Below are 72,089 nucleotides of genomic sequence, written 5' to 3'. Positions count from 1 at the left end.
GGAGTGTGACTGTGGGATAGCAGGTATAGTAGGGAGAGATGGTGCCTATAGTAACAGTGGGATAATAGTCTCTGGGAAGGGAGTGTGACTGTGGGATAGCAGGTATAGTAGGGAGAGATGGTGCCTATAGTAACAGTGGATAATAGTCTCTGGGAAGGGAGTGTGACTGTGGGATAGCAGGTATAGTAGGGAGAGATAAGTGTGTTAAAATATATAAGGGCCCAGTCTGAAGGTCAGTTAGGGGGAGATTTGGGGTGAGTGCTTATTTGTGCCCTGGGTACCCCTGGAACTTTAGCAGGGTGACACCCCAATGTTTCTATATATCTGTAACCTTGTTATGAGCTAAGGGGGCCCAGTCTGAAGGTCAGTTAGGGGGAGATTTGGGGTGAGTGTTTATTTGTACCCTGGGTACCCCTGGAACTATAGCAGGGTGACTGTTACCCCAATGTTTCTATATATCTGTAACCTTGTTATGAGCTAAGGGGGCCCAGTCTGATTATCTGATTATTTGTGCCCTGGGTACCCCTGGAATAATGGCCCCATGAATCTATAATAAATAAACCAGACAGGAGCTGGATACAAAGGCTGGACACAGAAGCTCAGTTGCTCCCTCAAGTGGACACTATTATAACTGCAGCAACAGAAAATCTAGAAATAAGGACATTTTGGACAACTCCACAGCTCTGTTAAATATTTAGTAAAAAGTGATTATTGTTTTTGCTGAAGTTGAACCTCTACTGGTTTCTTTCTCTCAGAGAAACATTATTGAGAATAAATGTGTTTGTTTAGTAAAGGGGCAGAGGAATTCGGGTGGGACAGGTTGTGGTTCTGTCAGACACATGTGAAGGGAAGTCATTTATGTTCTGAACTGTGCTGGGAATTCCATGTTGTTAGTGGAGAATTAGACCAGGGCTACGTGGCTTGGAGGGGGCTAATGCCACCTTGTTTGTTGTGGCCCCAAATCCTGCCAGGTCACTGCACAGCTGCTCTGGGAGAAACTGATATATCCAAATATTTATCTTTTTGTATAAATCCTATGTCCTGTATTAGGCAGCTAAATGCACCCACTTGTTATAAGGATCGGCGCAGCCATGTATAGACTGGAGACACCTCAAAACAGTCCATTCTCCAGGCTACTAATAATCCACCTGATTACAGATATGGAATATGTTATCCAGAAACCCTTTATCCAGAAAGCTTTGAATTTCAGAAAGGCTGTCTCCCATAGATTCCATTTTAGCCAAATTATTCATGTTTAAAAAATGATTTCCTTTTTCTGTGTAATAATAAAACAGTCGCTTGTACTTGATCCCAACTAAGATATAATTAATCCTTATTGGAGGCAAAACCAGTCTATTGGGTTTTATTAATTTTATATGATTTTCTAGTAGACCAAATACTTTTTTCAGTTCAGTTGTTTTCAGTCTGTTCCCCAGAAATAAAGAATGTTTGTGTCTCTGGTATTTGAATCTGACAGCTCAGTAATTCAGGGGCAGATTCTGTTACAATTTTACAACATTGAGTTGATCCATTTCTCAGCAGCATCTCTGGAGTATCAGTAACTATTGTATCAAGTCTAACAGCTGCCTGTAATGAAACCCAGAGATTCTGCTCAGCAGGGACAAAGATAACAAATGTATCAACTAAATGTATCAATTTAGAACAGTTTACAGGGTCGGTGACCCCCCTCCCAGAGCTGCTTTAGAAGGTAAAAAATGAAACTTTACACTTCAATATTAGAAAAATGATGACACATAGAAAATAGAAAGTAATTGAAAAAAGTGGTTATTTCTGGTGATCTATCTGAAAACAACTAGTTGTTTGAAGGTGAACAACCACTTTAAGAAACGAAAGTCCAAATTACAGAAAGATTACAGAAAAACCCCAGATCCTGAGCATTCTGGATAATAGGTCCCGTACCTTTATTGGCTTCCTTGGCTTCACCTGAATTAAAAACTGACCATTGGAGCCAAAGAGCTTTGTACCAACCCAGTAAGTTTAATGACAAGCCTCCCAAACTGCTTGTATCCCCCAAGTCCCAGGGCTTTATCATTTGGGGGGTGTAACTACAGAGGAAGCAGAACCTACGGCTGCAGGGGGGCCCAGGAGGTATAGGGGCCCCATGGAGCCATAATTCATATACAGTTTTTAGTAAATATTGGCAAAACAAGTCAACCTCTAAACATTTTGGGAGGCTGAAAAATCATTTGCTGTTGGGCCCAATAATAACTCGTTTTTATCACTTTAATATTGTAAGTGTGCACCCCCCTTCTCTCTGATTTGTTTTTTAGAAGGAGTATCGGCCCTGAACCCCAGTGTTAGAAGGACCCTTCGTTGGAGAAGACACAAGATTTTGAGTTTGTTGCAGTCTTCACTTTAGCCAGTAGGTGTCACCCTTGTACTTTTGTGATCATTAACTGTCACCCTATAATATTCTACCGTGGGATTATAATAATAATAATAATAGGAAACACTGGTGGGTAGGGGTAGAGAACCCTGCTCAAAAGGGCTTAGTGTGGTGAGTGTGCATGTGAGTGTGCATGTGAGTGTACATGTGAGTGTGAGTGTACATGTGAGTGTACATGTGATTGTACAGGTGAGTGTGCAGATATTTCACACTGTCTGATAGTTGTGCCAAGTACATGTGAAAGGAAGTCATTTATGTTGTGAGTTGTACTGGGAATTTCTATGAGAAAACAGGGACAGGCACATTCCTGTGGGGCGCACTTAGTTACTCCCAAATTAACATCTCTTCAGCCATAATGCCTTTACTCTGTCCAGCTGCACTCCCTGCACTCCCTGCACCCTCTACACTCCCTGCACTCCCTGCACCCTCTACACTCTCTGCACTCCCTGCACCCCCTGCACTCTCTGCACTCCCTGCACTCCCTGCACTCCCTGCACTCCCTGCACTCCCTGCACCCCCTGCACTCCCTGCACTCTCTGCACTCCCTGCACTCTGGCTACTGTCTGCAGGGAGCTGCTATATGTGCGGTTACTCCAGGGACACGGGGTCTCATTTATAAACTTCACTCCGCGCAGACTGCTTCACACACTGAATGTGGTTATATGTATAAAGCTGGATAAGAATGGTGCATTTTTATTTAAGTTTTTATTTTTATTTTAAATTTGAATATTTAGAAAACCATTACAAAACAGAGAAGAAAGAAAAAGAGAGGGAGGTAGAGGTACAAGTTATTATACACATTACATGAGTTTGAATACTTAGCCAAGTAGCCCAAATGGCTTCAAATGTTTCTGGGCAACCTCTAGCCAGACAGGTCAGTTTCTGATTTGAGAGAGAGAATCATTTATCAGTTTTTTCCAATATTGTATTGAAGGGGGGGGGGTTGAGGGATTTCCGATGCATTAATATTGTTTTTTGTGTATCGTATAGGAGCTGTAAGTAACACACTCCAGAGCAGGAATGAAGCTGGGAGTCCCCTGTTAACCCCAACAGGCAGAGTTCTGGTGAACAAATACTTGGGAATGGGAGTTTTTCATTTATTGTAGTACTGCACCCCCAGAATCTCTGGGTTACCGGACAGGACAAGAATATATGGAACACGGTGCCAGTTTCACTCTGCACTCTGGCCATTCATCTGATAGGGAGTTAAATATATTAGCCACAATAGTACAAGCTATAACACTATATTTATTCTGCAGAATGCTTTACCATACCTGAGTAAACAGCTCTAGAAGCTCTCTCTGTTTGTTTCAGATAGCAGCTGCCATATTAGCTTGGTGTGACATCACTTTCTGCCTGAGTCTCTCCCTGCTCACTCATACCTCTGGGCTCAGATTACAGCAGGGGGGAGAACATCAAACTGAGCATGCTCAAGCCCTAGCCCTGGAGGTTAAAGCTGAAAACAGTTAGTCTGATACAGAAGCCCATGAGTACACAATAGAAGGAAAGAAATGTGATGTTTCTATTGACAGAAGACTCGGAGCAGCATTACTTTGAGGGTTTACTGGTGTATTTATATAGACCTTTCTGATAAGGCTTACTTAATATTAGACTTTACTTCTCCTTTAATGGTTCATAATAAAATGCTTCCAGCATATCAGGTGATGGATCACACGCTTTACGCTTTCCGTGGCATCTCTTCAGAAGTGATCGCTTCTTCAGAAACGTGTAAAGCTTATGATCCATTAGCTGATACACTGGAAGCATTTTAATATGAACCATTAAAACTGATACTTTCCAACGCTCCTCCTGATGCTCCGTGAATTCTTCTTTATTGTGCGGATTCTCTTCGGTGGGGACGGATGTCACGCGCAGCACTGAGAATAGCGTCGGCGGAAAGGTCCTTTGCTCCCCTTATTTGGATTGGTAGGAACATTATCAATCAGTGCCCATAGGGGTCCCCTATACCTCTCTGCTGCCCCCTGCAGTCACAGGATCCACTTCCTCAATAGATACAAACTGGTGGATAACAGGTTTCCCTGCTGCCAAATATGTCAAGATGACAGTTAGATGATGAATTGCACTTTCACCTCTGACCACCAGGTGGCGATGAAACATCAACAATTTCCATCCTTACATTACATAAGTAATACCAAGCTCTTAACCTCTAATTAATATAGTTATTAGCATAAGTGTGCAAACAGATTTATATCTATTAAATTATATTTAAATAATGCTAATTAATTCAGATTTGAACTCCCAAAGAAAGCAAGACATTTTTAATATTATTAACCCCTTCCTCTGCCAAACTGACTAGTGGCTTATAGGGAAAGCATGCAAACAAGGGCTTCATGGGGCCTTACTTAAATCACTAATGTTTGCTCTACAGGTTTGTAAGAAAAGGGAATACTAGGATAATAATCTTATTTTCTTATCTCAGGCACTTGTATTGCCTATAGGAATCATTAGGCAGCAGGACTGTAAGATGAGAATAAAGTAGCCCGTGATGGTGGTCTTTTATGAACCCCTGAATCTGTCCAAACCGAAGATTTAATCGGCAAACACAAGATGAGGAAATAAAGAGATGCTGTCGTTCCTCTACCACTTCATGAGTGATACAGCAGGGAGAAAGATGGAGATGGTACAACAGAGAGGATGATGGAGATGGTACAGCAAATAGATGGATAGAGATGGTACAATAAAGAGAAAGATGGAGATGTACAACAGAGAGGATGATGGAGATGGTACAATAAAGAGAAAGATAGAGATGGTACAATAAAGAGGATGATGGAGATGGTACAATAAAGAGAAAGATAGAGATGGTACAATAAAGAGGATGATGGAGATGGTACAGCAAATAGATGCATAAAGATGGTACAATAAAGAGTAAGATGGAGATGGTCACACAGAGAGGAGGCTGGAGTAGGTAAAATAGAGAGGAGGACAGAGATCAGACCTGGATTGATATTCAAAATAGACCCTGACACCAAGTACATTGAAGCCATATGAGTCCCCACTAAATAGAGACTGTGTATGTAGCATCTCACAGCTGCATTATGTAGACATTGTCCAGTCCAGGCCTGATAGAGTGTCAGGAAGTGCCCAGAATGTAACGGCAGAACTGTGTTTTGAGCAATGTCTCTATGTATCTATTGAGCTACTGGAGGCGTTTAGAGCTGGTGCTGGTCAGTTTTCTTAAGGTTCATCCTCCATCTGACCCTGCTGCTCTATTGCCTTCAATGTTAACTACTTGCCACTTATACATCAATAAGGACCTTTATATACCTGCTCTTTGCAAGTCACAGTTGCTTGATCTCCAAAACCTGGCGATCTAACCTGTGATTATGAGATTCCTGGGTCCTTTGCCCCTGGCTGATTCCTGTCTGGTTCTTTGTTCTGTGCCTTGTTCCTGTTCTCCAGTCCCCGTCAGTTGCCCGATTCCAATTTGTTGTCGATTCCCTGGTTGTGACGTCTGGCCTGTTTCTTGACTCTGCTGTCCTCCTGCCTGTCCAGACCTCAACCTGCCTCTCAGACCTCGTCTTTCTTCCTCCAGCCCTGACCTTCCAGTCTGTTACTTCTAGCCTTACCACAGACCTGTATTTGGACTTATTGTTTCTCCATTGCACTTTGTATCATTTGTTATTTTCCTTCTTACTCATTAAATATTGCTGACACCATACTATGGCTTCCAGTCATTATTCAGCCATTGATGGGTGGTTCTCAGGTTACTTAGCACACCGGCTCCTTGTTGCCAGTCAATCACCAGTGGCCAGACCTGAAAGAGAGATGGTACAGCAGAGACAAGGATACAGTATGGACAACAGAGAAGAAGATAAAGATTGTAAAAGAGAGAGGAGGAGAGAGATGGTACACTAGAGAGGAAGATAGAGGTGGTACAACAGAGAGAAAGATGCAGTGTCAAACTGGCCCACCGGGATACCAGGAAAACTCCAGATGGGCCCAGGTGTCATTGGACCTCTTGCTTCTAACCATTTGGCCTATTTCGTGGTCATTCCATATTTCTTTATGGAAACAAAGAGGCTTAAAAAAGGAATAATAGCCTATAGTATGTAGAGAAAAGAGACTGTGAGAATAAAGAGGTTGAGTGAGGTATAAAAGTTTGGAAAGTGGGCCCTCAGCCTAAGGTTTTCTGGTGGGACCCTGGTATCCCAGTCTGACATTGGAAGGATTGGAGATGGTACAAGAGATAGGAGGATGGAGATGGTACAACTGATGGGATTGTATAGAAAAGAGAAGGATGGAGATGGTACAAGAGATAGGAGGATGGAGATGGCACAACTGATGGGATTGTATAACAAAGAGAAGGATGGAGATGGTACAAGAGATAAGAGGATGGAGATGATAGAACCGATGGGATTGTATAGCAAAGAGAAGGATGGAGATGGTACAAGAGAGAAGAGGATGGAGATGATAGAACCGATTGGATTGTATAGCAAAGAGAAGGATGGAGATGGTACAAGAGATAGGAGGATGGAGATGATAGAACCGATGGGATTGTATAGCAAAGAGAAGGATGGAGATGATACAAGAGAGAAGAGGATGGAGATGATAGAACCGATTGGATTGTATAGCAAAGAGAAGGATGGAGAGGGTACAAGAGATAGGAGGATGGAGATGATAGAACTGATGGGATTGTATAGCAAAGAGAAGGATGGAGATGGTACAAGAGATAGGAGGATGGAGATGGTACAACTGATGAGATTGTATAGCAAAGAGAAGGATGGAGATGGTACAAGAGATAGGAGGATGGAGATGGTACAACTGATGGGATTGTATAGAAAAGGTAAGGGGGGAGATGGTACAAGTGATAGGAGGATGGAGATGGTACAACTGATGGGATTGTATAACAAAGAGAAGGATGGAGATGGTACAAGAGATAAGAGGATGGAGATGATAGAACCGATTGGATTGTATAGCAAAGAGAAGGATGGAGATGGTACAAGAGATAGGAGGATGGAAATGATAGAACTGATGGGATTGTATAGCAAAGAGAAGGATGGAGATGGTACAAGAGATAGGAGGATGGAGATGATATGAACCGATGGGATTGTATAGCAAAGAGAAGGATGGAGATGGTACAAGAGATAGGAGGATGGAGATGATAGAACTGATGGGATTGTATAGCAAAGAGAAGGATGGAGATGGTACAAGAGATAGGAGGATGGAGATGGTACAACCGATGGGATTGTATAGCAAAGAGAAGGATGGAGATGGTACAATAAAGAGAAATGTGGAAATGATACAGTAGAAAGATGGCTGAGATGGTACAGCAGAGAACTCTAGTTCAACCCTCACCATTAAACTAGGGGTATCACAAGAGTCAGAGCTTGGGGCATGTTATTGAAAGGGTGCAGACTGGTCTATCCTCTATTTGTTATTGAGCCATGCCCCCTGTATGGAAGAGATGCACTTAGTTTGCTTGGTGCACGACTGATCACTTTCTATATGGGGTGCGCAGGTCGGGTGCTTAGATTAAGGCAAAGAATGTTGGGGGGATCTTGGAGTTGTTGCCCAAGAACAACTGGGTGTATAGATAAGATGGGCATCCTTGTGTTAGTTTAGTTAGTTACTTTTCTACATTCCTCAGACCCCTTCTCCCCATAAACTCTCAATGCCTGTCCCCTAAATATCCCTGGCTGCCAAACAGTTACATTAATCCCAGACCCCAAACTGTCAGAGAATGTGCAGCAAAGCCATTAGGACAGGGGGGCCCCAGCCGAGTCTCCTTGAGGAGTCAACAGCACAGTGTGAATGGCAAATACCAAGCCACTTCCCGCATTAAAGCCGAGGATTTAAGCCCTTGATTTCCCATCATGTGCCGCTGCGGGGGCTGCTTAATCTTTGATACAATTACATGTTGCCTGGTGCCCCCCGTGCCTCGTGCAAACAAAGCTCTCGCTGCTTCGGGGCCTGCATGCTAAACGTGTCATTTCATGCGGCCAGCGGGATTCTGGGTAATCTCCCGAGTCAACGGCTGCATCACTAAGGTTGGATTTGAGCAATTTCCAAGCAATTGCCCTGGAATAACCTGTAATCCGGAGAGACGGGCAGCGAGCGGCATTATTCCTGCCCGTGATGATCTATTGATTGACTTGCACTGAGACTAATAGAATGGAAATACTGGGGGGGGGAGCACCTTGATTTGTAAAACGGAAGAGCTGACGGAGGTAGAAGGGATGGGAAGGTCAGAAATCCAAATGTACTGGGGCAGCGCCATTAACTGCCAGGGGGTCCCACAGCATTATTGTCCTTAAGGGGCTGCCATAGTGATAAAGTGCCCCCAAACGGTACAGGATGTGTAATTATCAGAACTATCATAAATAAAGAATATTTAGCTTTACTATTTACTATTTACTATATGTCTAACCCCTCTCTGTGCTGCTTCTCACCTTCCCTCATGGCTCAAGTGCCCCACGCATTTTGCACAAACATAAGATACACACACACATGCACCCCCCCACACACACATGCACCCACTCACCCACACACAGACATGCACCCACTCACACACTCACACGTGCACCCACTCACACACATGCACCCACTCACACACTCACACGTGCACCCACTCACACACATGCATCCACTCACACACTCACACGTGCACCCACTCACACACATGCACCCACTCACACATGCACCCACACCCACACGCACACATGCACACATTCACCCACCCACTCACAAATACACCCACACACACACATGCACCCACTCACACACACACACATGCACCCACTCACACACACATGCACCCACTCACACACACACATGCACACATTCACCCACTCACACATACACACACACACACACACACACACACATGCACCCACTCACCCACACTCTGACATGCACCTACCCACCCACACACACACATGCACCCACTCACCCACAGACACGCACCCACTCACTCACCCACACAACATGCTCACCCGCACCCACCTCTTTCCAGCCACCTCAAAACTGCACCCGGTTTCCTTCTGTAATACGTGTATTCAGCCATCATCTGGGTGGGATGCTGGGAGTTGTAGTAATGTCACAATGTACAAGAATGCTCATATAATGTTACAGTTGTATTTCTATCAATATATATATATATGTATAAATACTGTATATACAGTACCAAGGGGAGAGTATCTGAATCAAACATACACATAAATATAGTCACGATGGTGCCTGCGAGTATATTTTGTATGTATGTTTCATATACTCCCCCATTAACCCCTCTGATGCTGGAAAGATTTGTGCCGACTTAATGACATTTTCCAATTTCCCTCTCCTCTGATCCCCGATAAGCCTCCCGTTCTCCCTAGAAGAGACAGATAAAGGTTTTAATTTTACCTGAATGCCCAGAAAGAGCAATTTCTACGCAAAATAGGCCGAATAATCAAATCTACTTTCGGCTGAATAGCGTTCCCGGCGTGTGATAGAAAAGTGTTCGGCACGTTGGGCCCCCGGGGCGCAGAACTGAGGACAATAAAACAAAATAATATTTTAGTCAAAATAGAGCGAAGATGCTCCCAGCAAAGTTAAATTAGCATACTGAGGGCAAATATGCAGACAATGCGAGATAATGAGGACTGATTATTCAATTCAATGAATGTTAAATAGGGAGTTGTGGCCCCAGGGCCCTTATCTGCACCTCGCTCAATTTATTTGGTGGCCTATTTTAAAGTTTCCCTTGTTTTGTTTTGATTCCACTTGTCTATGTGCAAGGAGCGAGGGTGACCTTATGGGATGGTAATTGGAAAGGAGTCAGACGTTAAGTGCAGGTATTTGCCATAAAGGCAACAAGGCCAGCCTGAGGCTCCCAGATAAAGCCCTGCTTCTACTCCTGGCCAATCTGCCTGTACCCCCTCATCCTAATCTCACCCTTATCTCACCCTAATCTCACCCAGCCTCTTGCGCCTTCCAGATGTCACCTGTTCCTCATACAAGATCTCTGTCCCTCCATGGTCCAAGTTCACTTTAGCAGTCCTTTAATTGTGGAGTAAAATGGCCATACAGAGACATTGAAGACCATCTAATACATGTTTTCCATAATGTTCCACCAACCTAAAGATAAAAAATTCCTATGTCAGTCCTTCACGTTCTCATGATGCCCTCAAAGTGTCTTTGCCTTTGGGTCTGTGCGTGGAAGTCTTCATCCAGTGACTCAGGGCACTATGTTATTCTAATGTGGGCTTATGGTTTAGAACTTCGGCGTCATCAGGAACTAGTGATGAGCAATAATTTCTCTTGTGCTTCTTCTGTTTGTCCTGTCCTTGCTGATGGCTCCAAAGAAGATGAACTTCTGGACTGGTTGAGGAGCTGCTAAAACAAGGTTCAGTATTACGTACCGCTTAAAATGTTATGCTCTGAAGAAATGTGCACAAGGATCTTCCATTCTGTATATCTCAAGAAGACCTAAAGTCCTCCTTAAGATTGGATACCAGAAGGATGTCCACCTTGGTGGCAACAGCTTCTCAGCTATTGTGGTTGGGGAAAGATAGAGCAACAACACAGAGCTGGCTACATTTCTAGTAAAATGATGAACAAAATGTACTGTTTTTGGGTCTGTGCATGGAAGTATCCATCCAATGACTCAGGGCACTATGTGGAGGACCTTCTGCCCCTCTTACCCTTCCTTTAAACAAATGTTATTTTAAGTTGGGGTAATGGTTTATTATAAGAGCTTTGGCATCATCAGGAACTGGTGGTGAGCAATAGTTTCTCTTGTGCTTCTTATGTTTGTCCTGTCCTTGCTGATGACTCCAAAGAAGATGAACTTCTGGACTGGTTGAGGAGATGCTAATCAATCCAAGTAGATGGGTAAAGAAACCAATCAGCGCAGGTGTACTGCTGCAAGGTGCTTTTATTGAATACACAACATGTTTCGAGCTTAAAAGCTCTTTATCAAGTGTGTCCGATGTGAGATGCTAAAACAAGGTTCAGTATTACGTACCCCCTAAAATGTTATGCTCTGAAGAAATGTGCCCAAGGATCTTCAATTCTGTATATCCCAAGAAGCCCTACAATCCTCCTTAAGGTTGGATACCAGAAGGATGTCCACTTTCTCAGCTATTGTAGTTGGGAAAAGATGGAGCTACTACACAGAGCTGGCTACATTTCTAGTAGAATAATGAACAAAATGTATTGTTTTGGGTCTGTGCATGGAAGTCTCCATCCAGTGACTCAGGGCACTATGTGGTGGACCTTCTGCCCCTCTTAAGCTTCCTTTAAACAAACGCTATTTGAAGTTGGGCTAATGGTTTACTATATGAAGTTTAGCATCATCAGGAACTGGTGGTGAGCAATAGTTTCCCTTGTGCTTCTTATGTTTGTCCTGTCCTTTCTGATGGTTCCAAAGAAGATGAACTTCTGGACTGGTTGAGGAGATGCTAAAACAAGGGTCAGTATTGCATACCCCCTAAAATGTTATGCTCTGAAGAAATTTGCCAAAGGATCTTCCATTCTGTATATCCCAAGAAGCCATAAAGTCCTCCTTAAGGTTGGATACCTGAAGGATGTCCACCTTGGCGGCAACAGCTTCTCAGCTATTGTAGTTGGGGAAAGATGGAGCCACAACACAGAGCTGGCTACATTTCTAGTAGCCCAACAAAATGCATCAAAGTCCTTGATAATGGGCGAGTGCAGAGGACCTTTTTCTTTGTGGAAATAACCACCACAGCCCTAATAGCGTTGCTGGTTGCAATATCCTGGTACTGATACAGACAGTAAAGAGGGGATACCTGGGGTATGAGACCAGGTTGGGCAAGACCAAAAGGCCACAAACAAATAAAGATGAGGCAGTAAGGTAGGTGCTTGGAGAAGTTTGCAGCTACAGGGTAGGGCAAGGCTGCTGCTTTTAACATTGGGGGTCAGTAGTTAATTGTTATCCTAAAAGATAGTGGAAGCCAGTGAAGTGATTTCCATTAGTAGGGGGATTGCTTTGGCCACATTCATGGGCACCTTTAGCTAATGATTCTCACATGTGGGGGTTCAGCATGTGGCAGAGAATCGGAGAAATCTTGGCTCTGCCAGTATGTGATTGAGTTGTGCCCCTTGTGTAAAGGAACATTCAGCCGATTAAGTGGCTCATTGACTACTCAGCCAGGAAATTGACTTCACTGGACTTCATTTTCCTCTAAGTCGGCCGCTTGTCTTTGTTATCTTGCCGGCTGCCTGCCTGTGTTTGCTCTGAGCCTTCACTCATGAATAAGGAACGGTCTTGCTATAATCCCAGCCACATTCCCTCTCGCCCCCTAAAGATGACTCCATTGCAAATTCCTAGTAGAGCTGCAATGTCAGGCCTGTTTGCTCAAAGGATAACGTTGCTGCCTGCGCCGCTCCACACAACATTCTCCCATGCCATTAACCCCTCTGCTTTATGCCATTAACCCCCTCTGCCTGCTCCCCCCACTTACTCCCTCATTGCCTCTCGGAGACGAATGCACCCCCATTGCTGCAAGGCTATACTGCTGAATGGATTTATCGAGGCACGATCAGCTTTGTGAGGGATTATGGGAAATGTGACCTAAAACTCCCAGCATCCAAACAGCATGTGCCTTTAACAGGAATTGACTCTGCTTAAAGGGATACTAACACTCAAGGCATGAGTTGCTTGTCCTGCTGCTGAGCATTAAAGAAACAGTACTGCAGGGCACATACATGGAACTACAATAACTACCCTTCCAGGCTTAGCATCTCATACAGTGAATTCCAGGGGGGCCTGAGATCCCATCAGCTTCCCCTTCCCTGACCAGCATTACCCTACAGCAGTGATCCTTCCCTGGGAATGCAACAGATCAGCTCCCATCTAGTTCCCCATTAGCCCCTAATAGCTCGGACCTTGTACTCACTTAATGCCCCAGTAATGAAGGCACAACAGCAGGGTCTCTTTGTTCCTATTCAGCCCCAGTCAGCTATAGAATTGGGGAAGGTTCCTTTAGTAAAGCACCAAAATGAATGATCCCCAATGGTGATAACCCCTTACCAATATCTCTGCCCTCTCAGCTCTTAATTGATGGCCTCATGCTTACTGTGTGATTACCATCCCTACCCTTAATATCATCTCAGTACTATCCCTATACTTTATACAATCCTGCATGCTTTACCATCTGAATGCCATCCCTACCCCCTGAATGCCATCCCTACCCCCTGAATGACATCCCTACCCCCTGAATGCCATCCCTACCCCCTGAATGACATCCCTACCCCCTGAATGACATCCCTACCATCTGAATGCCATCCCTATCCCCTGAATGACATCCCTACGCCCTGAATGCCATCCCTACCATCTGAATGCCATCCCTATCTACTGAATGCCATCACTACAATCTGAATGCCAACCCTACCATCTGAATGCCATCCCTACCCCCTGAATGACATCCCTACCATCTGAATGCCATCCCTACCCCCTGAATGCCATCCCTACCATCTGAATGCCATCCCTACCCCCTAAATGTCATCCTTACCATCTGAATGCCATCCCTACCCCCTAAATGTCATCCTTACCATCTGAATGCCATCCCTACCCCCTGAATGTCACCCCTACCATCTGAATGCCATCCCTACCCCCTGAATGTCATCCCTACCATCTGAATGCCATCCCTACCCCCTGAATGCCATCCCTACCATCTGAATGCCATCCCTACCCCCTAAATGTCATCCTTACCATCTGAATGCCATCCCTACCCCCTAAATGTCATCCTTACCATCTGAATGCCATCCCTACCCCCTAAATGCCATCCCTACCCCTTGAATGCCATCCCTACCATCTGAATGCCATCCCTACCCACTGAATGTCATCCCTACCATCTGAATGCCATCCTACCCCCTGAATGCCATCCCTACCATCTGAATAACATCCCTACCCCCTGAATGCCATCCCTACCATCTGAATGCCATCCTACCCCCTGAATGCCATCCCTACCATCTGAATGCCATCCTACCCCCTGAATGCCATCCCTACCATCTGAATGCCATCCTACCCCCTGAATGCCATCCCTACCATCTGAATGCCATTTCTACCATCTGAATGCCATCCCTGCCATCTGAATGCCATTTCTACCATCTGAATGCCATCCGTAGCCTCTGAAATATCCCTGTATCTGCCAGCCATCAGCAAGGAAGGACTCCAGTTCCGTGTGCCATCATATGCCTTGTATCTAAATTTAATGTACAATACAACTTGTTCCCTTTCACTCAAAATGTAAAATACTGGGATGAGATGGTCAGTGGTTGGTGGCACATACAGTTTAGGTTTCACACTGACCAATCACAAGTACCAGCTCAATAACAATATAAGTTTATCAAGTAAGCACCAAAGCTCATGCACCAGCACTTTCAATGGAAGGACAAGGAGGCCAAATCATGACTTTCCCTTGTCCTACTCTTACTGTTACACTCTTGTTCCACCATCCTTATCTTGTTCCACTGTCTCCATCTTGTTTACTGACATCTTTTACTTCTGTTTCTATCCTGTCCTGCAATCACCATCTTTTCCTACTTTCTCCATCTTGTTTACTGACATCTTTTACTACTGTTTCTATCCTGTCCTACAATCCCTATCTTGTCCTACCGTCATCATCACTTGGTCCACTTGTCACAATAAACACAAACTAACAATCAGCTCCAGGTCAAAGCTCGCTCTTCTGCCTATAGCAGCCGCCTTTGACTTTGGGAGGAGTCCTCAACTATTGAGATGCCACCAGGACCAGAGTTCTGGGTGAGCAAAGGGGCAGAAAGGAAGGCTGGAGGAAACGCCAATCAATCAGAGCAATGGCTACACAGACGAGTAGTAGGAACGGGCAATGGACCGTCCAGGCAGGGAACAAACGTAGTCAGTTAACAGGCATGGGTCAGTACAGGAAGAGTTCAAGCAGGGTCAGATAACAGCAAAGTTGGTAACAGGAAAACAATTCAAAAGTTCACCCAGGAACTATGGAAGATAGACCTACAATGGGCACTGAATCACTGACGAGACAGGTTTAAATACACATATTTTTAAGCCAATGTGATGTCATCACGTGTGCTGTGTAACCATATCATGTGCACACATTGATGTACAGAAGAAACGAACATTATGCACATCTGTCACACACAAACAGACTGTGGGCATCCCACCTCTGTCCCAATAGACCACCGGGTAATCTTACACCACTGTCTCCCTCTTTCCTACTGTCTCCATCTTTCCTACTGTCTCCATCTTGCCCTTATGTCTCCGTCTTTCCCACTGTCTCCATCTTTACTACTGTCTCCTTCTTGCCCTACTGTCTCCATCTTTCTTACTGTCTCCTTCTTACCCTACTGTCTCTATCTTGTCCTACAGTCTCCTTCTTGCCCTAGTTTCTCCATCTTTCCTACTTTCTCCATCTTGCCCTTCTGTCTCCATCTTTACTACTGTCTCCATCTTGCCCTACTGTCTCCATATGGCACTACTCTTTCCATCTTGCCCTACAATCTTTATCTTGTTCTACTTTACCTGCTGTTCCTCACCATCCCAAGCTAAAATTCAGCCTTGCAGTATACAACTATTTGCAGAGCCCAGGGCAGTTGGCCCCTTTGGATCCCTCTGTGTTTGATTCAGTCTTGAGCAGGGGAATGTTGCAGCCAGACATTACTACACCGCACATTGTACCACCATCTCTGAACTATCTTCTCCTTTGCAGAGTCCCACCATGTTGAATACCCCATAAGAAAGCTTAGAAGGAATGATATCAGTGAGAGCCCCTTAACCTTTGCCAATAATCTAAGTTAATAGACAACGATCTCTAGTTGTGCTATATGTTATTTAGTATGAATCTCTGGTTCTGCCGCATGTTGATACTCAGTATTAGTCTCTGGTTATGCCGCATGGTGATACTCAGTATTAGTCTCTGGTTCTGCTGCATGGTGATACTCAGTATTAGTCTCTGGTTCTGCTGCATGGTGATACTCAGTATAAGTTTGGTTGTGCTGCACATGATTCAGTACAAGTGTAATACCTCATTGGGCAGTGGTTAAACACCCAAAGCAATTGATTCCTATTTAGTTGTGCCTGTACTTTACCAGCTGGAGTCCATAGAGAATTAGCCCCATGTGATTAGCCGCCATGTTTCCATCAGTCCATTGTGCACATGAGAGTTACCCCCCGGGGGGAGGGACTCACTAAATGTCCCGGAGCAATGAGGGTCTTTCTTTGTAAAGATCGCAGGTTTAGCAGAGAGGTGAGGGCAGAACTAATGGATTTGAGTTGATTATTAGGGAACAGTAATTAAATCATGGTAAGTGGCTCTGAAGGATATTGCAGGAGTAATTCTCTTTGAAGGGCTCAGATGAAGTCAATCCAGCAGAACAGTGTTAGACATAGTGGCCCCCCATGAGCTGAGTCCTTAGGTCTCAGTGTGACAGGAATGACCAATCAGCAGGGGGAGATAAACATTAGGATTACCCATTGGTTACACACAAAGGGCCCCAGGATGGCAGAGCTCAGGTCCCAGGAGACAAAGTCCTCAGGCTGATATTACCTGTGGCTCCCACAGTCTCTTGCCTTTCTTCTCTGCCCCCGGCCGGACCCTAAATTCATCTGCCCAAATAAATGCACAAACACAAGCATTATGGCCATTATACAGGGACAAATACCTTTCCACTGAGTCTCTCCTTTATCTGACACCCAGCACCCCAAGCGCCTATTTCCTCTCTTCATTCACCCAGAAATGTACAGATTTCAGCCCAGTTGTACAGCTCCAGGCCCAGTGACAAGCTTTGGATTGTGTGTGGCCCCAGTGCAGAGCAAAAACCTCAGTGTGACTCTGTGTGACTCTGTGTGACTCTATATGTCTCTGTGTGACTCTGTGTGACTCTGTGTGACTCTATATGTCTCTGTGTGACTCTGTATGTCTCTGTATGACTCTGTGTGACTCGGTATGTCTCTGTGTGACTCTGTGTGACTCTTTATGTCTCTGTGTGACTCTGTGTGACTCTGTATGTCTCTGTGTGACTCTGTATGACTCTATTTGGCTCTATATGGCTTTGTATGACTCTGTGTGACTCTGTATGACTCTGTGTTACTCTATATGACTCTATTTGGCTCTATATGGCTCTGTATGACTCTGTGTGACTCTGTATGACTCTGTGTTACTCTATATGACTCTATTTGGCTCTATATGGCTCTGTATGACTCTGTGTGACTCTGTGTGACTCTATTTGGCTCTATATGGCTCTGTATGACTCTGTGTTACTCTGTATGGCTCTGTGTGACTCTGTGTGACTCTGTGTGACTCTGTGTGGCTCTATATGGCTTTATATGTCTCTGTGTGACTCCGTATGGCTCTGTATGACTCTGTGTGACTCTGTATGTCTCTGTGTGACTCTATTTGGCTCTATAAAGCTCTGTGTGACTCTGTGTGACTCTGTATGGCTCTGTATGACTTTGTATGACTCTGTGTGACTCTGTATGACTCTGTGTGACTCTGTGTAACTCTGTATGGCTCTGTATGACTCTGTATGGCTCTGTGTGACTCTGTGTGACTCTATTTGGCTCTATATGGCTCTTTATGACTCTGTGTGACTCTGTGTGACTTTGTATGGCTGTATATGTCTCTATATGACTCTGTATGACTCTGTGTGGCTCTGTATGACTCTGTGTGACTCTGTGTGACTCCGTATGACTCTGTGTGACCAGCGCCGGATTTCGATGAGGCGCGCCCCTAGGCCGCGCGGTCCGACCAGGCGGCCGCGCGGTCCTAGCGCCCACCTCACCTCCCCTTCCCAGCTGCTGTAAATGAATGGGGACGCACGCGTCCCCATAATGCGGCTGGGCGGCATGCCGCCCCTATATTTTTGCCGCCCTAGGCCCGGGCCTATGCGGCCTTGCCGCAAATCCGGGCCTGTGTGTGACTCTGTATTGCTCTACTTAGCCTTGTATGGCTCTGTATGGATCGTTATGACTTTGTATGTATGTATGTATGTATATTTTTTTTGTATAGCACTCCTTGAGGGCAAAGCACTGTATGGCAAAATAGTAGTAACAAACAAGGGGTCACTGCAATAATAAGAAACAATAAGTGCATTATTAGAAATACAATTCACATAAATATAAAATATAATTGCAATACAGATTAGGGCTTACAGTCTAAATGTTTGTATAACTGTGTGACTGTGTGTGACTGTGTATGACATTGTCACAGCTAATTTGAGTCAATAAGTGGGGGGGGGTGTCCGATGTCTCCTATAGATTAGACAAGTACAAGCTGATTTGCTCTGCACTCTGCATTAAGCACGGCCAAGGTCACCCAAAGCCTTACAGCAAATAATGAATAAAAGATTGGGGTGACCCAGATGAGACCTCTATTGCACATCCAGCTGAACTCATCGATCCCCCAGACACACAAGAGACTCCATTCTGGGCACATCAGCTGCGGAGTTTGGGGGTTAGTAAGGAAGGTCCCCCCTCAATTTTCTGTTCACTATAAAGAAAGAGAAGGTGATTACTGAAGCCAACTGGCATTGATCCTGAGATTGTGCATGGAATCTCTACCATAAAGCAAGGCAGTACTGCTGTTTATTTGTCACAAATTGGGTTCCAGGCTCCAGAAATAAAGGCACACAATTCACTACCTCCCATGGCCTCAAGGTGGCAGCAAAGCCTGTATAAAAGATTGATGTTCCTGCAGCGAGGGCCACTATAATGTTATTTCATTTGGATTCGGATTAACCATAAATGCCAACGTTCCTAAGTCATGGGCAGATGTTGTTGAACTACAACTCTCAGATTCCAGTAAAAGCTTTTTACAGGAGGGTCAGGAGGTCTAAGTAGAGATTTGATAGAGTGGCACCATACCTGGCATAGTGAATGGGCATCTATACTAATAATAATGTCAGTGTGAGGCTCTGGGAATAGTTACCTGGGCACTGCCATTTTAATCACGGTGCCGTGTACCACTATAGTCACGTCTTGTGCCAGTGTAGTGGGGATTGTCACTGCTTCCTTTCTGGCAGCAACACAACAGTGCTTGTTTGCTTTATGGCAGAGATTCTAGTTATAGACTCTGGATGAATATTTATGTGAACACATTTACAGCACTGCTGCCTGGAGATGATTATGTATGAGAGATGAGGAAGCATCACTGAGCAAGAGCAAAGGAATCATGGCTTCTTGTGGTCACCGACCCTCCAGCATTTCCAGGTCAATAAGAAACTCAGCATTAGTCCAGTCACTCTCTGTATCAATCATAAATAATCCCTTATCATTTAGGTAAATCCCCAGGCAGACTGTGGGTAGCAAGGCAATAACACCCATAATAATGGGATCTGGGGTAAGAACCATTTCCTAAGAGCTTACAATCTATCACCTGCTCCAAGTTCTTGACCTGAAACCTCTGCTGCCTCCCAGAGTCAATAAATCAGGTTGAGAGCAATCCCTGATGTTTAATAAAGGTGTCGAGTGAGGCTGGTGGTCTAAATATTTAAAGGGGAAAATAAACCCTGGGATTCCCATTCCTAATCTCCTGGATTCCCAGAGTTGCTGTAGGGATATAGTGAGAGTGAGTATGTGGGAATGGGCTGTTGGGCAGGGACACCTGTATCACATTAGATCACCTGTTACATTAGATTCCAGACACATTTACTAATAGGGGCCCGGCCCTTCCACACTCCTGTTTGATCCAAGGCCAATCAGATTTGTGCCCAAGCCCTTTGGGCTAAAGTAAGCGATGGCCATGAAATGAAGGAAATTGCACTGACTGGAGTGTGACTGCCTATAGGCTGCTTATACCCCTGTGACCCCTACTATGTGTATGTTGAGTAGGGGGGGGGTCAGAATATTTCACTGAGCCAAGGAAGCAGAAAGCAGAGAAAAGGCTCATGTCAGTGTTTCATTTTTATGATATTATCACTTTTAGACTGCTCGTATCCTGCTGCTGAGCACTGCAGGGGCTTAATGACTATGACAACGGCATCTCTTGCAGCTCTGCTGACACTCAGTAGTGTCAAACATTTTATTTAGTTTTTTGTGAGGTTATATCCCCTTTAATGCACAGAGAATCTTCCATCTGTCTACAAACTGACCAGGTAACATTTTATAAATGCACAAAGGAGAAATGCAGGGAGTTGTACAACAGCTGAAGTGCTGCAGGGAGTGCAACAGTGTTATAAAGTGTGACGTCTCCATCTTGCTCTAATGTCTTCATCTTGCCCTACTGTCTCCATCTTTCCCTACTGTCTCTGTCTTGCTCTACTGTCTCCATCTTGATCTACTGTTTCCATCTTGCCCTACTGTCTCCATCTTGCCCTACTGTCTCCATCTTGCCCAACTCTCTCCATCTTGCCCAACTGTCTCCATCTTGTCTTACTATCTCCATCTTGCCCAACTGTCTCCATCTTGTCTTACTGTCTCCATCTTGTCCTACTGTCTCCATCTTGCCCTACTGTCTCCATCTTGTCCTACTGTCTCCATCTTGCTCTACTGTCTCTTTCTTGTCCTACTGTCTCCATCTTGCCCTACTGTCTCCATCTTGTCCTACTGTCTCCATCTTGCCCTACTGTCTCCATCTTGCTCTACTGTCTCTTTCTTGTCCTACTGTCTCCATCTTGCCCTACTGTCTCCATCTTGCCCTACTGTCTCCATCTTATCCTACTGTCTCCATCTTGCTCTACTGTCTCTTTCTTGTCCTACTGTCTCCATCTTGTCTTACTGTCTCCATCTTGTCCTACTGTCTCCATCTTGTCCTACTGTCTCCATCTTGTCCTACTGTCTCCATCTTGCTCTACTGTCTCTTTCTTGTCCTACTGTCAGGCTTGGACTGACAATCTGTGGGTTCTGGAAAATGCCAGAGGGGCTGCTGTAAGATGCCATAGACACTCACTCTTTAGTGGGCTGATGGGGAGGGGGCTGTTTGGGCCTCTATGTGGCCTGTTGGGGCCTCTGGGTACCTGAAATGCCACAGCCTATTTTGATTCTCAGTCCAGACCTGCCTACTGTCTCCATCTTGCTCTGCTGTCTCTGACTTGCTCTACTGTCTCTTTCTTGGCCTACTGTCTCTGTCTTGCTCTACTGTCTCCATCTTGCTCTGCTGTCTCTGACTTGCTCTACTGTCTCTTTCTTGGCCTACTGTCTCTGTCTTGCTCTACTGTCTCCGTCTTGCTCAACTGTCTCCATCTGGTCTTACTGTCTCTTTCTTCTCCTACTGTCTTGCTCTACTGTTTCCTTTATGCCCAAACCAGTACAAAACGTTCTGGTGGGGTAACTGATTGCAAGCTCTTCGAGTGCAGAGACAGATGACTATGGGGGCTATATAAATAATGAATGATGGGGCTTATTGTCTCACAGGAGACCTCACTACGTTAGGCCTCCCAGCAGTGAAGGAGTCAACGCAGGTGCCTTATCCCTGTCCCGTGCTCCTCCCGCTAGCTGAGGCCAGTGAATCCCAGCCAATCACACACTCAGCTTTATCAGACTAATTGCCCCTTTATAATTACATTGCTGGCTCGGGGGGCAGCACAGCCAATTACCTGCAGCTACACAGCCTAATTACCTGCACCGTTCAGATAAACAGCCTCGTTATTTCATATTGCATATTCATGGGCAGTTAAAGAATAATTATATCAGCTTTTCATTTTATGGAGGAATTTACACCTAAATTAAGGGCCTTTTTTAAAAAACAAAAATTACTATTTCTGCACAATGCAGTATTATAGTTTTTCTGCATTGATTCTGGGGTTCAACGGATTGTCTCAGAGAATGTCTTTATCTTCTGTTTATTTTCGTTGATCTAGGAGGGGAGGGAGCTGCCATATAGTTTTGCTTAGCCAGCGCCAGGAAAGGGCTCCCAATACACATAAAGAATAGAAGGTAAGCTCTGTGGATCAGGGACTGGAGTTCAGGAAAATGCCTTTGCTCAGCAGTTAGTGTCATATAGGAGGAATTCTGTTAGCCACCTGTGCTTCATACCCCCAAGCAGTTAATTCTGGGCATTAATTAAACTTTACTCATTAAAGGATTTCCCATCAATGTTTAATCACTTACTAAATGCTCAGCCTCCCTTTGGCCTCTTTATCGGCCGGGGATCAGGGCTGGTTCCCAGGTAATGTCTGATGGCAACGAGATAGAGACTGATTTCCCTGTTCTGTGTCCAACCAATTCACATACGTGTGCCTTATCTACCCATCAGCCAGCAGGGCACTCGGCCATGGAGCTCACATTAGCAGCTTTATAATGTAAAATGTGTTTAATGGCTCCAGGAATGGGGGGCTGGGAATGGTCATCACCAGGGCCTCTAATAATTCCCCAAGCAGCACTCGTGCAATAACACGTGCAATAACACATGCAATAGTACATGTAATAACACGTGCAATAACACATGCAATAGAACATGCAATAGCACATGTAATAAAACATGCAATACCACATGCAATAACACATGCAATAGCACATGAAATAGCACATGCAATAACACATGCAATAGCACATGAAATAGCACATGCAATAACCAGCTAGACGGGCACAGGAGGGGGTGCTACAATGGGTACAAACAGGGCAATACTCCCAGCAACAATGAGGCTCCATTAGAAGAAATACACTGGGCCCCACACATGTATCTCTCCTCTGGGATGGGCAGCAGTTGTGTTATAGAGTCAGTCTGGTATATCAGATTCTGTGGGGGACTCTTGGGGGCCCAGTCCAGCACTGCCCCTTTAAATAACTGCTGTTGATAGCTGAGAGCAGATAATGAGAATGAATCCCTGGCAACAGGAAGCTGGAGGGTGATCTATGCAGTTGGTCAGCATTAAAGCCCTGGGAGAAGGAAATAAAACAGTGTAAGGGTTAAGATCCCCCCTTAAAGTAGCAGAGCTGTGAATTCCTTCATGCACCACTAGAGGGCAGCCAAGCAGCATCCCCCCACGGCCCACCATATAATTGAGCTGCTCCCTATTAAAATGAGCTGCAACAGGAGCCCCCAGGGCAGCTCTAGCTACAGATTTGGGGATTATATGTGAATTAGAGGAATATAAAGACGATTGGCACCTGGCACAATGGCCATGAATAAATGAGCTGGATCAAAGGGAGGCCAACTGGCAAGTTCAGGGTTAACCTCTTCGCTGCCGACACAGAATGGACAGGTCATGGGAGACTTCCCCCATTTTATAAAAAGCTTCTCAGCATTTTCAAACTTTAAATCTCTATCAAACCCCTCCATTAAGGGGAACCCAATGAGATTTTTTCACCCCAAGGAGAGAAATCTCCTGAAAATGTCTTTCCATTGTCTTCAGTCTGCCCCAAGTAGAACACATTACTGCCAGTGATCATAGGGAACTGCGAAAGAAGGCATAATATATATATATATATACTGTAAATGTTACCCATCTCTCTTGCCGTATTTATTCACAATGCAGCTCTGTGTCTGTCTCTCCCTTATGCTGGGAAATTCTCCCCCGTTCTCTCGCTCATGAATTAATATAATACATCCTCTTTATCAATTATCTGCATCTCTTATTTATTCAATATTCATTTTCATTGGCCCATATACAGATAAATACAGCGGCAGCTCTGGGGTCCTGGGTTTTGATGCCAACCAGGTTATTATCTTATTATCTTATTATCCTTGAGTCCTGGTGGGTTCACTCCAAGTACCCCACTTTCCTTCCACACCCCTAAAACATACAGGCAGGTTAACTGCCCCTAGTGTGTGTGACTGCGTCCTTAGATTGTAAGCTCCACTGGGGCAGAGACTGAAGTATAATATAAGTGTTATGGGATATCTATTGGCTCTATATAAAGGATAATATATAAAGGATTATATATATCTATATATATATATATATATATATGTATATATATATATATATATATATATATATATATATATATATATATATATATATATACACAAATGCAGACACAAGGAATGAGAAGAAGGAACTGCCTCCCAAAGCAAATCACTGCACAAATATATGTTTTTATTGCAGGTTCCATTGATTGGGCAAGGTAAGTGGAAATAAACCCAAATAAAAACCTGCTTTCCACGTTGTAATATATAATTTATATTAATTGTAACGCTGCTTGATGTGGGGGATGTTGTTGCTTAGACTCAGCTCTGTGTGTTGCGTCTCTCCGCCGTACGGCTTTTCATCTAAATGTTTTATTCTCTCGTGTATTAAAGTGCCGATTCCTGTCTATCTGTCCTGTTGGATTTTCAGTTTTTTTACACCATCCACCGTTTCCCTTTTATCCCCCCAACAAAATCTTCCCCAGTAACGTCTTTAGCAAGAGCATTCCTGCCTCTTTTCTATTTATACTAAAATCCCCATCAGTCACTAATTAACATTATTGTTATTATTATCATTATCATTATTATTATTTTTGTACAGACAGACATTTCTTTCGCTGGATCTCAGTTCCCAGTTCCAAATTCTTTTTTCATGGGATATTTGATTATTATTCCTATAGAGCTTTGTCTCCAGTAATATGGTGACAGGTATATATGGGGATATAATATATACATTTTTACCATTATTTTAGAAAATGCAGGCTTTTTACATTGGATACAATCTTTTTATATACTATTATCATACAAGCTGTGTATATTTAATATGAAGGTCCCTACTTGCCTCTCAGGATTACACAGTACAGCACAGGTCTGGACTGGGAGTCAAATTAGGCCCTGGAATAGCAAATACACAGAGGCCCAATAAATAGTGAGTGTCTATGGCATCTTACAGTAGCCCTTGTGGCATTTGCCAGAACCCACAGATTGTCAGTCCAGACTTGATTCAGCCCCGTCAGCTCTAGAGAGAGAGACACCCCTTGGTCGGTGCAGTGTGGGTGCAGATATAGTTGTTACAGGAGCGGCCCAGTATAGACTGGTTCCCAGTTGCTGGGATTATATTTGTTGCCATGCGAGTGACATGGAAGGAGCGAGGCACAGAGAGGGGGTGCAGGGGGACAAGGGATGAATAGCAGAGGGTGGAATGTTTGTTCAGAGCACAAGACAAAGATTCCCGGTGGCTGGGAGTTAATATTCCCAGAGCAGTGAGCGCTGCCTCTTTAATCCCACAGTATAATTCCCATTCACAATGGAATAACTTCAAGGCTTCTGTTAATAACGGGGGAGACTTGTCAGTCCCACTGAGAATCCCTGGGCCTCGGACTGTACCAATGAGAGAGATTGTGACTGGCCCAGGGATTGTATGAGAGATATACCCACCCCCTGCCTGGGGTCTACATGAGCTCAGTAAATACAAACAGGAGAATTCTTTTTTTTTATATGGATATTAGATGATATTTATCAAAACACAGTAAATTGTCAGGATTTAATCCAGGCACGTTGGGTCTGGTCCCTACAGGCTCTTATTGGCCAATATCCTCAATATTCCTCCGGCCTCACTACAAGCTGGATGTGTGTATATATATTTATTCATTTATTTACACAAACACACAGTGGGTAACAAGCAATACCCTGTGGCCAGCGGTGTAACTAGATATTACTGGGCACAACAGCAAGTTTTTTTCAGGCCCCCAATATGTTAAGCTGTTAAATTGTTTTACCAATATTCATTGAAACTGTATATGAATTAAGGTCTCATGGGCCCCTATACCTCCCGGGCCCCTCTGCAGCCGCAGGGTCTGCTTCATGTGTAGTTACACCCCTGTCTGAGGCCCAGTGTCGGACTGGGAAGCCAGGGGCCCACCAGAAAACCTTAGGTTTAGGGCTCACTTTCCAAACTACTACACCTCCTCTCCTTACTCAACCTCTTTATTCTCCTAGTATACTATACTATATTCTTCCATTATTAAGCCTCTTTGATATCATAAAGAAATAGGAAATTAACTTTTAATAGGCCAAATGGTTAGAAGCAAGAGGCCCACTGACACCTGGGCCCACCGGGAGTTTTCCTGGTACCCCATTGGGCCAGTCCGACACTGCTGAGGCCCCTCTGAGCAACAAGAAGTTGTGGGATTGGGGGATCTGCACTAATGTTTCTTTTTCTTTGCAATCTTGCTACATGCACTAATGGAGTGAAGCCCTAGAGGGCGCTCATAGCCACACAGAAGGAATTGCATCCAATGTATCAGGTTGTACAGCTGTACAGAGGGTGGAGATGCCATACTGATATCCCAGTGATACAACCAATAACTCGTGAGTAACATGTTGCTCTCCAACCCCTTGGATGTTGCTGCCAGTGGCCTTAAAGCAGCTTATATTTGAATTCCAGGCTTGGAGGCAAGTGTTGCTTGTATAAAAACCAGAGTCTCAACGTAGGTTGACAATCCACATAGGGGCTACCAAATGGCCAATCACAGCACTTATTTGGCACCCCAAGAACATTTTTATGCTTGTGTTGCTCCCCAACTCCTTTTACTTCTGAATGTTGCTCATGGGTTCAAAAGGTTGAGGATCAGAGAGGCACACGGGTTTATACAGAGGAGCCCATGGCACCCCTCTATTTGCTGATTTGCAGTGACCCCACCTGGGCACCCACACTCAGCACTAAAACTGGAGTCTTGAGATCAATTTCAATCTGCAAAGAGCTTCTATATGGATAATTATAGACAAACAACCCACTTATAACTGAGGCATGAACCCCTTTATAACCCCATCCTAAGGAAACAATGAATCTGCTGTCACTTTGTGATCTTTTATTAATATTATTATTATTATTATTATTATTATTATTATTACAGGGGAGCATTTGACTGGATTTTGTAATAATAAAATCCTTTTATTAATTAATATTGGACACATGATTAATGGGGTGGTTCACCTTTAAGTTAATGTTTAGTATGTCATAGAATGACTAATTCTAAGCAACTTTTCAATTGGTCTTCAATATTTATTTTTTTTATAGTTTTTTAATTATTTGGCTTCCTTTTCTGACCCTTTTCAGCTTTCAAATGGGGGTCACTGACCCCATCTAAAAAAACAAATGTTCTATAAGGCCACAAATGTATTGTTATTGCTACTTTTTATTACTCATCTTTCTATTCAGGTCTCTCCTATTCATATTCCAGTCTCTAATTCAAATCAATGCATGGTTGCTAGGGTCATTTGGCCCCTAGCAACCAGATTGCTGAAATCACAAAGTAGAGAATTGATAAAAAAAATCTAAATAACTTAAAAACCTTCAATAATAAAAAATGAAAACCAATTGTTAATTGTCTCAGAATATCACTCTCTACATATTACTAACAGTTAATTTAAAGGTGAACAACCCCTTTAAGATGCACCCGCTCCCATTGGATTTAGCTGTAGTTATGGGCACCGGGGGGTGGGCGCTCTTCCCTTCTACTAAATTCATTATTTCTGAACACTGAAAAGACAAAATAATAATAATAATAGGATTCAAGGGTGAGAGAAATAAACCGTTGGTTCCTAGAATAAATTCCAATGAGTTTTAAGCTGCACATTCAGTGGCTATTAGGACCAATCTTCTGAATAATTATCATCATTATTGGATTAGCTTTTGCTAAAATATTCATTATTCTGTAGCAGATCTGCCAGTCACTACCTGTATCTGCCCAGCACATTATGTTTTATACTTCCATTTCATACTGATACACGCGGTGTAATAGAGCCGTGTCACGTATCGGAATAGCTCATTGTTATCATTCTTTTTCCCCAGTCTGAGATGTTATGTCTCCCACAAAGGGACCACCCGACCTTTAATGTTCAGTACAACACTTTATATGGTCACAGAACAACCCCCCAGTGACTTCTAATATCCTTATCATTTACAGTAGGGGGTACATTATCCCTTATAATACATGAGTGATACTCAGAGTTCCCTGTATAACTCAGCCTGCAGCCTTGTGCCTTTATATGGTCACAGAACAACCCCTCAGTGACTTCTAATATCCTTATCATTTACAGTAGGGGTACATTATCCCTTATAATACATGAGTGATACTCAGTGTTCCCTGTATAACTCAGCCTGCAGCCTTGTGCCTTTATATGGTCACAGAACAACCCCTCAGTGACTTCTAATATCCTTATCATTTACAGTAGGGGGTACATTATCCCTTATAATACATGAGTGATACTCAGAGTTCCCTGTATAACTCAGCCTGCAGCCTTGTGCCTTCATATGGTCACAGAACAACCCCTCAGTGACTTCTAATATCCTTATCATTTACAGTAGGGGGTACATTATCCCTTATAATACATGAGTGATACTCAGAGTTCCCTGTATAACTCAGCCTGCAGCCTTGTGCCTTTATATGGCCACAGAACAACCCCTCAGTGACTTCTAATATCCTTATCATTTACAGTAGGGGGTACATTATCCCTTATAATACATGAGTGATACTCAGAGTTCCCTGTATAACTCAGCCTGCAGCCTTGTGCCTTTATATGGTCACAGAACAACCCCTCAGTGACTTCTAATATCCTTGTCATTTACAGTAGGGGGTACATTTTCCCCAAATATATTCTGATCCCCATCCTATATGACAGTTACCTGTCACCTAGCCACATATAAGGGTGAATGGTTGGAAGAGACTAAGTGCAGGGAAGAAGGGAGGGGTCTCTATACAAGGAGACGAAAGAGAAGAGATAATATTTGACATTTTCAGCATTTTGAGAGACCAATCCCGTTCCTAATGTGTTTTCAGTGTAATTATTGCTGATCTTGCTGCTGCCTCCTAATTAGATGCTAATTAAGCGGAACTATTATGAATTAAGTACACATATTACTGACATATTTTGAGAGGACCTCCTGGCTCCTGGGTGCTCAGTACGCGCGTATTTACGCAGAATTAATGGTGGGTTAATAGAGCTGCACACGCAATTGTGAGTTAATGGGTCTTATTCAGAGCAATTCGTGCCCAATGTTTCATAGGTTAAATAATAATTAAAGCACAGGAGGCTGAAATGCGGGGGGGGGGGTATGGTACAATTATATGTATTTATAAATGATCTTTTTCCCTAATGTAACTAATCCCAGTCTGATCAGCCTATCGTTATGCACCACATTCCCTTTATTAATTTAGTTGTCCTTCTCTGGAGCCTTCTAGTCAATGGCATAACCGGGATGGATGAATGTTCCTATGTAATGTTGCCTGGCTGCTCTCTGGTGCTCTCTGTCCCTCCCAGGGAATAGGTCTGTCTCTCCCAGGGAATAGGTCTGTCTCTCCCAGGGAATAGGTCTGTCTCTCAAAGGGAATAGGTCTGTCTCTCCCAGGGAATAGGTCTGTCCCTCCCAGGGAATTGGTCTGTCCTATCTGCTGTCTCAGCTAAATACATTCCAATAAGATTCTGCTCTACAGGGGCTGGAAGGTACCAACGCCCTGGCACTCCTTATTTGGATCATACCACCTTGCTGCCCTACAGGAATGCCAGTAAATTGTCAGAAATCCTTGGTCCATGACCCACACTCACCTGCAGAATAAAAGCTGCACAAGGAGTTAAAGGAATGTGGGGGGATGTTGTGCCAATAATATAGCCAATGCCTGAATGATCTGGGCACACCCCATAGGAACAAGTGTAATGTGCCCATTCCCATATCAACAGCAATACAGTCTTAAAGGGGTTGTTCACCTTTAAATTAACTTTTAGTGTGATGTAGAGAGGGATATTCTGAGACAATTTGCAATTGGTTTTCATTTATTATTTGTCTTTTTTGACTTATTTAGCTTTTTTATTCAGCAGCTCTCCAGTTTGCGATCTCAGCAATCTGGTTGCTAGGGCCCAAATTCCCCTAGCAACCATGCATTGATTTGAATAAGAGACTGGAATATGAATAGGAGAGGCCTGAATAGAAAGACGAGTAATAAAAAGTTAGCAAATACATTTGTAGCCTTACAGAGCATTTGTTGTTTTAGTGCGATCAATGACTCCCCTTTGAAAGCCGGAGAGAGTTAAAAGACTATAAATAATGAAGACCGATTGAAAAGTAGCTTAGAATTGGTTATTCTATAACATACTAAAGTTAACTTGAAGGTGGACCACCCCTTTAAAATAAACCTGCTTCCTGGTTGTTAGGTATCACTGGCCCCAGCAACCAGCAATTTAAACTTTATATTAAAGTCTAAATCAGCTCTCCTCCAGTCAAGACTACAACTCCCACAATGCCCTGCACCCATCTGTGAGTCTGATTCTCACAGAGCTGACTACTGACACAGAGTTTGGAGCAAGGTGCGAGCAGTCAGAACCAGCAGTGGAGGGAATACTAAGAGACAGATACAACGTTTATTAGAATTCCATTTTGTTTCATTACACAAGGAAACATATTTGGGAGGAGATGGCCTTTAATGCTGGCTTATGTAACAGGGCCATGTTACTGGCAGCCAATCAGGTGGCACCTAGAATCCGCCAGTCAGTGGTGTAATTGCTCCCATCAGAGAAGAAGCGAGAGTGGTTATTAATCATGGCTGTGTATACGGAGCCATCTGCTCGCAGCGCACTTTAGTAATATTAATGAAGAAACTTTTACTTAATTAAAGTGGATTATTGGCTAAATACACTCGCACTGTTTCTTTCTCCTCGGGAAAGCAACGCCGCAACGGAGGAAAACAGGAGGGAGGAGGTTTCCAGACAACTTTCTGCCGAGCGGCTGTCTCACTCACCTTAAATTCCCTCCGAGCAGCTGCAAATGTTTGGGGCTGGTGTATAGAAACAAGGGATGTGGGGAGTTGTATCCCAATGTAGGTGAAAGTATTTCCTAATAGCTGCTCAGGTCTACGGAACGCATATGCCTTTGGAATGGCACATCGGTTGCTTTTACCGTAACTCATTGTCCAAATCTGCAGTCACACCTACTGTCCTCTCCGTCCATTCGTACGACTGACGGCTGAGAAGGGAGGGTAGAGGACGGAGGTGTGACTGCAGATTTGAACGATGAGTGACGGTAAAAGCAACTGATGCACCATTCCAAAGGCATAGGGCATTGCATGAAGGACAGGTATTACGCTGCAGGATGTCCTAAAATGCGCTCCGTACAGGTCTCCCTAGTCTCTATAAGGTACATGCGCCTTCTAGACGTGGATGTTACTCGAGCCTGAGCTGGGGGATTTCTTACTAGGAGTAGTGAGGAGCTGTAGGATTGGGAGATAGCATCAGGGTAGTTAGTGAGCAGCCTCATACTCCAACAAGGAGAGTAGGAACCAATCTTTGAGACCCAAACACATCCCACATCTTTACGCACTTTAATCCACTACCCGACCCGGACCCGCAACAACCTGCGACCACACAAACACATATATATACACACACATGTACATATATATATATACACACACACACACATATCTATATATATATATCTCCCTGAAAAACCAAACCAAAACGTTGGATTAAGATGTAAAATCACTTGTATAAAAACTGTTTTCTTCATCTACAACATTGTGAGTGCTGATCCTCTCTATACTATCAATGCAACTTTGATCGTGCACCACCTGCAAAATAATGATCTGAGTGCTGGTACTGTGGATAGCATATATATATATATATATATATATATATATATATATATATATATATATATATATATATATATATATATACACACACACACACCACACAAATATATATATATATACACACACACATATATATATACACACACACACACACACACACACATATATATATATATACATACATACACACACACACACACACATATACACACACACACCCCATTTTAGCTGTAAAACCCAGGTACAGGGGATGCAAGTCCTTAGCAGGAATAATCTACTCTGTATATAGTAAGGGATCCATTAATATTGGGGTACTTAGGTCTGGAGCCCTTACAAAGGAGGTGGTGCTGCATTGGGGGACCCCATACTTGTAGGGTGCTGTATGCTAGCAAACAAGAGAGTCTGAGTGAAAAGGAGTCAATATTCCCCATTAAGGAGGTGGGGGAGTCAATGAAATCAATGAGGTTCAGTCTCTAAGCAGAAGGTGTCGGTAATATGGGGGTGGCTAAGTGCAGGGGGCACAGGACCTTATAAAATACACATGCTGCAGGGCAGACCTCAAATCAGAGACATAATACAAATAATGCACCTCAACATCACCTCTGAGAGAGTAGAGAGAAGAGAGAGTAGACCGATAAGTGAGCAGAGAAAGAAGAGAGAGCGAGAAGAGAGAGAGCAGAGAAAGAAGAGTGAGAGCAGAGAGAGAAAAGAGAGAGCAGAATGATAAGAGTGAGCAGAGAAAGAAGAGAAAGCGAGAAGAGAGAGCAGAGAGAAAAGATAGAGCAGAGAAAGAGAAGAGAGAGTAGAGAGAGAGCACAGAGAAAAGAGAGAGCAGAGAGAGAAAAGAGAGAGAAGAGTGAGAAGAGAGCAGAGAGAAAAGAGAGAGCAGAGAGAGAGAAAAGAGAGAGCAGAGAGAGAAGAGTGAGAAGAGAGCAGAGAGAAATGAGAGAGCAGAGCGAGAGAGAAGAGATAACAGAGAAGAGAGCAGAGGGAGATAAGAGAGCAGAGAGAGATAAGAGAGCAGAGAGAGAGAGAAAAGAAAGAGCAGAGGGAGAGCAGAGAGAGCAGAGCACAGAGAGAAGAGAGCAGAGAGAGAAGAGAGAGAGAAGAGAGCAGAGAGAGAGAGAACAGAGCAGAGATAGAAGAGAGAGAGAACAGAGACAGAAGAGAAAGAGAGCATAGATAGAAGAGAAAAAGCAGAGAGAGAGCAGAGACAGAAGAGAACAGAGATAGAAAGGAGAGAGAAGAGAGCAGAGATAGGAAAGAGAAGAGAGCAGAGATAGAAGAGAGCAGAGAAAGAGAAGAGAGCAGAGAGAGAAGAGAGCAGAGATAGAAGAGAGAAAAGAGAAAGCAGAGAGAGCAGAGAGAGAAGAGAGCAGAGATAGAAGAGAGAGCAGAGATAGAAGAGAGAAAGCAGAGAGAGCAGAGATAGAAGAGAGAGAGAAGAGAGCAGATATAGAATAGAGAGAGCAAAGAGAGAAGAAACCAGAGAGAGAAGAGAACAGAAATAGAAGAGAGAGAGAGAAGAGAGCAGAGATAGAAGAGAGAAAGCAAAGAGAGAGCAGAGAGAGAAGAGAGCAGAGATAGAAGAGAGCAGAGATAGAAGAGAGAGAATAGAGAGAAGAGAGAGAGAGGAGAGCACAGAGAGAGAAGAGGGCAGAGATAGAAGAGAGAGAATAGAGCAGGGATAGAAGAGAGCAGAGAAAGAGAGCAGAGAGAAAAGAGAGCAGGGATAGAAGAGAGGAGAGATAGAAGAGAGAGAGGAGAGCAGAGAGAAAAGAGAGCAGGGATAGAAGAGAGAGAAGAGAGAATAGAAGAGAGCAGAGATAGAAGAGAGCAGAGAGAGAGAAGACAGCAGAGAGAGACGAGAGAGAGAAGAGAGCAGATATAGAATAGAGAGAGCAGAGAGAGAAGAAACCAGAGACAGAAGAGAGCAGAAATAGAAGAGAGAGAAGAAGAGAGCAGAGATAGAAAGGAGAGAGAAGAGAGCAGAGATAGAAGAGAGAAAGCAGAGAGAGAGGAGAGCAGAGATAGAAGAGAGCAGAGAAAGAGGAGAGCAGAGATAGAAGAGAGCAGAGAAAGAAAAGAGAGCAGAGAAAGAAAAGAGAGCAGAGAGAGAGCAGAGATAGAAGAGAGGGAGAAGAGAAAGCAGAGAGAGAAGAGGGCAGAGATAGAAGAGAGAGCAGAGATAGAATAGAGAGAGAAGAGAGCAGAGATAGAAGAGAGAGAGCAGAGATAGAAGAGAGGGAGAAGAGAGCAGAGATAGAAGAGAGAAAGCAGAGATAGGAGAGAGCAGATATAGAATAAAGAGAACAGAGAGAGAAGAAACCAGAGACAGAAGAGAGCAGAAATAGAAGAGAGATAGAAGAGAGCAGAGATAGAAAAGAGAAGAGAGTAGAGAGAGAAGAGAGCAGGGATAGAAGAGAGGAGAGATGGAAGAGAGCAGAGAGAGAGGAGAGCAGAGAGAGAGAAGAGAGCAGAAAGAGAGCAGAGAGAGAAGAGAGTAGAGATAGAAGAGAGCAGAGAGAGAAGAGAGCAGAGTTAGAAGAGAGAGCAGAGATAAAAGACAGTAGAGAGAGCAGAGAAAGAGAGCAGAGATAGAAGAGACAGCAGAGAGAGAAGAGAGCAGAGATAGAAGAAAGAAAGCAAAGAAAGAGCAGAGATAGAAGAAAGCAGAGAGAGAGCAGAGATAGAAGAAAGCAGAGATAGAAGAAAGCAGAGAGAGAGAGGAGAGCACAGAGAGAGAAGAGAGCAGAGATAGAAGAGAGAGAAAATAGAGCAGAGATAGAAGAGAGCAGAGATCGAGAAGAGAGCAGAGAGAAAAGAGAGGAGAGAGAGAAGAGAGCAGAGAAAAAAGAGAGCAGGGATAGAAGAGAGAGAAGAGAGCAGAGAGAGAGGAGAGCAGAGAGAGAGAAGAGAGAATAGGAGAGAGCAGAGAAAGAGAGAGAAGAGAGCAGAGATAGAAGAGAGAGAGCAGAGATAGAAGAGAGCAGATATAGAATAGAGAGAACAGAGAGAGAAGAAACCAGAGACAGAAGAGAGCAGAAAGAGAAGAGAGATAGAAGAGAGCAGACATAGAAAAGAGAAAGCAGAGATAGAAGAGAGCAGAGAGAGAAGAAAGCAGAGATAGAAAAGAGGAGAGAGTAGAAAGAGAAGAGAGAGAAAAGAGAGAGAAGAGAGAGGAAGAAGAAGAGATAGAGAGAGAAGAGAGAGAAAGAGAGAGAGAGAGAGAGAGCAGAAGATAGAAGAGAGCAGAGAAGAGAGAAGAGAAGAGAGCAGAGAAGAAGAGAGCAGAGATAGAAAGAGAAGTAGAGAGAGAGAGAGAAGAAGAGAGAAGAAGAGAGAAGAGAAAGGGAGAGAGAGAGAGGAGAAGAGATAGAAAGGAGAGAGAAGAGAGCAGAGATAGAAGAGAGAAAGCAGAGAGAGAGGAGAGCAGAGATAGAAGAGAGCAGAGAAAGAAAAGAGAGCAGAGAGAGAGCAGAGGGAGAAGAGAGCAGAGATAGAAGAGAGCACAGAAAGAGAAGAGAGCAGAGAGAGAAGAGGGCAGAGATAGAAGAGAGCAGAGAAAGAAAAGAGAGCAGAGAGAGAGCAGAGGGAGAAGAGAGCAGAGATAGAAGAGAGCACAGAAAGAGAAGAGAGCAGAGAGAGAAGAGGGCAGAGATAGAAGAGAGAGAGCAGAGATAGAAGAGAGAGGGCAGAGATAGAAGAGAGGGAGAAGAGAGCAGAGATAGAAGAGAGCAGAGAGAAAGAGAGCAGAGAGAGAGGAGAGCAGAGAGAGAGGAGAGCAGAGATAGAAGAGAGAGTTGGTAGTGAGGAGAGAGAGAGAAGAGAGGGATGGAGAAGAGAGTTGGTAAAGTGAGAGAGAAGAGAGAAGAAGAGACAGGGAGGCTGGGCAAGAGACTGAAGCGGGTACAATCTGGCCAGATGAGTCACATCATTTACTACACTGCGCTCACTGAGCCATGATGCGCATCCGGAACCAAACACTCGCGGGCGCAGAGCAGGCAGGGATAAAGGGGCGGACGGACTATTCATCTCTCCGCCAAAGACCAGATACACAACCGACCAGAAAACTGACCTCCCGACCACGGGGCTGCGACTGCGGAAGTGAGAACACAGGGAATACACTGTTGTCTAGACGACTACTGCACCAGCCCCTCCCCGGCTACTACCCTATAACCTACCCTGATATGCGGCAGATACCCCATAACCATGTACCTATATACCAAGAATCCATAAGAACCCCAAAATAGCAGACACCAAAGATAAATATATAATATAAAAAATGAGTAGACACCCTTATAACTCGAATGATAAACTAGCATAAAAAACCTATAGATAAGCTACCCATATATAAAGCGGATAGATACCCCCCATAGAACCCTAGTGACCCCTTATATAGCCCTAACGACGATATATGACCCCCATAGATACCTGACACATAATAATATAATATAAGATAGAACAACAACCCCATACTCCATAGATACTGCTAGATACCCCAAGAGCTAAATAGAAGCCCACATTATATAACCCTATGTACCCTTATATACCCTATACAAACACCCATACCGCATTATAACCGCTATAATGTCCCATAACGTAAAAGTATACTAGCTATGATACCCCCTATAATAATGAAAATATAACGCACTAGAAGCACCTTATATACCCATATGACTCCTAAATATGCAGATACTACTATGACGACATGTAACCAGTATAGCCATATACGAAAATATAAATAATAATGATATAACACCTTAATATACCCCTATGCATACACCTATATGCCATGATAGTGCCCCCTTATACCTTATACTACTATATATACTGCTATGCACCCCTTATATAACTATATATATATATATATATATATATATATATACATATATATACACACACACCCCTATACACCTTGTGTGTGTGTGTGTGTGTGTGTGTATATATATCCCTATACAGGTAGTTCAGTGCATGTGGGTACAAAGGAGATTTATGTTTTGGGGGTGATTACGATGGTTAATCGGGGAGGAGGTGTTGGCTCTGAGTTTATTTGGGTTGAGGGTGTGGGTCTGTATTGGGTCAGTATAGGTTAGATTTAGGGAGTGGTTCTGCATTGGCTAAATATTACTATAAGTACAGGCTGTTATATTTAGCCTCTATGTGCTGCCGCTGCTTCAGGTAAGTGAGGGTGACACAGGTACTCACTGTAAGTAGGTGAGAAGCCCACAGGTACTTATTGTAAGGCACTGGCTAAATGCTGGTGTAACCGAGTACTCACTGTAAGGCTGTAGATAGCTGAGGGTGGCACAGGTACTCATTTTAAGGCTGTAGGTAGCTGAGGATGGTACAGGTACTTATTTTAAGGCCGTAGGTAGGTGAGGGTGGCACAGGCTCTCATTTTAAGGCTGTAGGTAGCTGTGGGTGGCACACATACTAATTTTAAGTCTGTAGGTGAGGGTGGCACAGGTTCTTATTGTAAGGCTGTAGGTGATGTGGCACAGGCTCTGATTTTAAGGCTGTAGGTGAGGGTGGCACAGGTTCTTATCTTAAAGCTGTAGGTAGGTGAGGGTTGCATAGGTACTGTAAGAATATACAAAGGGGAAGTTGGCACAGCTACTCACTGTGCTTTAGATAGGTGAGGGTGGCACAGGTACTGACTGTAAAGCTGTAGGTAGGTGATGGGCCACTATTACACTAGTACGCACAGTAGAGTTGTATGAAGGTGAGGGGATGGGGCACGGCAGGGTTGATAAAGTTGTCTTTATCCTTTCAGATATCCTGTACCAGACCCCCCCTAGAAGTTGATGTGGGGCCACTTTCCTTGGACTGAGTTGTGACCCCTAGAGGCTCGTCCTCATGTTTCTTCGGCCAGAGGCAGAATTGGGCTGGCTCCCTACCCATGTTCAGGTGACTATATTGCAGGCACGGGGACTCCGAGCCAAGGGCAAACATGGCACCAGTGATGCGTACACCTTGATCCAGATAGCCCGGGAGAAGTACAGTACGTCCGTGGTAGAGAAGAGCCCGGGCTCCCCAGAATGGAAGGAGGAATGTTCTTTCGAACTGGCCCCTGGGGCCTTGGAGCGGGCAGAGAACTGCGACCTTCAGCTGACTGTCATGCACCGTGCCCTCATTGGTATGGACCAGTTCCTGGGGCAGGTCTCCATCTCACTGCAGCACGTCTTTCAGGAAGGTCGCTCCCAGAGGAACCAGTGAGTACTACCACATAGCAACCCTTGTCTTCTTGCAGTTACACCTAGCAACTGTATCTGCCATCATCATAGCCCAGTAATGCTAATATCTCCAGACAGCCAATGGTTCCTTCTCATGAGCCCAATTGTCTCTCTTCTCTGTGTATTTGCTTTTATACTGCGGAAAACAACGTGGCAGTGCCCGCCTGTGTAATACATCAAGACAGGAGTAGTAAGTCTGTGTATTATCTACAATTAAAGGCAATAATAACCCTGCAGACCCATTTGGCCCAGTCAGAATATGTTAGACTGGAAATCTGAGTCTTGTGAGGCATCTGCTAGTGGGTCTGTTAGGGATTAGACTGTTGGGCAATAATGGTGTTTTATAGTTCCACCATATAAATCTGCAGGGGGGGGTAGGGGCAAAGCAACTGGCCTATAGAGTAAGTAGTTTGTTCCACTCCCTTCTGGTACAGGGTGTTCTGCAGTATAGTGTTGAGAACTGCATTTTCTTTTATTTTGCCAAAAACAAACATCAGCTTGGTGGACTTGCCCTTTAAACTCTAGAGGAAGCTGCATGTGTGTTATTTAGAGCAGTTTTCCCATGCCTGGGTATGAGAGAGAGCAGGAATAGGCCTCTGTGTTGTGTTTGCTCAGGCTGGTGTACATTACAGGGCCTGTGCCAGCTTGCTCACAAGACCAGTCTCTGCCTCCAGTTATTCCACTGAAACCTGCAGCGTTTTCCTTTCATGTCTCTCATCTTTAGGGTGGCCTATTGGAATTCTCCAGACTGCAGCAGTTTTGTTCTTCCTATAAAAGCTAAAGATTAAAGTGACATGCAGCCGTTACATTCTGTTTATACAGACTTGCCGACTGCTTTGTTTCACGAGAGACTCCGTGCCATCAAAGAGTATTGGTGCTAAGAAGGGGAACACACCCTTCAGGCAAATAAGGTGTATTTTTTATTTTAGAGGGCTCTTTCAAGCAGAACATTTCCCGCTTCTAGCCCTAGATTAGAACAGACATCCGATTGCCTTTAAACAAATGCCCTCCAGGTTTCTGCAGTTTTACACTGCTTAATGTGCCATTATTATTTTACTGTCCCTGCAAAGTGTGCGACCGATTAGTGTTCCCCTGGATATAATTTCCATGCACATGTATCAATGGGGTGGCTGCCCTGTACCCATGCAATGGTTAATAATAATATGCACAGGGAATTCTTGGGCAGCACTTATATACACTAAAATGTAATGGATCGACCTATATAAATATTCCAATATTCTGTCCCATATACAGTGCCCTATGGGGGAGCATATTTCCTACACACTGCTCACTTCCGCTTTTGGGGATGTGACTGCATTAGGAGTAACGGTGGCCATACACATAGAGATCTGCTACGTGGATTTCTCCCTGATATGCCCACATTGAGGTGGGTGATATTGGGCTGATCTGTCTGTGGGCCCAATGATCGGATCATAATGCAGCCAATACGGGTCGGATTGTAGGACCACATCAACGCACAGATGCGGCCATCATCTGAAGGGATTTTTAACCCTGCCCGATCGACATCTGGCCGACTTTCAGCCAGATATCGATAGGGGAAGCCCATCGGAGGGCCCCACACATGGGCAGCAGCTTTTATCAGCCTGTGTTTAGCCAGCTTAAGATCTTTTTTGGGTGGGGGGATGAGCAGTCAGTTTGTAGATTTCATGTGATCTCCGGCTGCTGAATATTCAGTGTAAGCAGCAGACCTCTCCACTTGCTGACTGTTTGCCTAGGGATCTTATCTGCTGATATTAACCCTTTGATGGTCTCCTGTCTGTGATATAAACTACCCAGGGCAATGCCAATATCAAGGGGTTCAGGGTGGGCAGAGTTTAGTAAGTTCGTTTTTTGCCATTTGAATAAATGAACCCCTAATTGTTCATAGGAGATCTTGTTGCCTATGGAGAGTACAGGCAGGTATATGTTGGAACTGATTAGAATGGTGAGGCAGATCTGTGCTCAATCCTTTCCCATGAATCCCTGAGTAAGCAGGAGTGGGTCGTACCCCTCGGACATACAGGCAGGGCCGCTCCTGCTCAGCAAGATTCAGGCAAATGAAAGGGGTTGGGCATGAGTTGCAGAATTCTTTGCTGTCTGTGAGGAATGTGCCAGCTATGAAATAGATTTGCTTTCTTCTGTAACCTGAGAAATTCTACAAGGAACACTTAATTCTTGGAGGCTCCAGGCTCTGCAGGAACACGGCCGGCCCCATAGAGCAGCAGCAGGGATGGTAGGACATCACAGTGGGACACAGCTTTCAATCAATGGTGCCCATAATAGCTCATATTCTCCATGGCACAGAGGGGGCTTATTGTGGCCGTATCTTTTATCCTGACATTGGTTCCTGCCTCCATATCTGCCCCTGTGTTCTGTTTCCTGGGGATTTGGTTTGGCTGCAGAGGAACAGCACTATAATTCTGTTCCTAGGGTTGTGTTACCCGCAGAATAGAACTATTGGCTGGAGTATGAGACTGTTTGCTGGCTGGGGAGCTGCTAAAGGGGAGCCCACTGAGTGTTCAGCACATACACTCACCTTCCTGTTTGCTCAAGTGCAAGGAAATGTGATTCTTTAGCAATGTACTTGCTGCAGCCTCGGCCTCCCTGCTGTGACTGCTGTTACCCAAGTGTTGCTCCATGACCCCCTGCTACAGAGAACAGCACTGGCCTTAAGTCAAGCTGAAATGTCTGTACCCTCAAACTGCCAGCATCTTTTGTATATTATATGCACACTGCTGTTTAACTAGGTATATAAAGTATTCTAACCCCCCCCCCCATGGCCAGAGCCAGTTGCACATCAGCTGTCTGTCTAGCCAGTCCACCAGCTGCATGTCACCTGCTTTAATAAAGGGTATATTTATAATGATGTGCAAAAGGGGATAATATCCGGAAGCAAGAAAATAGTAAGAAATATAGAAAGTGTTAAAAAAAAAAAAATGGTGTTGATTTTTTGGCACTGTACCACATTGATGGATTATTCTAATGCCCCTTAGTTCCACGGCACAAAGAACTCTGAGGTACCATGTTGGGGCTTCAGAACTGAGCATTAATAAAGTATCTGTACAGTATTGGGCAACCGAGCTGTGTGCAATGCTGACCCCGAGCTCCCGGCCTCTTACTGACCATCCCGTGACTCCCTAGAAGCTATTAATAAGCAGTCAGCCCCCACCCATAAATGGAGCAGGGTGCAGTGTCTGGGAGCTCTGTGTCTGCTCATGTTCAGTCCTGTCTCTTCTTCTGAAAGGCGGTGGGGCCCCTGGGGGAGGAAGAGCACAATTGTGTGATATTGTATAAATGTAACTGCACATGGTGCCACTAGGGTTGCCACCTGGACGGTATTTTACAGGCGTGGCCGGTAAAAATGATGGTTGCTCCCAATGTTATTAATAGGGAAAAAAAGATAAATATATAGGAAAGCCGGTGTTTTATTTACAGAAAAGGTGACAACCCTAGGTGCCACTGTTGTTTCTTTGTGCTAAGGCTTCTGGGAAAATTGGTTAGAAAGTTCAGGTAAAGATTTAAGTGTGACTCAGGACAAAGGAATGTTGGCATTAAGCCTCCATATTAACTCCCAACATCCCCTACGTACTGCATGTTCTGTCCTGCACGGGTTGCAAGCTCCAGTCTCTTGCATTGCTACTGGGTGAATAAAACTAAGAAGCAGTCCTAAATAAAGCAATGTCCATTCAGCTGAGCATTGCTTCTCCTTATTCCAAGGCCTGTGTTCCGCAAATGAGCAGAATCCTATAAAATCATTTGCAGACGCTGTGTATTCATACTAGGGATGCACCGAATCCCTAATTTACATATGCAGATTCGGTTTGGCCGGGCAGTAGGAGTCGGCCGAATCCCGAACCGAATCCTGGATTTGGCGCATCCCTAATTTATACCTTGTAGGAAAACCTAGATTCTGAGCTGGAACAGCCATCCTGCCTCAGCCCCTCTAGGCCAAATGCAAATTGGCTCTGTTGCTGAAGACTTGCTAGAACTAGAACACTAGCAGCAGAGTGAGGTTTATTTCCCAGCTTTCTAACTGTAAGATGTAAGGGGTCCGATCATGTGTAACTGACTAATAAAACTGTGCAATATGAGGCTGTGACGCATGTGGGATGCTTTGCCCTAGAAATCTCCGTCACGCTAACTGATCTGACTGCTTCTTGTGTTAATGGTCACAATTAATAACCAGGTCAGGGAACAACATGGCTGCCTGACTGGAGCTAGCACACATTGTAGAGGCCCTCAGGAGTTTAGGGAGAGGTTGTGCCAGTCTAGTGGCGAATACACAACCTGTGCCATGAGAAGAGGAATGTGTGTTTACTGGTGTTTCCTAAGGTAAAGGGAATGCAAAGCCAGGTACAGGCAGAATATTTGTATGGCAATTTACACAGTCAGCACCCTCACCTCCAAAAGACTTTAGTATGATGCACGTCAAACGGTTCCCAGCCTCAATCCGTTCATCAATTCAAATTGCAGTAATAGACGGCACCAATCATTGATTTGTTGTCTTAAAATGCCTTTATTGGGACATAGGCTCTGACCCCAAACACCCGGCAACGTTTCAGACCTTTCACGGTCTTATCTCAAGGCTTGAGAAAAGACCGTGAAAGGTCTGAAACGTTGCCGGGTGTTTGGGGTCAGAGCCTATGTCCCAATAAAGGCATTTTAAGACAACAAATCAATGATTGGTGCCGTCTATTACTGCAATTAGAATATTTGTATGGGAAACACTGCTCACATATTCCTTAGGGCAGTGATGTATGTAATATGTCAATTATGGTGACCTATATAAGGGCACTGACCCACATAAACTTGTTTCCCCAGTCTGTCAGGTCATAAACCTAAATACCAGCGAGTGCACCTTCTGCCTGACAACTGGGGTTGAAGGTTAAACGTGATGGGTGTGTGCTTTTTTTATTTTGTCAACCTCATCCGGCCTTGCACCCCACTCTGCTAGTAAAGGTCAGTTCTTGTCATAGGTAGGGTTGCCGCCTTTTTTTAAAAAATTTACAGGAGAGTGATGGGGCGGTAACGCCGTGATGTAAAAAGGGGCGGAGCCACGTGTAAATGGGAAGACTGTGACGTATAAGGGACAGGGGCCCATCGCGAGAGGGGCAGAAGACTAAGGAGTGGTAAGTTTCTGCCGGAGGGCCAAGGGCTTTTGTTAAAGGTATTACAAATTACCGGCAGCTACATTGCCGGTAAATTTGTAATACCGGCCCCGGCAGGTATTTTACCGGCTAGGCCGGTAAAATACCGGCCGGGTGGCAACCCTAGTCATAGGGTGGGTGTCTTGGAACAGATAGGAGAGTGGCAAGGTTTCCCTGGGTGCTGTGTGACCAGTCCAAGAAGACACTGGCACACAAGGCAAGTAGCAGCAGGGTTATACCCTTGCGTGTTTATTCAGCAGACGTGCAACGTTTCGGGGTCAGACCCCTTTGTCAAGCACCTTCTTGCATTGCTGTGTGACCAGTAACGTGTGTGTATATATAATTTGGGCGACTCTGCTGCTAAATATATGAAGCAAAGTGGGTCGAGGCCAAAGGAAATTGCTTTGTTTTGCTTTTACTCATGTGGAGATTTGTATTTCCTGTTTAGTCATGTGACTTCCTGTGTTTTCTTTCTTCAATACCAATTGCTTAGCAATGAATCGAATCAACACCATAAGTCATGTGACTGTACAGCCCTCCACAGCCACAGGGGATAATGTTTGTGTGTAGATAACCCTATGGCTACAGGTTGTTCTGCACAGCAATTGTGCTTTATTCTTAGAGGAATGAAGCAGCCGCAACAGGATAATCCAAACCCGACCAGTGCGTATTATAATAAATAAAGTACCCCCTGTTGCAAAATATGAGGATATTAGAAGTCGCCTTCAGCCTCATGCTTTCATATAGGAACTCCTCGGTAACTTATATCCTTGTATTTTACATGAGGGGGTACTTTATTCACTATGTAATAAACCCAGACCCCCTGGCTATCTTGAAAGAAGGGGGTTCTACTTTAGGGGCCAGGGATATTTATTTAGATCTGGGAAACACCTTGAAATTATCAGCAGTCTCTCTGTACTAATTGGTGGTGCAGCTGATGTTCCTATTGTTTTACACATCAAAGGCTCTTTAGGGAACCACCCCAACAGATCTATTTTATGTGTGCCCCCTGCGGAGTCTGTGCAGTGTGGGAACTCCCAAAGTCACATGTTCTCATTAACTTTAGAGCTTCTGAGGGGGAGCAGCAAGATCCCTATATCTTGTCATGAAGTGAAAGACAGAACTGCCGGGGGAGCTTCAAGGCCCCTAAATTTATCTTTACGTGAAGAGAAGACAGAACTGCTCAGGGGAGAGGCAAGGCCCCGTATATCTTACATAGTTACATAGTTAAATTGGGTTGAATAAAGACAAAGTCCATCAAGTTCAACCCCTCCAAATGAAAACCCAGCCCCATACACACACCCCTCCCTACTTTTAATTAAATTCTATATACCCATATCTATACTAACTATAGAGTTTAGTATCACAATAGCCTTTGTATTATGTCTGTCCAAAAAATCATCCAAGTCCCTCTTATAGTCATTAACTGAATCAGCATCACAACATCACCCGGCAGTGCATTCCCCAACCTCACTGTCCTCACTGTGATGAACCCCCTACTCTGTTCCTTTAAATGAAACTTCTTTTCCTCTAGTCTGAAGGGGAGGCCTCTGGTACGTGATTCTCTTTATGGGTAAAAAGGTCCCCTGCTATTTGTCTATAATGTCCTCTAATGTACTTGTAAAGTCTAATCATGTCCCCTCACAAGCGCCTTTTTTCCAGAGAAAACAACCCCAACCTTGTCAGTCTCCCCTCATAATTTAACTCTTCCCTCCCTCTAACCAGTTTAGTTGCACTTAGTCTCTGCACTCTCTCCAGCTCATTTATATCCCTCTTAAGGACTGGAGTCCAAAACTGCCCCCATACTCCAGATGAGGCCTCACCAGGGACCTATAAAGAGACAGAATTATGTTTCATCCCTTGAGTTAATGCCCTTTTTTATACAAGACAGAACTTTATTTGCTTTAGTAGCCACAGAATGACACTGCCCAGAATTAGACAACTTGTTATCTACAAAAACCCCAAGATCCTTCTCATTTAAGGAAACTCCCAACACACTGCCATTTAGTGTATAACTTGCATTTATATTATTTTTGCCAAAGTGCATAACCTGCATTTATCAACATTGAACCTCATTTTCCAGTTTGCTGCCCAGTTTTCCAGTTTAGACAAATCACTGTGCAAAGTGGCAGCATCCTGCATGGAACCTATAGTTCTGCACAATTTAGTATCATCTGCACAAATAGAAACAGTACTTTCAATGCCCACCTCCAGGTCATTAATAAACAAGTTAAAAAGCAAGGGACCTAAATTGTTATTTTCTATTAAGTCCAGTATCTTATCCTTTATTAACCCTTCAAAAAGCTTTCCTACCACTGACGTCAGATTAACTGGCCTAAAGTTTTGAGGCAGAAAACGGGATCCCTTTTTGATTAGCAGCACCACAATTCGTCAGTCTCTTTGCACCATGCCAGACCTCAATGAATCCTGAATAATTAGAGGTTTGGCAATCACAGAGCTAAGCTCGCTATGTACCCTGGGATGAATACCATCTGGTCCCGGGCCTTTGTTTATCTTAACAAGTTCTAGTCTCTTTTGAATTTCCTCATGTATCAACCATGCATCATTAGTTGTATTACTAGAATTGGGACTGTTGATAAGGAAACCCTCACTTACTGGTTCCTCATTTCCTCACAGACGAAAAATACGAGTTCAGAATCTGAGCTTTTTTTTTTTGTTCCCATCAACCAGCTGACCCTCCTGATATTAAAGGTCCCACCCCTTCCTGCTTCATTTTTTTACTATTAACATGTTTAAAAAATTATTTTGGATTCCTTTTACTGCTTGCTGCAATATTCTTTCCATATCGATTTTAGCTTGCCTTATAGCTTTTATGCATGATTTATTGGCCTCCTTGTACCTTATAAATGATTCGGCTGTCCCAGCTAACTTGAAAGCCTTAAAAGCAGGTCTTTTCTTACCAACGTCAACACCATCACTTCTATTGAACCCAAAAGGTTTTGATTTGCAACAACGTTCCTTGCTTACAAGTGGAATATACTGACAAGTATATTTATTAAGCAGCATTTTAAAAACTTCCCATTTTTGTTCTGTGTTTAACCCTGTGAAAAGCATTTCCCACTTAATATGTTGCAGAGATGCCCTTATACTGTCAAAGTTTGCACGTCTGAAATTTAGTGTTTTAGTTCGTCCCTTATAGAATTGCTTCTGCAACAGAATCTCAAAGGAGACCATGTTATGATCACTATTCCCTAAATGCCCCTCACCCACACAAATGCTAGAGATGAGTTCAGTATTATTAGTTATTACAAGGTCCAGTCACGTTTCATCCCAATTATATCATAATTTTTAGAGCATGCAATTAATTCTAGGTCTCCCATTTGACCTGACAAACTCTGTGCATTTGCAGCATACAGCGGCGGTTACTATTTTACTTTTGAAATTTGCATTACTTAGTGAAGAATTATATGTTAAGTTAGTATTATTCTGTTTTCCTTGTAACAGAGGGACCTCCTTAGCTGGTAAACTGTATGCCCCCCTCACTCCTCCCCCATGGCCCCTTACTAATCCCACTGCCCCGTCTACCCTAGCTTCCCCATAATTCTTTATCTCACCCGCCCCGCCCCCCATGCCTTGTTTAAACACTCCTCCAACCTCTTAGCCATTCTTTCCCCTAGAACAGTGGACCCCCTTCCATTGAGGTGCAAACCGCCATGACTGTATAGGTTGTACCCCAAGGAAAAATCAGCCCAGTGCTGTAGGAACCCAAACCCTTCCTTCCTACACCAAGACTTGAGCCATGCATTTAGCTCCCTAAACTCTCGCTGTCTTCCTAAACTTGCACGTGGCACAGGCAAAAATTCAGAAAAAATTACATTGGAAGGCTTTCTCTTGATCTTAGAGCCTAGATCCCTGAAATTACTCTTGAAGGTCTTCCATCTACCATCTATTTTGTCATAAGTACCGATATGTACTAAGACAGTTGGGTCATGCCCATCCCCACCCAATAATTTATCTACCCGATCAACCACATGCCGAACCCTGGCACCAGGAAGACAGCAAACTGTTCGGTTATAGTGATCCGTATGACGGATAACCCTATCCACTTTCCTAATAATTGAATCCCCTACAACTACAATCTTCCAGACTCTGATCTCCTCCCCACCACTACTAGAGAAACTGGTCTCCCGGCTATTAGAGAGATCAGCCCCATCTAGAATTGGCAATCCAGAGTTCACACTCCCATCTTCTTCATATAATCTGGCGATCTGATGGGATTCATAAAACCCTGATCAGCCTCCATTTTCCTTTTGCCCACTTTAGATTTTCTAACTGTCACCCAGCTAGCTGCCTCAGTATCCTGCTGCTGTTCTGTTCCCCCCCCCCCAAACTATCTGGTTCTGCTCAGTGAGCAAGAGACTCCAAGATTAAAACACTGCGTATCTTGACAGCGCTATATAAATAAATGATGATGAAGATTGTCAATCGACCGCAGTGTTGCAATTTGTTGCTCTAGCTCCAGCCTCCAAAGTGGCAATTTGCTCACAACCACCACAGAGGTAAGCAGTTTGGATCTCTTGTTTCTAATCTGCATTCATATGCACAGTTTGCCGAATCAAATCCTAATTTGCATATGTAAATTAGGGCAGGAGGGAAATCACATGACTTTTTGTCACAAAACAAGGGAGTAAAAAGTTCCCCCTTCCCATCCTTAAATTAGGGTTCGGTATTCGGCCGAATCTTTCAGGGTTTGGCCAAATCCAAAATAGTGGATTCGGTGCATCCCTAGTCCAAACTGAAATCTCTATCGGCCTGGAGCCCCTTGGTGGACACACGTTCTCCTCCCTTCCCCTCGCATTGTTGGCCTGCACTAATGGAATAATGAGATATGGCTGTTCGTGTGGCTGGTCAAATTGCACAATATCTTTCCGTTTAGCCCACAGGCTGATTGGCAATTGTTCAGATAATTTTGTTATTTAATAAGAAATCCCTTGGGTTGGGTGGGAGATGCAGGCGAGGGCCAGGCCATGAATAAAGGCTGTGGCAGAGGGCACAGAACAGACATGTGGGTCGAGGGAGCAGTTGGCCGTTGGTTTGGCCGTGAAAGGCCTGCACTTTTTCCAGGTTTATCTGTTATGGAAATGTTGTGTCATTTCCTCCCAATGCTGTGAGCTCTGTGGCTCAGCCCTACAGATAATCGCTTTTCCTGCAGTTACACATTGCTATGGACTTACTGATAGGGTGAGACTTGTTGGGGCCTGCTGAGCATCACTGCAGCAACACCCCTTATTTTACCCTACGGTGCCCCCTCCTAGCCCACTATTCTCCATTTTCTCTCTTCGATCAGATGCTCCCTGTAATAGTGTATCAAAGGGTCACATTGGATTTATATTCTTAGGGTTTGCATCCCCTTTAACATGACAGAGAAGCCAGTTGGGTTTTCAGTGAGGGGGGCGACAGGGTGAGGGATAGTGCTGTGTGGGAGAGGATTCCAGAGAAGGGAGCTGCCTGCCTGGAACTGGGTCCCCAGTGTCTGTGCTGGGGGGGGGGGGAGAGTTTGGGAAATTCTAACTGCGGATCTTGTGAGACGAGCCCCGTGGGAACCTGCATTTATTGTCAGCGGGACATGATACTTAGGGACTTCCCTGAGCTGAACATGGCTGCCTGCATCTTTCTGGCTCTCATGTTGGGATAGAAGGGAATTGTATTTGTTTGATCTGCATTATTTTCTGTCACATTGTGCAGCCCTGACTCTGTTTTTTTTGGGGGGGGGGAATAGCTAGAACCCCTGCCATAAAGCAAGGTAAAACTGCTGTGTGTTTGCCAGAAAGGAAGTAGAAACCTTGACTTGCGTGTCCAGAAATACCTGCCCCAGGTTCATAAAACCCTTTTTTATTCTGATGGTGGTGGCTGCTGCATGTTCATTGGGTATAATGCCACTCATAGTCTGCGAAGCAACCAGAAGTGACCCCTTGTCTCTTACCCCAGGGGGACCAATGAGTGCTTTGCTGCGAGGTGGGACTGTACCATATCGTAACATTATTTGGCACATTACACTACTACTATAGGAAGCTATATAGGAAGGTCTCCCCCCCCCGCTCATGAGTTGGTACATCCCGGCCTTGTGGCAGTTGCATTGGTTAAACTGCCTGGTGAGGTGCTGAGGGGCAAATGCTGCTTGGTTGCGGTGGGTATTTTCCAAATTGCTGTACGGTGATTCTGTTGACAAGAAGAGGGGGTTCTGTGCTGAGAAGACGTTTGATTCCCCCCCCTCCAGATTCCCCCCCCCCCAATGTAAAGAGTTGGGGAGCAACACAAGCATGAAAAAGTCCCTTGGGGTGCCAAATAAGGGATGTGATTGGCTATTTGGCAGCCCCTATGTGGCCTGACAGTCTACAAGAGGCTCTACTTGGCACTATACTTGGTTTTTATTCAATTACAACTAGGGATGCACCGAATCCACTATTTTAGATTCGGCCGAACCCCCGAATCTTTTGCGAAGATTTGACCGAATACCAAATCTGAACCCTAATTTGCATATGCAAATTAAGGGTGGGAAGGGGAAACCATTTTTTACTAGTTTTCTGACAAAAAGTCAATCGATTTCCCTCCCCGCCCCTAATTTGCATATGCAAAGTCGGATTTGGTTCGGCCGGGCAGAAGGATTCGGCCGAATACTGCTGAAAAAGGCCAAATCCTGAACGGAATCCTGGATTCGGTGCATCCCTAATTAAAACATGCTTTCAAGCTTGGAATTCAAAAATAAGCATCTGTTTTGAGGACCCTGAGAGCAACTTTGGGTTGGAGAGTAACATGTTGCTTACGAGCTACTGGTTGGGGATCACTGGACTAAGGTATAGTGAGGAGTGTGCCATAAAGGCCAGGCACAGTACTTGGGGATTAGGGGCCTTTCTTCTATCCAATATCTGGACTCTGATTGTGAGCACTGCAAGTAGCTCCCTACAAGTTGGGCATAGTGATTCCCTGCTCCAAAGAGCTTACAGTCTAGTTTGGAGCCTCACGTACAGCAAGGTTTGCCCATAGTAGTAGGTAGAACTCCCAGTGCCCTGTGAGCTGTAGGTGCAGAAACCCTTCTCACACGTTTGGGGACAATAAAAGGCTTGTGAAATTTTGGGTGTAATTCTTTCGTGGTTGTGTCACTACGGATACAACTGCTGATTCATGGGTCACTGGTTATTCTTATCGGATGTGGTTTAACTCATCTCTGTGCATGGAACTTGTTCTGCTTTTAGCTATATCTTCATATTATACTGGGCCTAAGGGAATCCTTATAGCCGCTCCCTCCCATATGTATTAATAGCCGCTCCCTCCCATATGTATTAATGCCGTTGGTCACTATAACGGGCCACGACTTGCGGTTAGTGGCTGGGGATTATGGGAAACACCATTGGGGAGGGAACATCTGCAGCTGAAGAGATAGTGGGATGTATTTGTGGATTTCCTGGGTTCAGGGAGTTTTAACCTTTTCTGGAAATATTTTTCCCGGTTCCCTCCTCCTGTAACAGTCTACTCTGTATATAACCGAGCGCCTCAGGGATGTAATATATAAAATATTGCCCTGACAACCACTCCAGCTGCTGTACCAGACATTTGCTCAGGCCTTAAGCAATGGCAGCTTCCTATTATTATATATGAGGAAAGTAACAGTTGAGGGCTGCAGTGAGTTCACCTTTATAATATTTGTAGAGAGGGATTTTAGCTGTTCTATTGGTGGGACATAAGGTGATTTCTGGAGTTTGGGCAGTTGCTGAGTGAGGACAGTCTGTGGGGAAGTCCCTAGTTTATAGCAGCACATTTCCCTCCAAAACTCTTCCACCACATCACCTGACTGAGCCAGCCAATCAGAGCACAGGTAGCTTCCTGTCAGCAGCCTTCTCTTTCCACAATTCTGTGTTTATATAAAATAAGAATGGCAGGTCTGGCCCCTCTCCTCCTCCTTTTAGTGCCCTGTGCGACCCCCAGCAGGCAGCCATGTTTATATAGTGAATAAAATATAAGGATATTATAAGATACTGAGGTGTTTCATGACCATATAAAAGCACAAGGCAGGTCATGGAACTCTGAGGGGACTTTTAATATCATTTAATCCGTTTAATATTCTAATACACTTGTTTCAGTGAGTCATGTGACAGAAATGACATCACTAAGCTCTGAATATAACCAATGACCTCACTAAGCTCTGTTTATAAGGATATCGTTGACAGGATATTCATGGCTCTTGTGTATTATATACATATTCTTGTTGTCTCTAGGTGGTACAAACTTCGCTCCAAGCCAGGCAAGAAGGAGAAGGAAAGAGGTGAAATCCAAGTCTCCATTCAGTTCACACGGAACAACCTGACAGCCAGCATGTTCGACCTCTCCATTAAGGACAAGCCCAAGACCCCCTTTGGGAAGCTGAAGGACAAAATGAAAGTCAAGAAGCTGTTTGACATGGAGTCCTCCTCAGCCATCATACCGAGCAGTGTCGGCCGCCTGGACAGTGACGATGAGGATGAAAAGAAGCCCAAATCAAAGGCTGCCTTATTCCTCAAGGGACGTCTTCGCAAGAACTCCCTCACCAGATCCAACACCTCTCTGGGATCTGACAGCACCATCTCCTCCACCAGTGGAACTGTGGCCAACACTCCCGGGATCTCTATTGTACTTCCAGACCCCGGCAGGAAACCCGCATCCAGGAATAGCAGTCTCTCCACAGAACCTTCTGGTAAGTCCTTGTGATTGGCTGTTTGTGCTGAAAATGACTTTTCTAACACTATATAATAATATTTCATATTTTCCGTTCTAACAGTCCTCACAAGGCTGTTTGAGAGCAAGAAATCAACTACTAAATCCGTTGGCTGTCAGAGAAAACCTTGTGTGTATAACCCTAATTCTGACTTCAGCCTTGAAAGGCAGCTGTAGACTTTTATTCAGTTACTGCTGGCGCCCAGTTTTGGCTCCATTTTTAAAAAGGCACATTTTTTCCCACTGTTTTTATTGCAGAATTGTACTTAGTACAGGGGAATACCTATGCTACCATAGTTTTATGGGATCTCTCTGTACAGACTATGAGCAAACTTAGGGGAATGTTCCTGCTGAATTGTGCTTAGTACAGGGAATACCTATGCTGCCATAGTTTTATGGGATCTCTGTACAGAGTATGAGCAAATTTAGGGACTGCTCCTGCTGAATTGTTTCTTAGTACAGGGGAATACCTATGCTGCCATAGTTTTATGGGATCTCTCTGTAGACCAGGGATCCCCAACCTTTTGAACCCGTGAGCAACATTCAGAAGTAAAAGGAGTTGGAGAGCAACACTAGCATGAAAAATGTTCTTGGGGTGCCAAATAAGTGCTGTGATTGGCTATTTGGTAGCCCCTATGTGGATTGTGAACCTACATTGAGGCTCTGTTTGGCAATGTCCCTGGTTTTTATACAGCCAAAACTTGCCTCCAAGCCATAAATTAAAAAATAAGCTCCTGCTTTGAGGCCACTGAGAGCAACATCCATGGGGTTAGAGAGCAACATGTTGCTCACGAGCTACTGGTTGGGGATCACTGCTGTAGACTATGAGCAAACTTAGGGACTGTTCCTGCTGAATTGTGCTTAGTACAGGGGAATACCTATGCTTCCATTGTTTATGGGATCTCTCGGTACAGACTATGGGCAAACGTAGGGGTCTGTTCCTGCTGAATTCCTGCTTAGTACAGGGGAACACATCATAAATACAGATACAATTCGCCTCTGCCCTTACACTTTTTTATTGTAGCCTTTGTGTCATTTCTTAGCACAAAGTGGCGAGGCATCTCCACGCATGACACACAAGAGAGCATTCAGTGATGAGGTCAACCAGCTGAGTATATTTCCTGAACCCAAGGTTGTGCAGAACCTCAAGCCAAAGGGTAGTCCTATCTCAAAGTCATCTGTTTGCATCAATGGGAGCCACGTGTATGCGGAAACATCCCTACCCAAACCTTCGCTGAGTCCACTGGAAAAACTTCCACCTGCGTCAAGGTCATTTCAGAACATTTACAAGAAAGCGGAGGAGAGCAGTGTTTCTGGTGCGGCCACTGGGCAGCTTTATGGCCTTGAGAAGCAAGAGAAGAAGCCGGTAGCTTCTCCCACACCTGTCCAGGAAGTGGTCAAGGACCCAGTAAAGACCAAGAATGATGAGGTCCCAGCAAAGACCAAGAATGATGAGAAGGTTCCAGCAAAGATCATGAATGATGAGATCCATAAGGAGAGCAAACCCGTGCAAATTACCTTGCCAATAGTGTTTAGTGAGGAGCCGCCCAAGGTGAAAGCTCAGGATGGGCATGGGAAAGAGGAGAAGAAGCCAAAGGCCACCCTATTGCACCATGACTCTGGCACCAAGAGCCACGTAGAGCCTGCCCAGCAGATGCCTGTGACTAGTGAGGAGAAGGCCAAGCCAGGCAGTTGGTTTGGCTCTAAAGACACAAAGGAGACCCCACAGAAGCCAAGGTTAGTAACTTCTTATTATTATGGAACATTCTTTCTGAACTGCCACAATTGGATAAATCTGGGCAGATTCCCATTAGTCTATAGTACTTAACTAGAAACAGGGTGGTGTTTTTTAGTGTAAAGCAGCATCATTATCATGAGCACTAATGGGAGGTTCACTTTACTACCTCCCCGACACCAAAACAATGGGAACACCCTTGGGCTGATTCCTAGTTGGGTCCATGCCTTGCCCATGCTTGACCATAGTAAAGAGAGCAGCCAGAAGCAGGAAGTACACCAAAACGGAGCTCTGTTGCTGGATTAGATTGGATTCCCCTAACCACTGGGAGGTCCCTGATTGACCATAGTAAAGAGAGCAGCCCAGAAGCAGGGAGTACAGTGAATGAGAGCTGTAGGTCTGCGTAAGTACTGGGGATGCAACAAATACCAGATTCTGTTTGGGATTCAGTCAAATTGTCCACGTGTGTAGTGCATGGTTCTGTTTAACCCTTCCTTGTCCTAATTTGCATATGTAATTCAGTTTGGGATTTGGTGCATTTCTATTAAAGGGGAAGGGAACCTAGTTGGCACAAAAACCCTCCCTCCTCCCCCCTGGCCTACCCGTCCCGCTGGGCAAATGCCCCAAACTTGTTACTTACCCTTCTGCACAGGTCCAGTCCAGGGAGTTCACAGACGACATCTTCTTCCACGCGATCTTCTTCCTGCTTTGAACGGCGTTTTGGCACATGCGCAGTAGGAGCATTTCGCTGGTACAATCTACTGCGAATGCGCAGTAGATCCATACCGGCGAAATGCTCCTACTGCGCATGTGCCAAAACACCGTTCAAAGCAGGAAGAAGATCGCGTGGAAGAAGATGTCGTCTGTGAACTCCCTGGACTGGACCTGCGCAGAAGGGTAAGTAACAAGTTAGGGGCATTTGCCCAGTGGGACGGGTAGGCCAGGGGGGAGGAGGGAGGGTGGGCAACACACGGGGGGGGGAGGGTTTTTGCGCCAACTAGGTTTCCTTCCCCTTTAAGTACAGGTGATAAATTCTTTGGGTGCTTCCCTCTATGGGACAAGTGCAGAATGGCTCTTTAGCTTTTAGCTGGGTTTCCTGTAAGGTTGACCAGAATTAAAGGGATATAACACGGTGATGGTTAACTGTAGTATAACTATTAAAGGGATACTGTCATGAGAAAACATGTTTTTTCCAAAACGCATCAGTTAATAGTGCTGCTCAGCAGACTTCTGCTATGAAATCCAATTCTCAAAAGAGCAAACAGATTTTTTTATTTTCAATTTTGAAATCTGACATGGGGCTAGACATATTGTCAGTTTCCCAGCTGCGCCAGTTGTGTGACTTTTGCCTGCACTTTAGGATGGAACTGCTTTCTGGCAGGCTGTTTTTTCTCCAACTTAATGTAACTGAATCAGTCTCAGTGTGACTTGACTTTTACTATTAATTTGTTGTTAGATCTTCCAGGGAGCTGTCATCTTGTGTTAGGGAGCTGCTATCTGGTTACCTTCCCATTGTTCTTTTGTTGGGTTGCTGGGGGGGGGGGAAGGGAGGGGGTGATATCACTCCAACTTGCAGTAAAGAGTGATTGAAGTTTATCAGAGCACAAGTCACATGACTGGGGGCAGCTGGGAAACTGACAATATGTCTAGCCCCATGTCAGATTTCAAAATTGAATATAAAAAAATCTGTTTGCTCATTTGAAAAATGAATTTCTGTGCAGAATTCTGTTGGAGCAGCTCTATTAACTGATGCATTTTGAAAAAAACCTGTTTTCCCATTACTGTATCCCTTTAAGCACTTGGGGGTGTATTGAAAATATGTGCCAATAGCTTTATATTGAAAAGTTAGAGAGCAGAAGAGGACATGCACCAACTAGAGACTAGCATCCCTGAGCAGGTTCTCACTATGCAGAAATGGCTGCTTCTCTAAGCAAATGGCTTGCACTGGTATCTAGTCTAGTCCTGCCAGCAATGTCCTACCTCTCAACGCTGCACTGAGCGCTCCTCTCCTGCTTAATCTTCTCTTGTCTTTGTGCCAAATCTCCACCTGCTGCACAACTGCATGCCATTGTGACCAAACTAGAGGTGGGCAGTTGTGAGGGGCTGGTGAAAACAGAAGTGCATATTCTTTTGTTGAAGAGTTCTGAAAGTCTCATGCCAAGAAGCATCAGCTCTCTACTCCCACAGAGGCCTCAGTGTTGAGGGACGGTGCAAATTGACTCTGATCACCTACTTCTTATGTACAACTGTCTGTGCATGCACCAATACAGCGGTACTAACCAAACATGCTAAGGATTCAGACTTGCCGGTTCCATGTACTATAAGGGATCAATAACCGAGTTGCTTTAGCTCACAAAGGCAGTAACTGAAGTCACTACAGTTGGTAAAATATATTTGATTGTGCAGATCTCCAGGGAAATGTACTGTCTTTGCAGTCCTGGTTTAATTGTGGTTCTAGTTTAATGAGCTCAGTTTCTGGTTAGTCAGATGATGGGATTTGATTTGAACCGTAATCCATGTTGCCATTTGCTCAAGAGATGCAATATCCAAAAATGTTCCTGCTGAATTGTGCTTAGTACAGGGGAATACCTATGCTGCCATAGTTTTATAGTATCTCTCTGTACAGACTATGAGCAAACTTAGTGGGGTGTTCCTGCTGAATTGTGCTTAGTACAGAGGAATACCTATGCTGCCATAGTTTTATGGGATCTCTCTGTACAGACTATGAGCAAACTTAGGGGACTGTTCCTGCTGAATTGTGCTTAGTACAGGGAATACCTATGCTGCCATAGTTTTATGGGATCTCTCTGTACAGACTATGAGCAAACTTAGGGGACTGTTCCTGCTGAATTGTGCTTAGTACAGGGGAATACCTATGCTGCCATAGTTTTATGGGATCTTTCTGTACAGACTATGAGTAAAATTAGGGACTGTTCCTGCTGAATTGTGCTAAGTACAGGGAATACCTATGCTGCCATAGTTTTATGGGATCTCTCTGTACAGACTATGAGCAAACTTAGGGACTGTTCCTGCTGAATTGTGCTTAGTACAGAGGAATACCTATGCTGCCATAGTTTTATGGGATCTCTCTGTACAGACTATGAGCAAACTTAGGGACTGTTCCTGCTGAATTGTGCTTAGTACAGGGGAATACCTATGCTGCCATAGTTTTATGGGATCTCTCTGTACAGACTATGAGCAAACTTAGGGGACTGTTCCTGCTGAATTCCTGCTTAGTACAGGGGAACACATCATAAATACAGATACAATTCGCCTCTGCCCTTACACTTTTTTATTGTAGCCTTTGTGTCATTTCTGTACAGACTATGAACAAACATAAGGGTCTGTTCCTGTAGAACTGTGACTAGACTACGGTTGGTCAACCTGTTCCCCAGATCTTCTTAAAGTATCCCAGTGTCCTGACGGTGTAAGACAGCTGTAAGGAGGGTGGAGATTGAGTAGAAAATACAGATGCCAGAATTCATACATGTGCTAAACATACCAAACAATAGATCTCTGCTATACGGCCTTCATACAGCAGATGGATTTCTAAAGCTCTTCTTTTTGCTATGGATGTATGGATGAGCTTTGGGCACTTGGTATAACAGAAAGCAGATGTATGCATTCCATGAAGGGATAATGTAGCAGTGGAGCAGACTGGCAGATAATAATGGGGTGTATCTGTATGTGCAGCAGTGGTGCCCATAATGTGTACTTGTAATAAACAAAACCTGAATGTGTTATAAGGCAACACTGCCCCCTGGTGCTCAACTTTCACTGGGGGAACTTCCCTATTGGCTTGTTGCTTGTCTAGGGGCCACGCTGCAGTGATCATTATATTTATGTGGTGCCTGTATGTAAATCCAAATGACAGGCCTAGGACTCAAGTGAAGAGCAGGAATAAAAGTGGGAAATGGCGTTACCTTCCGAAAACTTGAGATTGAAGGGATTTTCCTTGAACCCAGTATCAGGGATACACATCCATCCTCGGAATCAAAATAGGCCCTGGCCAGAGGCCCCAACAGGCCACACAGAGGCCCAAACAGCCCCCACCAGCCCACTAAATAGTGAGTCTATGGCACCTTACAGCAGCCCCTCTGGCATTTGCCAGAACCCACAGATTGCCAGTGCGGGCCTGCACATCCTTAAAGCGGCAACACAGCCATGTATATGTGGTAGGGTTACTTACTGGTCTTACCAATGTTCTGTGAAGCATTTGTACAGTTATTGATTTACGCATTTTTTTTAAAGGCTTAATGTATTTAGAATTTATTAATATTGATTGGATTTGCATACACACACCCTGATAACAGCATTGACACCCCATCACCTAATAAAACCTGGATTTAATAGAAAATACCTTTTTAATGAAGCAGACAGCAAGGTCTTGTGTTCTCTTAGAGGCCATAGTTGCTCAGTACATACATGGGTTGATAAAGCCCCTCCAGACCAAATTGGCTGCTTATTTGCTAAAAATGCCCTATTTTATATAGTGATCTTATCACAGGGGGCCACATCTTGGAAAGTGTCTGTGACACTCACATGCTCAGTGGGCTCTGATTGGCTGTTGAGAAGCTAAGCTTAGGGCTCGTCACTAATTATCCAGCAGAAAATGAGCTTCCCTGGCTGTAATATAAGCTGATACTACAGGTTTGCTAAATATACAATTCTGATGCTAATTGCACTGGTTTCTGTGCTGCCATGTAGTAATTATGTGTATTAATTACTAATCAGCCTTATATTGTGACATTTCTAGTCTATGTGTACTGTATATTGTGAGTGGGTCCCTAAGCTCAGTAAGTGACAGCAGCACAGAGCATGTGCAGTGAATCAGCAGAAAAGAAGATGGGGAGCTACTGGGGCATCTTTGGAGACACAGATCTTTACTGCTAAAGGGCTGTGGTTGCCTTGGGCTGGTACAGAAGCACAAACCATAATGTACAACATTTCTAGCTACTTCTTTAGTTCTCCTTTAATGACAACTGTCCATCAACATGCTGTTGTGGCTCAGTGTTTCATTTTCAAGAGAATGGGACCCGCAAAGGGCTTTGACCCATGGGGCATTGCATGTTCAGGCCAGGTATTTGTTTCCAGTACTTTGAAGTGAATATCCTCATTTGTAGTAGTTATTTTTAGGATGTATAATAAAAGGGAGTGTGGTTATGTAATGCCCCAGCTAGACAAGAGGCTGTGCTTGTTCAATTCAGCCAAAAAGATCCTTTTTCTAGCGGCAATTTTATTCTGGATCTCCTTCTAGGATCAGCCAAGGGCATGGATCTCACTGGTACCTGCAATCTAATTGATTAGCAGTTGACCAGGACATGGTATATGTGAGAGGCATTTGTGTGTATAGTGCAGGGCTGATGTTGGAAGAACATGCACTTCTGCTGTCACTACTTTCATCGCACATTCCCAGAAAGCCAGACTCTCCTCCTACAAGTCTGTGTGTGTGTGTGTGTGTATAACATGGTCTGGCACTAACGTGGAGGACTGTTTTGTCTTCCCTCCAAAGCCTGGATGTGTCTCCTCAGGTAGAAACCAGCTCCTCTGCCTCTTGCTTTCTTGCTCCCTTCCCTATATTCTCTCTGGTAGTTGACGCTGTTAGCATGCCTAGAACTAACCCAGCTAGTGGTGCCCGTGGAAGCTTCTCTGCCAACAACCCATTTCTTGACTCTCTGCAGAGCAATCCTTTCTCTGAAGAGTTGCTTTCTGACCAGCTGCCTAATTCTTCACCTACTCACTTTTTCTCTAGTTTCCCCTCCGGGTCTATTGCTACCTCAGAAGCTACTGAAAGGGGCTCTTCTCTTTTGGAGGAACACAGTCCATTGGCCTTTTCCACAGCCCCAGAGGTCCACGAGAAGCCCCTACTGCAAGAGAAAAGCACCCATCTGAAGGCTTTGGCTGATCCTAAAGAGGTCTCCGTTGCACCAAGAAACCCATACAGAGCTCCTGTAAATAATGCAGAACTGGAGGAAGAGTTTGATGCCTTTGCTTCTAGTCGGCTTCAGCCTGTCGTTGTTAATCCAACCTCAACAGAAGCAAATGGGAAAAGCCTTCTTAATAATGATGATGGCCAGTCACGTCCTGGTCACTTTATCCAGAGCATAAATATCCAGATTAGTAACTCTGCTCAAAATGAGAAATCTGACCGAACTGTAGGTGTTCTTCCGATGTTACTCCCAAGTACAAAGCCAGAACATTCTCAAGGGGAAGCTATAACTACAGATGAGCTTGTTCCTACAAGCCTTCAATCCACTGATCACACACTATACATTCCCCCTGTTGAGTCTGCAAGAATGCGACCAAACGAAGAACCTTTAACATTAGACCAAGGCAAAGTGTGGTCACTCCTAGACGAGCGGAAAACAGGGGATGGAAATAGGTGGAATTCTAATGAGCGTTTTGCAGCAGAAGAGGTCTCAAACATATATAGGCGTTACAATCCTGGACTCAACCAATATAAACCATTGCCTGAGAGCATTTCCAGTAGGTTACCTTCTGTATCTGATAAAGATGAATATTCCCAGATACATGAAGCTGAACACAAGATTGCTACAGTCTCCCCTCTGATTCTGGAAGAACATGCCATCATTGATTCTCATAAAACCCTTAATCAGGACCCTACATCCAAAAACAGGCACTCCATGAGCATAATTCAGGAGGATGAAACTACAGACCAAGTGGGTCATCACTTTGCTGGAAAGTTGCAGATCTCAACTGAGGAGGCCTCCTACAAAGACTATAATTCTAACAGTGTCTTCTCTGTATCTGGTCAAGAGACTCTACCTGAATTAGGGTCTGTAGTAAGTAAAGGGTTTAATGGGCCTGAAATGAAGTTGCAGGATCTAAACATTGACACAGAACCTACTGGGTCACCTAAGCCCCCATGCCAGGTCTTGCCAATTACAGAGGAGAAAACGAATAATGATAATAACACACAAATACAGAGTAAAGACCGTGATGTTAAAACAAGCCTAAAATTAAGTGAGAATAAATTTGTACCCAATCATATTGTCCCTCCAGTCTCGTATTGCCCTGTAATTGAGATAAAAAGCCCAATGCAGTCTGCTGTCATTCAGGGTGAAAAGTCTGCCTCTGAAGGTCACTGTACCAGTGCAAGAGAAGATAATGATAGGGCAAAGCTGGGTGTCTCAAGTGGGGACTCGACTGTGCCTGAGCCATTCCAAACTTGCCCATCAAAGGTCTCACTTGATACATTGGACATTTCTGGTGAAGACCCAAATAAATTGGATGTTGTAAACCCCACTTCAACCAATGACCTAACTAGGGATCCTCATTATAAAGGTAGCACCGCACAGGAGAACAATGACTTTCATTTCCTAAAACCCATTTCTGTTCCTCCCTCCAAGAGCCTTAAGAATCTAGTTTGTGAGCCAGAAACTTCCAGTTCTATTAGAAGAACTGACCAGTCTAGTTTGCTCTTTGTGTCTGCTGTAGAGGAGCAACTCCCTAATAATGTACCTGATCTACTTAAAATCAAAAAGGAGGCGCTGTTGACACCAGCGCAAGTAACACCACCGCAAGAAGGAAGCTCTCATGCAAATGTGGGTTTAAGTAGAGGATATTATGGGACAGGATTGAAATGCCAGTTAGAGAATGAGTTTGCAGACAGTAAATGTGAGAAGGAATTACAAGAGGACATACAATCTGACTTTCTTCTAAGTAAGCAGTCTACTTGGTCAGCAGATATAATTGTGGACTTTAAGAACGAGGATTTCTGGAGGTCTGAGTCGGACCTCATAGAAGCTTCAAATAACAAAAGTGTTTCTTCACCAGGCAACCCATTTACACCAACTGATAAAACACCATTCCTGAGCAACAAGAACCCTTTTGCTGACTGCTCGCTAAGTCATAGTTCTGAGGCTTCCCTGCCAGAAGATGCAAGCTTCAAGGACCTTCATGTACAAACGGCACTTAACAATCCCTCCCACAACACTGTCCCTGCCAATCTAAAACCCTCTTCCGTTCATGGTGGTCCACCACTGGCCTTTTCTACACCTTCATTTGTAGCTGTACCAAACCCTAAGTTATCCAATTTCCCCTCTCCAATTATGCCTTCTGCAACCTCTGCGGTCAACACTACGACCACAACAAACACCCAATCTCCAGCCCTGTCCTCTGCTTCCAGTGGGGAGAAAGCATCTGGCCTTTCCGTACTGCCCCAGGAGACACAGCCAGCTGAGAATCCCTTTATGCCAGTGAAAACCAGGTGAGCGCAGTGTGAAAGGTTGGCTCCTGGGTTGTGACTTCTTATTTGGCGAGTGCATTGTGTTATGTTTATTATGTGTTCGAGCACCTCCTCATTGCCGCAGAGATCATTCAGCTTGTATAGGAAGAAAAGCCACTTTGATAAGGGAATGTTTAGTTGGAGCATGAAGGGGTGGGTGGTGGTTAGTCTGATGCTTCCCATGCACTGGTGTTTTTCCACAGCTATCTCTCTTTTTCTGGCTAATCCTCTCTTTTTCTGGCTAATCCTTACTGATCTCTCTGCATCTACCTACTATTGCCTCTACTCATGGATCCCATCAAAGATGGAAATTAGATTCCTTGCACTTTGCAATTATCCAAGTGATTTGGCCACAGGTTGGTTTGGGGTTACTTACTAACTCTTGCATTCACAAAGGTTATCCATTACTGCCTGGATTTTGTGTTGCCCAACTAGTGCTGGTATAATTGCACCACCGTTTTATTTGCTCTTTTTAGGGAACTCAAATGATAACCAGTGGTTTGGGCAGAAAATTGCCAAATTGTTTTGAAGTCCTCAGTCTCCCTATGGTCGGCATTGCACTGGTCTAGCCAACCCCTGTAACTGTTTCGGGCTCAGTAAGCTACTTGTACATGGCCTGTGCCTCCTGCTTTACAATACGAAGAGTGTTACATTTATTGTTGTTGTAGGAAGATTAGTCTTTTGTCCCACAGCACTTCCTCAGGTTTGTGCCTTATTCCACATGTGCTTGTTTCTCATACTAGATCAGGGGTAGATTAGAAGGGAGCCAAAACAGACTGAAATTGTAGGACGTTCTTTACTGTTGTCCTTGTTTTGGATTTTCGTTTCTCTATCATGAGGTGTAAGGTATTTGGTAAGAACCTTCTATTCTTCATTAACTGTAGCATCGGAATATAGGGATATAGTGTAAACCATACCTCTAAACAGTTGCCTACAAAATATATGAGCATTTCCACCCCTGAATGGTAGCCAGGGGGGGGGGGGCTGTAGGGACAAGAGATCCCAAGATCTTTTATAGGGAAACTTTTTTCCAGTATATTCAGACATCCTGATGGTACATGTTTGATGGTTAGAAAACCAAAGGCTTTCTCTGTCCCTTCAAATCCAGTCCTAACAATTGATCTTGTAGAAGAGGTAGTATAACATGGATTACTAGGAGCACAAAGAGTTGGTGAGGCTACAATGGGAGATGCACAATATCAAGAGCATGCCTTCCACAATGGGAGATCCACAAATGCACTTCGTAATATTCTTCCCTTACCATTTGTATTGTTTCACTCTTGTCCTCTTCTTTATTCATGTATCTATTTTTCCTACTACTTGGTTCCGAGAAGTGGCAGGTACAGGAGGTGCCATGAGGCATTTGGAGCTTTCTGTTGCATGCCTTCCTTCCACAAGCTGCCTAGACTGGCTCTTGCATGCTTCTACCTAGAAGCTGTCTGGCTTGTGCCCAGGTACCTTGCGTTCTAGGCTACTCGTGCCTAGTTTCCTAGAAGGTGTTTGTGTAGTGGTCATTGTTTGCTCATGTGATGGTAAAATAAAATCTCTTGGAGGACCTGCAGTTCTCTGGAGGGTTCTGAAGTTGATGTCCATGGTACTTGTGAGGTAGAAGGCATTGCAGCTGATCTTCTGCTCTCTTGCTCCTTAGGTACCTTGGGTCTGTTGGTTGATTCCTTGCTCTTGGGTCTGTTGGTTGATTCCTTGCTCTCTCTCTAAAGGTTTCTGGCTTTTGGTCGCTTTCCCTTTCTTTTGCACTGGTATCTATAGGTAATTGCAGCTTCTGCTCATGTATTTATCCAGATAAGCACAGTATGCTCACACGTGATTTGGTTACTTTTTTTAGGCAGTCGGTTTATCTTTAATGTTCGAGGGGCTGCAACAGGACTGGTAAAAGCAGTACTAGTAGCTCCTCTGTCCATTAAAGCAACACTATTGATTGCCCTGGTTTATTCCTATGGGGGAACCTGGGCATCTGTCCTGGCAGTGGCTTTGCAGAGGAGGTTTGTGGTCCCGTGACATGACTGCATTGAATCTTGTGTGTGTGTGCGCGTGTTTTTACCTGGATAAATGTCTGTCTTATCGTTTCTAACCTCGAGTACGTTCCTCTGATTTCCATTCTTGTCCTCTCTCTCTGTTCCTCCAGCCCTCACCCTGTGAAACCCATCAGTGCTGCTTTGTCCAACACGGAAAAGAAGGGGCACAAACCAGGCCTGACCACGGCGCTGAGCAGCGGCCTGGAGATGCTGAAATCTGTCACTAGCGGGCAGCACGTCGCGCCGAAGAAGCAGGAAGTGGACAGACTCAAGGTAATGTTGCCAGAAGTTCCTTAGATTAACATTTAATGTTTTTGATCCCAAAAACATTTTTAAAATTATAATTTTAGGTGTGGTTGTCCTCCAAGCCTTCTTGAGGACATCACAGAAGTGGCAGTTTGGATAGAAGTTAATCCACATTGCTTTGGATTTCTATCGATCTTCACCAGTGATGAGAATTTATTCGGGTAAGGAAGAAAATTACCGGCACTCATGACTCAAAGCAAGCAGGCCAGGCCCTGCGTGTTTATTACAAAGTAACGTTTTGGGGGCACGCCCCTTCGTCATAAACGCTCCTGAAACGTTATTTTGTAATAAACACGCCTGGCCTGCTTGCTTTGAGTCATGAGTGCCGGTAATTTTCTTCCTAACCCAAGTCTATTTGAGGGTGCCGACCCTGTTTTTACCGAGCACCGGACCAATATCCTTTGCAAAAAAGTTTCGCCCAGAAAAAAATGCTCATTGACTTTGATACATTTGGACAAAAAAGTCTCCAGGAAAAATAAACTCCTATTAACTATAATGCATTAGGACTAAAAAATTGTCATAACAAAAAACAGCAATTGACTTTAGTACATTGAGTAAGAAAAAAATTTGTGCGCTTAAAAAAAGTTGTGTGTAAAAACGCCCATTGACTTCAATGTGTTTTTACAAATTTTTCTGTGAAGTGAAATGGGACAGATTCGCTCATCACTAACCTTCACCCTTTTTGTGCGCACAACTAAAACCTCAAATGGTGATGTCTAAGGGAAGCAATATTTTAGCTCCCAGCCCTGTGTATAAATACAAATAATATAAACCCCGTAAATCTGGATCAATGATGGCAGAATGTAGTCTTTGTGAGCGCAGCTAATGCCCCAATTCTCTCGACAGGATTTCTCCGCACCAGACCTGGCCGCCAAGTATTACCACCTGACTCACGACGAGCTGATCTCGCTGTTGTTACAACGCGAGGCTGAGCTGGGCCGGAAGCAGGAGCACGTGCGAGAACTAGAGGACTACATTGACCAACTGCTGGTGCGCATCATAGATCAGGCACCCACCCTCCTGCAAGTTCCACTGGAGTGTATGAAGGACAAGAAATGAGGCCGCCCCTGAGGAGCACACTAGGGATTTAACTGGATGTAGGTTCATGCTGAGTAACCAATGGCCAGAGTTCAGTTTTTGGCTGCAGATTTTTGGTGTTGGACTGACACAAGTTTTGGTGGGGGGGGAGGATTTGGGAGAAGTGTATCTGATGTATTAGTAGGGTTCCCTTTATACCCTCACTTGCCTATATTCTTTTCATACATGCATTTCTACACATGGATTGGAGATGACATATTGCTTGTTTAGGCTGAGGCATTGCTGCTAGATTTGAGTAACACAGGGTTGTCCCTTGTATAGAGACATCAACACCTTTGGGCAAATCCTCATCTAATCCAAGCAATATGGCAGCCCGCTCATAGGTAAGTGCAAATCTCTAGACTTTAACCTATGGCTCCATGTCTTATTGGAAGTAAAAGGAATGTGCCCTTCATCACAAACTGTATATTCTCCCTTTAACCAGTTCCCTAATATAAAGGCATTGTTATTATTCCATACAGGCTAAATACTGCTCTCCTGTTTCTTAAGCCAGTGTGTGGTTTAATTCTGCTCTTTCCCTTTGGGATGTGCAACAGCACAATGTGTATATTTTGGCTCTTTTAGCTTTATCCTTGGAGAATTCCTCATGCAGAGAATGTACTTACAAGCATGTGCCAAAGAGAGGACTGCTTAGCCTTGCATGCTCTGGCCAGTGGGGAGAGAAGCTGCAGGAGCAGTACTCACCGGTTTCTGATCACCTGCAACTTGCTGAACATTCATGTTAGTAACGTTCAAATGAATCTACTCCCTGGTCTCTACCAAATATCCTAGCATACAAGCTTTATTCCCAGTCACAAACCAAAACTGACTCTGGAAAGTGTCTTCCTGCTTAGGAAATGGTTTTGGTCCTTTTCCGGAGGGGAATCATTTCAATGTGCATGCTGCTTAACGGGAGGAGACAATCTCAAATGCATCGCTCTCGGACAATCCATGTGCCTTTTTTTTTTTTTTTTACTGAACCCTGACTGCCTGTATATGAAAGTGTGCTGCCTCTGCTTATAGAAACGGCCATATATAGTCAATATTTACAGCTCCAAGGCCTGGCATTGATTTCCACAATATTAGAAATATAAGGTGGCATGTAAGTGTTAATGTACAGTAGAAAATGCCTATTGTTTCTCTTTTAAATCTGTCTCGGTAAGTGTTTTGGAGAGTTCTGGGGGGGGGGAATTGGTGATGGAAAATCACTGCAGATCTGTGATGTTAGTTCGTACTATAAGGTTAGTAAGGCCCAGAAAGGGTATAGGGTTATTGTTGGCACTGGGCTGCTGTATCTCACGCCACTGTCATCCGCTGAATGCCTGTTATATTGGCACTGCTTATGTATGTAAGTCCCAGCGAAGCAAATGGCACTGGGGAGGGTCTTGCAGGCAGGGGAGGGTCTTGCAGGCAGGGGAGGGTCTTGCAGGCAGGGGAGGGACTCTTAGGCAGAGGGGTGAATCTGCGGAGGTTATTTAGGGCTGTGCTGGGAATTCTATGTGGCACAGAGCAGCTGACAGTGAGCAATGGCACAGCAGCCCTAACTCATAAAACTGAAATAAATAGAATGACGGCAGATTTGCTTTAATCTACATTGTGCTTTCCCCAGGTAGTCTGTCTGTCTTCTCATTCAAATTCCCACGAAGCTGTAATATAGAAAAGGACTGTTTATTATTATTATTATTATTATAATAATAATAATATCAAAGCACTTGCAATAATGGTGTGATCTAGAGACATCTGGCAGCACCTGAACCCAACACCTTGATCTTACGGGTGTCGTGGGCTGAGTGTGTCTGTCTGACTGTCTCTACACTGTACCCACAGTCTTCCATACAAGCAATATATCTGCTGCCCACGGGCCCTCTGTACCCTCTCATATCAGAGGAGCTTCCTTGCTGTTGCCAAATCCAGCCTCGTTATCTCTCTGTATTGTCAGTATTTTTCTGTATTCTCAGGTTACACTTACATCTGTGGCCAAACACTCCTTCCATAACCACATTCTATTGCCTGGAAAGGTCTCTTCTTAAACCATTACACTCCTGCAGATGTCTCTTCTTAACCTGTTACACTCCTGCTGATGTTTCTTCTTAACCCGTTACACTCCTGCTGATGTTTCTTCTTAACCCATTACACTACTGCTGATGTCTTTTCTTAAGCCATTACTCTACTATAGATTTCTCTTCTAAACCAATTACACTCCTGCTGATGTCTCTTTTTAATCTGTTACTCTACTTTAGATGTCTCTTCTTAACCTGTTACACTCCTGCAGATGTCTCTTATTAACCTGTTACACTACTAGAGGTGGGTGAGGATGGCGTTGCCCATCCAGGCTTAGGAGAAAGACACACCATGAGTTTTAGCATCAGTTGCCCATAGAGGGTTATTGCCCCTGTCCTCGGAGAGATGTGTGGGTGTCACTTCTGCATCTCTGACCCCAACAATCCACTCAGTAGCCCCTTCTGTGGAACTTGCTAAACTTGGCACAGGCGGGGGCATCAGAAACACTCAGGTTTATAGGCACACAGGGTCCCAGTCTCTCCTGTCCTACAGACGCCTCTATTCCCCAAACTGCCTCTCCCGACTGTCACTTGTGCATCTCCTGCACTGCTCACGCTCACTCCTCATTCCACATGTGACAGCAGCTCAGCTCAGTATTAATAATAATAATACCCACAGTTGCCTTGTCTGTTCATGGGGTTTCTTTAACCCCCAACGGTTCAGTCTTGTTTCTCCACTCTGCCATCTTGCCCCCCCCAAGTGCAGTACAGACACCCCATATAATAGTCCTTATGAATATCTGCCCCCCTCCCCCAGGCTTTTTACTTTTATATCAGAAAGTTACAAGGTTTCAGTTAATCCTGACTATGCCTAAGTTGGAGAGTCTCTAAGTCTCCTGTTTTTGTGTTACGTCCTGTTATATACGAATATATATTTTATATTGACTCTTGCTAATGTTTATTATTAAAGAGCTCCTGGTGTATGTTTTAAAGCACTTTAAGGAAAATAAAGTATGTTAAATGCCTGTCTTTTGTGTCTTTGATTTTCTGCACAGAAAGGGGGACTGTTCCTGCTGAATTGTGCTTAGTACAGGGAATACCTATGCTGCCATAGTTTTATGGGATCTCTCTGTACAGACTATGAGCAAACTTAGGGGACTGTTCCTGCTGAATTGTGCTTAGTACAGAGGAATACCTATGCTGCCATAGTTTTATGGGATCTCTCTGTACAGACTATGAGCAAACTTAGGGGACTGTTCCTGCTGAATTGTGCTTAGTACAGGGGAATACCTATGCTGCCATAGTTTTATGGGATCTCTCTGTACAGACTATGAGCAAACTTAGGGGCTGTTCCTGCTGAATTGTGCTTAGTACAGGGAATACCTATGCTGTCATAGTTTTATGGGATCTCTCTGTACAGACTATGAGCAAACTTAGGGGCTGTTCCTGCTGAATTGTGCTTAGTACAGGGAATACCTATGCTGCCATAGTTTTATGGGATCTCTCTGTACAGACTATGAGCAAACTTAGGGGCTGTTCCTGCTGAATTGTGCTTAGTACAGGGGAATACCTATGCTGCCATAGTTTTATGGGATCTCTCTGTACAGACTATGAGCAAATGTAGGGACTGTTCCTGCTGAATTGTGCTTAGTACAGGGGATACCTATGCTGCCATAGTTTTATGGGATCTCTCTGTACAGACTATGAGCAAACTTAGGGGACTGTTCTTGCTGAATTGTGCTTAGTACAGGGGATACCTATGCTGCCATAGTTTTATCGGATCTCTCTGTACAGACTGAGCAAACTTAGGGGACTGTTCTTGCTGAATTGTGCTTAGTACAGGGGGATACCTATGCTGCCATAGTTTTATCGGATCTCTCTGTACAGACTGAGCAAACTTAGGGGACTGTTCTTGCTGAATTGTGCTTAGTACAGGGGGATACCTATGCTGCCATAGTTTTATGGGGTCTCTCTGTACAGACTATGAGCAAACATAGGGACTGTTCCTGCTGAATTGTGCTTAGAACAGGGGAATATCTACAGTTAGGTCCATAAATCTTTGGACAGAGACAACTTTTTTCTAATTTTGGTTCTGTACATGACCACAATGAATTTTAAATGAAACAACTCAACTGCAGACTTTCAGCTTTAATTCAGTGGGAACAAAAAGATTGTATAAAAATGTGAGGAACTAAAGCCTTTTTTAACACAATCGCTTCATTTCAGGGGCTCAAAAGTAATTGGACAATTGACTCAAAGGCTATTTCATGGGCAGGTGGGGGAAAGTCCTTCGATATGTCATTATCAATGAAGAAGATAAAAGCCTTGGAGTTGATTTGAGGGGGGGGGGGGTGTATGTGGAACAGACCACATGAGGACAAAGGAGCTCTCCATGCAGGTGAAACAAGCCATCCTTGCGCTGCAAAAACAGAAAAAACCCATCCGAGAAATTGCTACAATATTGGGAGAAGCAAAATCTACCGTTTGCTACATCGTGAGAAAGAAAACACTGGTGAACTCAGCCACGCAAAAAGACCTGGATGTCCACGGAAGACAACAGTGGTGGATGATCACAGAATCATTTCCATGGTGAAGAAAAACCCCTTCACAAGCGCCAAACAAGTGAACAACAGTCTCCAGGAGGTAGAGTCTCCATATCCAAGTCTACCATAAAGAGAAGACTGTATGAAAGTAAATACAGAGGGTGCACTGCAAGGTACAAGCCACTCATAACCATCAAGAATAGAAAGGCTACATCGGACTTGTTAAAAAACATCTAAAAAAGCCAGCACAGTTCTGGAAAAAACATTCTTTGGACAGATGAAACCAAGATGAACTTCTAGCAGAATGGTGCAAGAAAAAAGTATGGAGAAGATGGAGAAGGTGTGGAAGAGCTGATGATCCAAAGCATAGCACATGATGTATAAAACATTTGGGAGGCAGTGTGATGGCTTGAGCGTGCATGGCTGCCAGTGGCACTGGGACACTAGTGTTTATCCATCATGTGACACAGGACAGAAGCACAAGAATGAATTCTGAGCTGTTCAGAGACACCGTCTGCTTAAATGAAAGAAGTGGAATATTCTTGAATGGCCAAGTCAATCATCTGATCTGAAACCAATTCAGTTGCATTTCACTTGTTGAAGACTAAACTTGGGACAGAAAGGCCACAAACAAACAGCAACTGAAAGCCGCTGCAGTAAAGGCCTGGCGGAGCATTAAAAAGGAGGAAACCCAGAATCTGGTGATGTCCATGAGTTCAAGACATTAGGCTGTCATTGCCAGCAAAGGGTTTTCAACCAAATATTAGAAATGAACATTTTACTTGCCATGTTGGCCAGAGGTCACACATTCTACTGGGCCTTTGATACTATATATTGGCCATATCTGTGGGAAGTCCTAACCCACTTTGGCTTTGGGCCCAGATTTGTAGGCTGGGTTTTTTAAATATATTAATAGTAAAAAGATGCAGGTTGAGTGTTGCTCCATTAAATAACGATACCAGTATGGTTGTAAGAGATACAGAAAAGGCAGATGTGCTAAACCAGTTCTTTTCATCAGAGGAGCCTGAGTTCCCAGGCTCCCTTCATAGCTGCACTAGTGACTCAGGATATGATCCATAAAGCTTTAATAAAAATTAATGTAAACAATGCTCCAGGGCCTGATAGCATACACCCCGGGTTCTAAGAGAGCTTAGTTCGGTTTTAGACCAGCCCCCATATTTGATTTTCTCTGATTCACTTTCATCTGGTATGGTGCCTATGGATTGGAGAAAAGCTGATGTTATTCCAATATTTAAAAAGGGATTACGATCTCAGCCTGGCAATTATAGGCCAGTAAACTTGACATCTGTGGTGGGCAAATTATTTGAAGGCTTGTTAAGGGAACACATTCAAAATTTTGTCCTAGTGAATGTCATTATAAGCAGCAATCAGCATGGCTTTATGAAGGATAGGTCATGTCAGACAAAATTGATTGCTTTTTATGATGAGGTAAGTAAGATGCTGGGCAGTGTGGGAGGGGGCAGTGGATGTGATCTATTTGGATTTTGCCAAAGCGTTTGATACTGTGCCCCACAAACGACTGCTTTCTAAACTAAGGTCTGTTGGGCTTAATGAAGTCGTTTGCATGTGGATAGGAAACTGGCTACAGGATCGGGTACAGAGGGTGGTTGTTAATGGGACATTCTCTACTTGGAGTAAGGTTCTTAGTGGGTCCCTCAGGGCTCAGTATTGGGTCCACTTTTATTTAACTTGTTCATTAATGACTTAGGGGAGGGTGTTGTAAGTAATGTATCAGTGTTTGCAGATGACACAAAACTATCAGCCCAATTAATTCCATCCAGGATGTGGCACTTGCAACAGGATCTTGACTAACTGGCAATCTGGGCAGCTAAGTGGCAAATGAGATTCAATGTTGATAAATGTAAAGTCCTGCACCTGGGATGTAAAAATATCCACTTATACCCTTAATGGGACTGCACTAGGCAAATCCATAATGGAGACGGAGCTTGGAGTCCTTGTAGATGATAAACTTGTCTGTAGCAAGTAATGCCAGTCAGCAGCATCAAGGGCAAATAAGGTCTTGAGTTGTATTAAATGGGGCAGAGAGTCACGGGAGGAGGGGGTCCCACTGTATAGAGCACTGGTAAGGCCCCATCTAGAATATGCCCTACAGTTTTGGTCTCCATCACTCAAACAGGACATTATTGTATTAGAGAGGGTACAGAGAAGGGCAACTAAGCTGGTAAAGGGAAAATCTTAGCTATGAGGAAAGACTGGCCAAATTGGGGATGT

At 44.2% G+C, this 72,089-nt stretch overlaps 1 protein-coding gene across 1 annotated transcript; it reads left to right on the top strand.

The window, feature by feature from the left end:
* Positions 1 to 37,558: 37,558 nt before the first annotated feature.
* rab11fip5.L (RAB11 family interacting protein 5 (class 1) L homeolog) lies at positions 37,559 to 68,318 on the top strand. Its single transcript, XM_041586763.1, has 6 exons — positions 37,559 to 38,017; positions 51,420 to 51,874; positions 52,938 to 53,631; positions 59,382 to 61,859; positions 64,021 to 64,183; positions 65,063 to 68,318. Exons 1-6 carry the CDS (start codon positions 37,662 to 37,664, stop codon positions 65,273 to 65,275), a joined length of 4,359 nt encoding a protein of 1,452 aa, XP_041442697.1. The 5' UTR covers positions 37,559 to 37,661; the 3' UTR covers positions 65,276 to 68,318.
* The last annotated feature ends 3,771 nt before the right edge of the window (positions 68,319 to 72,089 follow it).

Source organism: Xenopus laevis, chromosome 1L (assembly GCF_017654675.1).
Source record: "Xenopus laevis strain J_2021 chromosome 1L, Xenopus_laevis_v10.1, whole genome shotgun sequence".
NCBI classification, from domain to species: Eukaryota; Metazoa; Chordata; class Amphibia; order Anura; family Pipidae; genus Xenopus; species Xenopus laevis.
The sequence above is the reverse complement of the archived record's forward strand: the minus strand, read 5'-3'. Positions and strand labels throughout refer to the sequence as shown.

What these genes read in the sequence shown, in the direction of transcription:
- rab11fip5.L (XM_041586763.1), top strand. Translation starts at nt 37,662, where the DNA reads ATGTTTCTTCGGCCAGAGGCAGAATTGGGCTGGCTCCCTACCCATGTT. An exon ending in TCTCTCCACAGAACCTTCTG is followed by an intron (nt 51,875 to 52,937) that starts GTAAGTCCTTGT and finishes GTCATTTCTTAG; the next exon opens with CACAAAGTGGCGAGGCATCT. An exon ending in TTTATGCCAGTGAAAACCAG is followed by an intron (nt 61,860 to 64,020) that starts GTGAGCGCAGTG and finishes CTGTTCCTCCAG; the next exon opens with CCCTCACCCTGTGAAACCCA.